The sequence below is a fragment of the Rosa rugosa genome, chromosome 1 (assembly GCF_958449725.1).
Source record: "Rosa rugosa chromosome 1, drRosRugo1.1, whole genome shotgun sequence".
In the NCBI taxonomy this organism is placed as follows: domain Eukaryota; kingdom Viridiplantae; phylum Streptophyta; class Magnoliopsida; order Rosales; family Rosaceae; genus Rosa; species Rosa rugosa.
Window position 1 is genome coordinate 22,466,000 of NC_084820.1, and position 70,872 is coordinate 22,536,871.

Here is a 70,872-nt window from a genome sequence, read left to right on the forward strand (position 1 = left end):
CTATTTTAATTGGAAGATGGGCAGCTTTTCTTGAGGAGTACTCATCCATGTACTTTGCATAATCCGGTCCAGGTTCCGGTATTGCAAGTATGGTTTCCTTGAGACTTTCCAAGCTGGCAAGATATAGAGCACGCGTTCGCTCGCCGTACTTGACAAGTCCTGGTACAAACAGCAAGAGTGTTGGCCACAGTAGCTTGTTTTGGTTAGAGAACTGCATACCGAAGACGTACATTGCAGCTACAACCTGGAATATGAGACCAAGCAAGTGCCTTGGCCACAACGCATTGTCTTCCATAGCAATTGCAATTATGGTGTCTGGACCACCAAGGTGCAAAAGAAGAAAGGGAGCCCAGAATGTCAAGAGATTACCATTCTCTGGGGAACCTTGATCAGTGTTCGTTTGGCTGCTTGCAATTAGTCCGATAGCAAAGTTAGCAGCCCAGTCAGCGAGCAAGTAAGCTAACCAGATAGGCACGATAACCCATTTGCTCGATGTTCTCTTTCTCAAGGGTGCAAAGAGAATTAAGAAGGTCTGCAATGAGAGACTTAATATGATGAAGCTCCGCAGATTCCACTTATCCCAGATGTTCTTGACCTTGTTAGAAATAGGAGCGGCTAATGAAGGCATATCCGCTCTTGTATCCCTTTCTACCAACTTCAAAGTTTCTACAATTTTAAAAGAAGTAATTAAATATCAAAAAGAGAAAGAGATGTTAAAAGATTAGTTTACTTTAATGAATTACTTTAATGAATTATAAAAAAAAGAAGTTATTCGAAAACAGTCTGAAATATAAAGGGGAAAAAGTGCCCGACCCAACATAAGTACTTGAAGCCGTTAACTCTATAACAAGGTTAGCTGGGAGCCCCGAAAATATTTAAGGAGCTAAAGTGATATTGTTTGATATTTAATTTAAAATCTCGGTAATTGTCAGGGACATTTGAGAAATATCTCTGAATTTTCATGAAAGTGAAATATTCAATTTGAGAGCTTGATAATAAAGTACGCGATGCGACGAGTTTGAGAATTTTTTGGACATCCAAATTAATTATTATGAATTTCTGAAGTTTGAAAATTATGAAAATTCATTTTAAATAAAAGAAAATATGCAGAGTGATCTAAGCTATTGATTAATTGAAGCATTGATCGAGATCAGATCAACGACCTAAAAGCCTCATTCCAAGTTAGAGCGGGCGACCCAGTTTTGGAGACCTGATGACCCGTTTACCCGTGACGACGACCCGATTGATTCTCCCAGATCCGGCCACGACACGGCGGGGCACCACCGTGTTAAACTCGTCTCTTCGCCGTGGTTTTGCAGGTGGCCTTGGATCATCCAGTCGATGGGTGTATAGAGAGAATCGAACCCGAAATTTTTTATGGCGCAAAGCAAACATGGGGATGCAAATCTGAGGGCTAGATTTGGTGGTCACCGTACAAGATTGGGGTTGGAGGGCCATTAGCAGGTAAATTAGGAGGGAGACCGATGCCGGCCGCCATTGATGGAACGCAGAGCTCCAGAGTCTAGGGGTTTAGGGAGAGTCGAGGCGACATTGATTTATAAACGAAACTGTTTAGTAAAGAATATGGATTTTAATTCTTTAACTCAAGAAAAAAAAGGAGAATATGGTGCTCAAAGGAGAGCCAAAGCCTCTCACATTTCCCAGAAGAAGCCGGAAGAAGAAGACGTTCATCACACATTCTACGCTCGCTCTTTGCAATTTTCTACTCCCTTCTTTTCTGTTTTTTTTTTTTTTTGGCAAAGACTCCCTTCTTTTCTTAAGTTACGACAATTTCTATTAATATTTTTTAAGGGCAGTGAAATCCACACTCTTCATTTTATAATCCACGACGTCAGAGACCACAACCACCAGAAACTCAAACTCATCTTTTGCTTGATCAGAAAGGTGAGTGTACCAGGTCGGTATTCCTGAAACCTTGAGAAAGGTTAATGGAAGTACAGTGTGCTCTTAGACTAGTTAACATTGCATTTTGGAGTGGTGGTGAATTATAAGGTTTAATTGTGAGATTGTCTGCTTGATGATTGATATGTGTTTGGTGACTAAAAATCCAAACACAAGTTTTGGAAAGCATAAATTGCTTGATGTGTAGAGGCCAGGAATCGAATGTTGATATATGGGTCCTTTGGCTAACTGCATTATGTATTGATTAATTGGTCTTAAAACGTGGAATGAAAAGGAAAAGAAAGATGTATGTAAATTTGGATGCTATGCCATTTGCAAAGCACGAATCACTTTGGGTTTACTTGATAATTGTTGGTAATAAAGAAATGCAGTGGCTATAAATAGGACTATGAAACTAAGATATGGAAGTGTATAGATTGTTAGTTAATTAATTGTGATACTGGACACAAGTTCTAAGTAAATGTATACTCTGTGTGTTAATGGATGACGTAGAACTTTGCTACATGGGTTCATATGAAATTCTCGCCAAATAAAACTCGGGTTACCTGAGTGTGAGTTTGGCTTCAACTGAAGAATGGTTTAGAAGAGTACACTATTGGGTGTCCTGACAAATAAAAAGGATGGCACCTGATAAGGAAAGCAATTCATTTTGAAGGAAAATAATTTAAATGGACTTGGTAATATTTGCCGAGTGTTTAGTCGGATTGGGTTTTGTCTTTTGGTGGACTCGTCACGATAGGGGAAGGAGGCTACAACTTACTCTTGTTCGGGTGGTTTACTTGTGGGCATGCCTAGTTCGGGCTCCTTTATCTTTGTAATTTTCTATTTCTTGGTCCAGCTTGTTGGGTTTCTTACTTTATTTGTTGTTATTATTATTTATTTATTTATTTTTACTTTATTTCTTGTTTTAATATAATGTGTATTTATTTGGAAAAAAAGAAAAGGAAAAAAAAAAAAGTGTCAAAAGAAATAGAGTAAAATTTGGATAGCTGCAGGTGGTTTTGATCCACTCCGGTACTTGGCTACTTTCTACCTGGTTTAGACTTTAATAAATAAAACCAAAAATTAAACAATAACTCTTGCATTGTAAAAAAGAAAGGAAAAAAAAAAACACAAGGATAGCCAGAATAATTATGGAGAGGAACTAGATCCAGTGCATAGTGTATTTAACTGTTCATCAGCTACCAGCAACATTGACAATTTGGTAACAACAGTAGCAACAATTTTGGAACGAAAGCACATTATGAATCAGAAAATAAAGATAAAGGAGAAACAGATCGAGAAAAGAAAAAAACCTGCTGGGTTGAGTGGAAGTAGACGAAAACTAAGCTAACGATATAGTCTGCTTTCCAATTTATGTAGTTGATCGATATGGTACTTCCTTCGCTCTCAATTCTCAGCCATGCTATCGAGCTCAAAGCTAGGTGGATTTCATGATGCTCATGCTCTTGAGGTTGAGAGTTGAAACTACCTCACAGGCAACAATCCAGAGAACTGGTGGAATTGCGAATCTATACTTATCAAAAAGGGTAAGAGAGATAAAAGTATCTGACTGGGGAAGACTTGGAAGGTCACCCGAGGGGAAGACTTGGAAGGTCACCCGACAGCTCAAGTCAACTACAGTCTACTAAATTATTAATGACTTATACTCCATAATCATTAATCAATGACTATGATCACGTTATAAACGTTTATATAGTTAATTAGTCCAAGGTAAAGAGATTATTGTGGGTCCTCCTTTGAGTCCTTTGAGAATGAAAGTTGATGTTTTTGCGCGACAGGCTGTCAAACCGTTAAAGAGTGAACTTTTCATAAATTTATATTATAAATTAAAATTTGAAAGTATCATTTTAAAATTTATATTATAATGTAAGTCACAATATATTTATCTCTCATAAAGTCATACAAAAATAAGAATTATGAATATTTATAAAAATGTCACTGTTCAAGTAAATCCAAAATATGTGTCTGACCCAAATTCTAGATTACTTGACCTAGTGGTAATATGGTTAGAATTCGAGATAATATCGGAGAATCTTGGAGATATCCAATCAATGTAATATTACGTTTTCTTGTACAATTCTGATTCTATGCTTTTAATCCTCTATATAAAGAGACCCCTATTATAAATGAAGGTACGACTAAATTCTCTCCAAATTTCAGTTTTCCTTAAACACGTTATCAGCACGACGCCCTAACTCTAAAACCTAATAGCCAGAAGTCCAGAACCGGCGGCAGAACAACTAGAACTGGCCGGAAACTTACCGAACCGGTCACCGGAAGTTCCAAACCACCCGTAGCAAATACTCCATTGGTTGACCACCTTCTGGACCTTCGATTGCTACCAAATTTTTCCAGCATCAGCGCCTCGATCCCAGGATTCAGGAACCGGAAGCAGAACCCTAAAAACCGGTCTAAAAGTTACTGAACCGGCAGCCATAGAGACTGAACCTCCTGCAGAAAAACCGGCAGAAGAAGGAAAAAAAAAGGAAGCTAGACCAAAGAAATAGACACGGCCCAACAAAAGAGGTAGACGACAGAAGAGGTGCAGCCCGGCAAAGAAATAGAGGCGGCCCTAAAAAAAAAAAAAAAGAAATATATAATAAAGGAATCGCAGGCTCAGAAGAAGTCAAGACCCAGCGCCCAGCCAACTCCGGCCACTGGCCACTTTCCGATAACTTTTTCAGGTGACATTTCAGCAACTTTTTCCGACGACTTTCCGATCACTATTTCGAGGTATTTTTTACTAAAAGTTCCCGTTTTTGAGTTTTTTTTTTTCAATTTCTCTTCTTTTTATCGGGGACTTGCAACCTCCCTTTCTTCTACCCCCCTTTCTTCTTCATAGGGGAGACCAAAAGCCGAACTGTGGAAGTTCGCGCTCACTCCCAGCTTGGAGCTTGTCGAGATCTCCAAATTTAGAGTTTGTAGAGAATTTATGATCGACCAGTTACATCATTGTTTCGATCTAACCCAATACCTCTTGGAAGTGACTACGTTCAGAAATTCTTAATTTCTTGGAAGAGATTACGCTATGAAATTTATAATTTCTTGGGAGTGACTACGCTCAGAAATTTTATATGTTTTCATGGTAGCCTTTTTCGCTCCGAAACTAACCATTTTTCTTGTTCTCTTTCAGAATAAAAAAAATTATTTTTATAGAATTTCCAATATTAAATTCTATTAATCTCTATCCGAACCAATGATTATTCATGATTCCATAACTGATGAGTAACCTAAACAAACTGGACTTCGCTCCATTAAGAACAACTGGATCTAGATATCATAAGTGGGTTCGTGATGTCCGCTAGCATTTAAAGGCCGATGGAATCCTGGATACGATTCTCGAGCCTAGCCAGGACGTGCTAACTGTTGAGCAAACTCAAGCTTTGGAAGCAAATAGAGCAGCCTTGGAGGCAAATAACGCAAAAGCGCGCCGTCATCCTAATGACTCGCTATCCGAACCAATGATTATTCATGATTCCATAACTGATGAGTAACCTAAACAAACTGGACTTCGCTCCATTAAGAACAACTGGATCTAGATATCATAAGTGGGTTCGTGATGTCCGCTAGCATTTAAAGGCCGATGGAATCCTGGATACGATTCTCGAGCCTAGCCAGGACGTGCTAACTGTTGAGCAAACTCAAGCTTTGGAAGCAAATAGAGCAGCCTTGGAGGCAAATAACGCAAAAGCGCGCCGTCATCCTAATGACTCGCTATATAGATGATTCGCTCCAGTACGAGTATATGAACGAAGAAGACCCCAGAAGGCTGTGGGTCTCACTCAAAGAAAGATTTGGCAATGTCCGTGACTCCCTACTTCCTGAACTAGAAGTGAGATGGCATAGCCCTCCGCTTATGTGATTTCAAGTCAGTTATTGACTACAACTCGGAAGCACTTCGCATTAAATCCTTAATGGAATTCTGTGGAAAAAATATCACATATGCGATGTTGATTGAGAGAACTCTCTCTATCTTCCCCGTCTCTACTTTGATGGTTGCAAAGAGCTATCGAATCGATGTTACTGCAGGACGGATCATAAGGTTTCATAAGCTCATTAGAGCTATGAATGTCCCTGAAACACATGACAACATCCTTATGAAGAACTATAATTCGAGACCTGTGGGAACAAAGCATATTCCATAGTCCAATTATAGATGCACCCATAAGGGAGGGCGCCAAGAGCGAAACCCTAAATCTAAGGACAATTCTGGACGTTTTGGTTCATATTCTCGCTCTAATGAGGAAGGTAACCTCCAAAATAGGTAGACACGAAACCGAAGAGGTCAACGTGGAAAGAGAGAGAGAGAGAGAGGCAGCGCCATTGGCCATGTTGGTGGCACCATCAACACTAAGAGCCATCCAAATGATGCTTTCAAAGCGCCTCAATCAATAGAGTCTGATCACAGAGATGAATGTTCACGATGTGAAGTATCCGGTCATTAGGCACACATTTGTAGAGCTCGTGAAGAAATTGTCACCGCCTACAAAGCATATTGTGAAGCAAGAGAAGCTCACTACGTGGAACAAGAAGATCAAGAAGATGATCTAGAGTGAAGGGTTGAAGACTTCAAATCTAGCTGGGATCAATAGATCGCCAATTCTGTTTATGTCTTTATTTTTCCAAGAGATGTAATAGGCAATTGCCATATATTGTACTAATTGCCATTGGTTTATTTTCTCTTAAAAGTAGGCTCATCCAAAGTAAGTATGATGTCTAGGAAGGTTTTGAGATAAGTGGTACTTAAGCAAGCTTTGCTCCACCGACATCTCTCTACTCACCTGGTCATATTTATTTTGGAGTTACCGAAAGAAGTCAAACGACTACCTTTTGCATTAGCTAGTATTTGGATTAGATTCTCTTAATGGTTAAAAGACAACGATGTACTCCGTTGGCTTATGAATAAAATTTCGAGTTCTTTTCATTATGACTCCATTTTGATTCTGAGCATATTACTTTGTGACTACAATGGTTGGGCCATCAGTATTAGTTCAAGGATATGGAATGGCCCAAATTCCGCTTGCCCAATGGCACCTTGATTACCGTCACAGAAACTCTCTACGCTCCTAGGGAAAATCGAACCCTATTGAGCTATTTGAGCCAACGGATTCCATGCGAAAACGCATGTAGAGAACAGAAAATAGTTCTTTTGCACTACCTCTAATGATTGCGGAATAAGGCGCATCTTAGAGAAGTTTATGTGTCTCTCTAGTGGACTCTATGTCACTATTCGAGCTATTAAATCCAATAAAGTTATGAGAGAAGATCTCTTGGATTTAGACACATATTGGCTTTGTCATGACAGGATAGGTCATCCTAGTCATGATATGATGATCCGTCTACTAAAGACTTCACACGGACATCCATTCTTTTGAACGAAATGAAGCAAGAATCAAAAGTTGATTCTTGGACTAAGTGTTACCGCCGCCACTGCCCCTGGCGCCGTCGCCGTTCAACACCAACCTAGGGATGGCACAATCCATATCTATGACGCCATCATGGATGTGGTCCATCATGGTGATGGCGCCCTAGGTGATACTGCAATCACCAACTTTGCTTCAAATAGCGTTTCAGACGCTCATGCCCAACCAAAATTCTCATTGGTTGCTTCTAAGGCCTCTCGCTCATTTTACAAAGCCCGTTCCTTAGGGAAATTAAGACTAAGACCATCCTATGCAAAGGATATGAACATACTCATTCTGTTCTTACATAAAATCAGTGGGGATTCTGTGGACTGGTTCAACCAACTTGCGGACGTTTAAATATCTCATGATGTTGGTGGACACGCAAATACGCTAGTCACCTGTTGTGCCATTGTCCACTTATAATGTTGCTTGTGCTAACACATATCATATAATAACGGGCTCACTCCTTAGATCATCCTATTCAGTTAATTAGACTTGACAATGCTAAAGAGTTTACATCGAAGACATTCGATGGTTATTGTATTAGGACTGATGTTGGACATCATATTCCCATGAACATACCCAAATGATCTCGCGGAAACCACTACGATAGTAGCCTGGAAATTGGTAATACGCACCAATCTCCTTATATCCGCTTGGGGTGATGCAATATCGCATACAACTATGCTAATTCGTCTACGATCCACCACCACTCAATCTACTTCAGCGTTACAACTAGTGACTGGGTACCAATATCTCGTACTTACACATATTTGAGTGTGTCATTTATGTGCCAATTGCATCGCCACATCGCTCTATGATGGGTCCTTACAGACGAATGGGCAACTAAGTTGGATTTGAGACTCCAACAATCGTCTGTCACTTAATGCCCTTGCTAAGCGATCTCTTTACCGCATGTCTTGCGAATTGTCACTTTGATGAAACAGTTTTTCCGTCGTTAAGGGGAGATAAGAACATGGATGTTCAGCAAGAATGATAGGATTTGTCGTGACCTGTCCCCACTATGTCTCATCTCGATCCTCACTAAAATGACGAGATCACACATATCTGTTACAAATATGCCTGCAAGGATGAACGTCCCTACGAGAGGACGTAGCGCCACCCTACACGGAGGTAGGTATGGCGCCAACGCCATAGAGAGTGACACTCTAGCGTTACAGGTCATGGCCTCAGCTAGGCTGTATGGGAAGCCCGTGGGTTCGAAGGATACTTTGGCACTACCCAATCCTTGGATCATCGACACTCAAAATCCATCTCATGAGAATCTTCAGGATTATGTTTATCGTTGGGGGATGCCTCAACATCAGAACCTATTCCTCAGAATATAGATTCCTTTGAAAATTACACTATTGTACATGAGACGTGGGATAGAAACTCCATCATGATTGATGATGTATTTGCGCATTTATTGCGCATGAGTTCATTGAGTCCGATGATATTGAACCACACTCCGTTGATGAATGAATGTCAATGTAGAGAAAATTAGCGTAAATGGAAAGATGCAATCCAGGTTAAATTGGATTCTCTAACGAAGAGGAAGGTTTTCGAGCCAATGATGCCAACACCTCCTAACATAAAACTTATTGACTAATGGGTCTTCATTAGAAAGCGTGATGAGAAAAAGAGATGGTAATCTCGCCTTATGGGGCAAGGCTTCTCACAAAACGCCCTGGAATCGACTACGATGAGACATATTCTCTCGTAATGAATGTCATTGCACTCCACTACCCTATCAGTTTGGTAGTTTGCGAATAACTGAATATGCAGCTTACAAATGTGGTCACTACGTATCTCTAGGGGAATCTAGATACGGAATATACATGAAAATTCATGGTGAACTTCATTTACCCAAGCCAAGTGGCTCTAGACCACGGAGCGCGTTTACAAGGAGGTTGAAACGCTCACTAAAGTGACTACTTGATTGGGAAGAGATAGGCCTGCGCATTTCCATAACAAGGTTTGGATTTTATCGCGGTTCATGTTGGACATGATCTTCATTGGAAGCCCTTAAAAAGTTAAGGGAAACCGCTGAACACTTGAAATCCAAGTTTGATGTGAAGGATCTTGGGAAAACACGATTATGTCTCAGTTTGGAACTTGAGCATCATGTTGATAGATGCTTAGGCATTTTGACAAGGTCAAGCCTTCAAGCATCCCCATGATCGTCTATAGTCGTAATCCTGAAAAGGATCCTCTTCGTCGAAAGGATGATGACGAAGATGTGCTAGAGGCAGAAGTGCCTTACTTAAGTACAATAGGCGCATTATTGTACTTAGCTCAATGCACAAGACCGGACATCTCATTTACCGTGAACTTGTTAGCTAGATATAGCTTTGTGCCAATGCGACACCATTGGATTGGTGTAAAAAATATCTTTCGGTACATGAGATGTACGATTGATATGGGGTTGTTCTATCCCTATAGAGAGATGATGGATTCGGACCTATCACACACCAGGAACACTGCCAATATTGGTCTGCGTCCTCTATCCTCATCCCAAAACGACATGTGTTTTGGAAGGTTTTGCTGATGTTGGATATCTCTCTGACCCACACAAAGGTCATTCCCAAACTGGTTAAGTGTTCACCATGAGTATGACCGTAATATCTTGGAGGTCTATAGAACAGACCCTAGTCACTATATTTTCGAACCATGTAGAGATTATTGCTCTTTACGAAGTGGTTCGTGAATATATATGGATTGGATCCATAATTACGCATGTTTGAACAATTGTGGTTTGAAGTCTACCACAGATGAGCCTACGAGCATTTAGAATAATGCTGCTTGTTTTGAACGAATGAAGCAAGGCTACATCAAAAGCGACAACACCAAGCATAATCAGCAAGAACAGACTCTCCTCAAGATCAAAGCGAACTGGGTTCGATCTGAGGACAGTATGGCAGACTTGCTCACTAAGTCATTGCCTAAATTCCACTTTTGAGAAACATGTTGGTAGCATTATTTGCAGAAGTTATCCGAATTCCCATGACCGTAGTCATCAGGAGGAGATGCAGACATGTATGGTCTCGAAACGTGAAGGGTGTGTTGTGCTCTTTTTCCCCTTCGACCGAGGTTATTTTTGTCCCACTGAGTTTTTGTTACTCGGCAAGGTTTTTAATGAGGTAACGAGAGGAGCACCACGTTTGGGCGACACAAGGGGGAGTGTTCAAGTAAATCTAGAATATGTGTCTGACCCAAACTCTAGGTTACTTGACCTAGTGGTAATAGGGTTAGAATTAGAGATAATATCGGAGAATCTTGGAGATATCCAATCAATGTAATATTACGTTTCCTTGTACAACTCTGATTCTATGCCTTATAATCCTCTATATAAAGAAACCCCTATTATCAATGAAAGTACGACTCAATTCTCTACCAATTTCAGTTTTCCTTAAACAGTCACTGCATTTTTACTTTTCATTATTTATGAAAATGGCATGACATAGCTATTGTCATTATTGGAAAAGTTATTACAGACATATGAAAAAGCTACTTCTGAATTACTAAAAAGTTACTGTCAATGAACCGAAAAGGTATTGTCATTCTTCATGAAAGTTACTATAATTTGTTGTAAAAGTCTGCACCATTATTCAAAGAGGTACTACCCCACAACAAGAAGCTATTGCCAATAGACTAAAATGTTACTGTCATTCAAAAACACTATTGTCCACGATAATATTTTGAAATGCTATTGTCATCTTCTAAATGCTATTATCGACGAACCATAAAACTAATTATAGCAAATAAATTTTAAGTACTTTTTTTAAAACTTATATTATCAATTAAGTCACCATATATTTTTATCACAAAGTGTCAATGAATCACAGTAATTTTTCTAGAAAATGACAATAGCTTTTTGATTGTTGGTAGCTTTTTGGCTATTTGATAGTAGGCTTTTTGTTCGTTGACAGTAATTTTTTTGTTCGTTAACTATAGGTATTTTGCTAGAGTGGTATTTTCATAAATAATGAAAACTAAAACACACAGTGGTTTTTTTTTTTTTTTTTGCCAAGAAAAGTTAAGCCATTCATTAAATTTAGCAAGCTGTACAAAAACAAAACAACCGTGTGGAGTTGACAGAAAGAATCGCTCCTTAGAGTACCCTAAAAATCTATTCTAAACAAGAATAAGACCCGGACTACCCCCCGTACACCAACCTTTTAGAAAGTTCACGCACCATTATTCCAAACAAAAACCTAGAAGCTCCGAAGTAAATAAAATAAAATGATCCTCAGAGCACTTGGTTTTTGCGACCTAAACATAAATTAAACAATTCTTGGAGTAGAAGGTGATACATCACCTTCCACACTATCTTCATTCACCAAGACCTCCAAACCTCTTGACTCAGTTTCCTTGGTTGCATTTGGATCACCAATTTCATCAATAGGTTCAACATGGCTCTTCCATTTTTTAGGTCTTTTCACCTGCAAATCTTTCTCAAGCACCCGAACATATGCGTTTATTTTTGCTTCCTTCCAGACGCCCTAACTTCTTCTTCTTCAAAGACACAATTATTTTGCCATTCTTGTGCTGCAACATCAATGTAACATTTTCGTCCACTTGCAATTCAGGAGTAGGAAGGGCAAGATACCTTTTTCCAGAATGATCAAGGTCAAAGGCTGCCTTGCATTTTGTTCCAGCTAGAAGAGTATTGGAAACCTCCACCACCATATCATCTAGCGTCTCAGCTACCCTCGCTGCCGGCAATATCACCAGTGGCAACACCAGATTGTCCACTAAGTTAGGGGCACAATGGATGCCCAATTTTTGAAAAAGCCTGCCTCCTTAATATTTGCAAGAACAGTTGTAGAGCACACAGGAGTTCCGGCATTATTGGAACTAGCTAGAAGCCCCTTCGCCTCCTTGTGACGCATGGCCTCTTAGAGCACCAATCAGGCCACCAAATGCTGCACGATCCATAGACACCACCAACTCGGTGGCTTTTTTTTTTTTTAAATATTGGTATTTCTTATATTTTGATAGCTTTATGAAGGATCAAAATTTGTGATTCGTTGAATAAATGAAAAAAAATTAGCCACCTAATGAACGAATCAAAAAACTCGGGACAAATAGAAAACATATGACTTTTCAACTTATCATTTGATTACCATTTAAAAAAAAAAAAGATTAAAAACCATCTTAAAAGACTTTTTGATTTTTTTTTTTTAAGAAAACCATGTTTTTTTTTTGGTCAACGATGAAAAAAAAAATGCAAATGAGTCGCTCTTCAAAATTTCTCATACAGTCACCTTACTAAAACTTGGAATATAATGCAAATGAGCAACGAGATATAAATTAATGTGTACGCCGCTAATTACTCTAGAATACATCAGGTTGCTTTTCCATGATCAATTTTACTCTTGCTTGGACCTCCAGTACTTGGATGTCCGCCGCTAATTACTCTGGAATACATCAGGTTGCTTTTCCATGATCAATTTTACTCTTGCTTGGACCTCCAGTACTTGGATGTCCTCCTCAATGCCAAAGCGAGCCATCAGTAACCAAACAAAAGTGACAAGCTCTCCACCTTTAGTCAGCAATTGCGCGTGGCTTTGTGCTCTGCAATGACTGGCAGCATATGATAGCAATTCCACCCACACCGAGCTTATTAATTCCCATTGCGAGTCTTCGAATTTCATCAGCTGCTTGGCCAGAATACATGCATCAAACAAAACAGATTTACTTCTATTCCCTTTGACATTGACAGGTTTAACTCCTGTATCTACATCAAGGAGTTTGTAACAAGCCTCGCCTAGTTCCTTCTTGCCTAGTTTCACATCGGATCCCACTCGCCCTTTTTTAAAGAATTTTTTGGCTTCTGCAACCGTATCTCTAAATCTCTTTTGTCCGATTCCCGCTACAGAGGACATCAAAGCAGGCTGCATGATTAAGAGATATAGCATGTAATCAGACAAGGTCTTACTAAATTCCCCATGCTCACCACCATTGCCTGTATTAACTTCGTAATAACACATCTCAGTAGCAATATGCCACATCAGAACGCGTCTGTCATAAGTAACATCAACAAAGCATGCTAGCAAGTTCTTGTACTCCGGATGCTTCTCATACTTTTTTAGGAGAACCCAATCCCCTTGGGACGAACATATTTCTCTACCAATTTTGGGATCATCAGCAACTTCTGAGGATTTACTTTTCAACTCATCAAAAATGAACTTCCACAAATTCTCATCCAGTCTCTTGCTGGATCTATACTTCATCTCATCTCGAAGATACTTGAGGCCAAAGAATTTAATGATTCTAAGGTAAAGGTGGCCCAGGAATATGATGATTCTATGGTAAAGGTAGCCCAAAAATCTGATGACTGTACGGTAAAGGTCAAAAATGCCAAAACGGTACACAGGTCGGACTACTGATCTTCCACATTCTCGGAGAGAATAATCTATGAAGTTGAAACCGGAGACAGATTCACACCATCTTCGAAATAAAATCTTTCTGGTCCGCTCCAGACACTTTGGTGGAGTAGTTGATCGCCATGATCTCTTAAACTCCAGGTACTTCATCATGAGATCAGTGACTACACAACACTTTTTACAGTACTTGTATACAACAGCGATCGTCCAATCAGATAATATCAGCATCGAAAGAGCTATTGAATCAAGAGCTATGGCACCAAAAAGCAAGGAATAAGTAATTCCAACATCAAACCTGTGAAAGCCATGTTTCTCTAATCTATAGAAGAAAACAAAGGCTATGCAAACGGCGATGAAGGATGTAGCTCTCAACAAGTATCCCCGTCGAGAATGTACCACATAAACTTTGGTGTACAGAGCTTCATACATAAAATTGAGCTCAGTCGCAATTGATGTAAAAGCATCTCCTGATTCTAATTTGATGAAATAGGCACGGCTCTCTTTGCGCTGATGATAGTCAAACACAAGATCTATAATAAGACCCATGGAGATTTGAAACAAGTGATGAGCACCCTCCACTAGTGTAATATTATCAATGACGTCTCCTCCTCCCAGCCGATACGTCACATTCTTCGAATCTAAGCTACGACCTTCTTTGATTTCTATTTTAATTGGAAGATGGGCAGCTTTTCTTGAGGAGTACTCATCCATGTACTTTGCATAATCCGGTCCAGGTTCCGGTACTGCAAGTATGGTTTCCTTGAGACTTTCCAAGCTGGCAAGATATAAAGCACGTGTTCGCTCGCCGTACTTGACAAGTCCTGGTACAAACAGGAAGAGTGTTGGCCACAGTAGCTTGTTTTGGTTAGAGAACTGCATACCGAAGACGTACATTGCAGCTACAACCTGGAATATGAGACCAAGCAAGTGCCTCGGCCACAACGCATTGTCTTCCATAGCAATTGCAATTATGGTGTCTGGACCACCAAGGTGCAAAAGAAGAAAGGGAGCCCAGAATGCCAATAGATTACCATTCTCTGGCGAACCTTGATCAGTGTTCGTTTGGCTGCTTGCAATTAGTCCGATAGCGAAGTTAGCAGCCCAGTCAGCGAGCAAGTAAGCCAACCAGATGGGCACGATTACCCATTTGCTCGATGATCGCTTTCTCAAGGGTGCAAAGAGAATTAAGAAGGTCTGCAATGTGAGACTTAACATGATGAAGCTCCGGAGATTCCACTGATCCCAGATCTTCTTGAGGCTGTCAGAAATAGGAGCCGCTGAGGAAGCCATATCCTCTCTTGCTTTAACTCCCTTTCTGAGATTCAGAGAATGATCTCAAACTTTCTGCAAAGTAACATTCAGATCTCTTCTTAGAGAAATTTAAGAGTAGTTTAATTTAAAGAAGTATAAAAAATGACGCTCAGATTTATTTCATGCACAGATGGCACTTGTTATGAATTTGTTACGGTAGTTTTGTTCATCACATGTGTCTTGGTCTTAAGGAATTCTATACTATCAGAAAAATATTGGTAAATGGTGAAATGGTGACTCTGGTGATTAATCAATTATTGGATCTTTCCAATTGCAATAGGGTGCCTAATTTAAATGCTGCATGGGAAATGAGGTTAATTAGTTTCAAGGAACAAAACAAGAAAAATATTTGAGAAGACCTTAATTTTATGCCTTACTTATAAGTAGAAGGAACTTTCAGGTAATTAGGCTTTATGATAATGTGAGATGTGCTATGTATATTTCTCTTAAGCAGAATTGTTATTAGCATTCTGGAAAGTCGATTTAGTCTCCAGTGGCACTTTAATATGTAAGCGCTAACAAATGATAAAAATTTAGATTCCAATTCCTTTAACGAGTGTAATACCAGCTAAAAATAATCTTGTACTTATGGTTGGTGTTATAATCTAGTTTTGATGACATTGAATTTGAACTTTGAAGTAGTACTGTTTTGATTGCTTGCATTGTCAAAGAGGATTGAAAAGAAATAGAGTAAAATTTGGTTAGTTGGAACTAGTTTGGATCCATTCCTTGCATTAGGTACTTGGCTACTTTCTACCTAGCTGGTTAGCTTTTAATAATTAAACCAAAAATTATACTATAAATCTCGCACTTTCTAAAAACCACAGCCAAAATAGTTATGTAGAGTAACCAGATCCAATGCATAATATCAGATACCGGCAACATAAAGAACGAAAGCAAATCATAAAGAAGAAAGTATAGATAACGAAGAAACAGAGGAAAAAGAAACAAACCTGCCGAGAGGTTGGGTGGTACACAAAACGTAAAACACCGGGAAAAAGGCTAACGACAGTCTGCTGTCTGCATTCCAGTTCGTCAAGTTGATATAGAAGCGGAGAAAGGTGGATCCTAATTGAGGTTGTATCTACCTTCAAGTTTTCAATGGAACCGAAATAACAAGAAATTTGGAGAACATCGTGGAGCTGTTAATATTTAAAAAGGGAAAATGGGAAACGGAGATAAAAAACAAAACTTTGGTTGGAGGAGGACTTGGATAGTCACTGACAGCTCAAGTCAACTACAGTTCTAATTTATAAATGACTTAAAAATCAACCCCCAAAAAAAATGATAATCAATGACTTTGCAAACGTTTAATTAGTCTTTTATATTGTTTTTTTTATTATTATTACATAACAACTGACAATATAAAACATTAGCATGACTGATCCATGAATCGAATTCCCACTTATAATGAAGAAATTAATGTTATTAAACTAAAGTGAGAGAAAAGTATATTGTAGGTCCTCGATCTTGATAGCAGATGCTTTATTAATTCAAAATGAACATCCTATATAAGAGGGTAAAATAGGTTATAATTTGATTGTGTGTATAAGAAAATATTTAAGTCACTGCATTTTGTGATAAAAATTATTCCTTCTATGCTGCTGGGATAATGGTACGTAGCTAATAAAAAGGAACCACACTTACTCACTTAGAGCATCTTTAGCAGACTCTCTATTGTGGTTCCTTAGCTATTTTAGAGAGCATGTTTAGCTTTTTATCTATTTTAGCAGCTGCACCAGACTCCTAAATGGCTCTCTATTATAACTTTTAGCTATCTCGCTCCTAAATATAGAGAGCAGAATGAGGCTCTCTATAATTTAAAACATTCATTTTAAGTTATTTTATATAATTTATAAATACATTTAAACTATTTAATATTCATTTAAAAAATAATATAAATTCAAAACTAGCTAAAATAGAGAACATTGATGCAGACGTAATTCTAAAGTGGCTAGCTAAAATGACTTTTTAGCTACTTTAGCTAAAATTTGACTCAAAAATGGCTAGCATTGCTAAAGATGCTCTTAGTGCTTAAAGTTACTTCCTTCCATTTTTTGGTTAAATGAAAAAAAAAAGAAAAAAAAAAGAAAAATGACCGAATGGTCTAATAGAGGATAATTAATTTTGAGTACCACATAGTCCTCTTTTATTGACTAAGTACCAAATTGCCCAAGTTACAATACAATACTTTAGGTACCACAAAAAATATACCCTTATACAGTTATAAGATGATTAAGATCCATGCATGGCTGCATAACTATTTAAACCTATTTTTATTAGAAAAATTGTTACCAAATGTGTCTTGTACTTCTCCATAAACGACTTCAACCCAGGTAACACTAAATAGAAGTGTATAACTCAGACGTTAGTTGGATTTTGACTGCTCTCACGTAGTCACGTGGTAATCGGCTCTGGACCTTTATGTTAATTGGGTTTCTGCGAGCCACCGATAGTTGCTAATGTTCCTAGGCTGTGGACCCCTCAAAGTTCAAATACCTTTGTCCAAAAAAGAAAAGAAAAGAAGTCTATAACCAAATGAACCATAACCATTACTTTGAGAGCAAGAGAAATGCGACCTGCGGCCCATGTAACATTGGGTAAGTAGAAGTATAAAACTAAATTAACCAATACTTTCTGACCAAGAGGCATATAAGACAGCATAATCTATTATCACCACAACTTCATGCACTTCTAATTTCATCGTTGCTAGGGTTCAAACAATAAACCTCCGACATGAAGCTAGAACCATCTCCATTGCACCACCTACCAAGAAAATAATCTTACCAAAATGGAATTATCAGATGCAATATGTCCAAATAATATATTGTATAGGTTAAAGTGATTGGATAGGTGTTGCTCGGCCCATGTTGCTCACTACCTAATGGCCGGTCTAGAAGATTAAATGATTAATTAAGTATGACTTCGCAGATGCTGTCAACTAATAAGCCATCTACTTACTAACACAGTAACACCCACCCAACAAGCAAAGAGGTAGCAATAATTGTATGAGACAAACCATCAATTACGACTAGGTTTGGGGTATGATTGGCAATCAATATACGGGCAAAGCATATAAGGTTGTGAACTTTTGATCCCTCAGTTTTTTAAGGGGGCTGAAATTTGCACATCCTTTTTTACATTCTACACTCCCTTTGCTTTTTTTAATACTTCTTATCAATTCAATAATATTTTTCTTCCAAAACTACCCTTCTCTCTCTCTCCATCCACATAATCGTGCTGCATCAGTAGCCTTGCACAAATATGAAAACCTCATGGACAAAATCTCTTATTAACAACTTGCAAAATACTTAATTTGATCATTCCTCCCGAACTGATCATACAAGAAACTGAGAAAGATGGCGATATAACCCCATCCAAAATGAATTCAACCACTACATCGAAATCCAACCCCAAATTATCCTCACACCATTAAATTAGATTTATCAATCTGTTGAACAAAATATAAGTTCAATTTCTTTCAATTAGAGTGGAACAATTTAGAAATTGAATGGATCTTTTTCTCCAGAAACAAAGAAACGAAAATGGATGGGCAGAGAAGAGAGGAGTCTGAAGAGGAGTGGTAAAAGCTGCTCCGATTTAGTCTGGCTCCACCTGCAAAAGCTGCGCAAATCGGCGAGGACAACGATGACGAAGTCGTACCGCATAAAGTTAAGGCCGAGGTCCTTTTTTTTTTTTTTTTTTTTTTTTTAAGGGGTTTGGAACCCAGCCTGACTGGAAGGCTCAGCCCCACGGCCGAATATTATTAAAAAGAAATGATAGTTGTACATCGAGGGGGACATAAAACCTTCACCTCGAGTACTAGTACAAGAATACCACCTGAATAAAACAAGTACGTAGCTGAAATAGCAAAATACAAGATGGAACCCCAAAACGGAGCCAGAGAAAAGCAAGACTAAGAAAATCTGTAACTAGGACGCCCTGAGAAATCATGACCAAAATAGGATAGTAGAAACGTTGGTAAATGAATTCAACCACTACATCGAAATCCAACCCCAAATTATCCTCACACCATTAAATTAGATTTATCAATCTGTTGAACAAAATATAAGTTCAATTTCTTTCAATTAGAGTGGAACAATTTAGAAATTGAATGGATCTTTTTCTCCAGAAACAAAGAAACGAAAATGGATGGGCAGAGAAGAGAGGAGTCTGAAGAGGAGTGGTAAAAGCTGCTCCGATTTAGTCTGGCTCCACCTGCAAAAGCTGCGCGAATCGGCGAGGACAACGATGACAAAGTCGTACCGCATAAAGTTAAGGCCGAGGTCCTTTTTTTTTTTTTTATTTTTTTTTTTTTTTTAAGGGGTTTGGAACCCAGCCTGACTGGGAGGCTCAGCCCCACAGCCGAATATTATTAAAAAGAAATGATAGTTGTACATCGAGGGGGACATAAAACCTTCACCTCGAGTACTAGTACAAGAATACCACCTGAATAAAACAAGTACGTAGCTGAAATAGAAAAATACAAGATGGAACCCCAAAACGGAGCCCGAGAAAAGCAAGACTAAGAAAATCTGTAACTAGGACGCCCTGAGAAATCATGACCAAAATAGGATAGTAGAAACGTTGGTAGAAACTCCCACCAGACATAATCCTCCATGGTGGCACCATAGTTAGCTAGCTTATCTGCAACCGAGTTACCTTCTCTAAAAATGTGTGAAATATGGATATTCATTTGACGTGCAGTATGCATACAATTACCCCAAGCTATACGCAAATGCCAAGGGACAGATAGTGGCACTTTGAAATACTGTAACAAAAGCAACGAGTCCACCTCTAACCAAAGATTATTCCATTGTTTTGACCAGGCTATGCGTACTGCCTCAATGACTGCTAACATCTCCGCATCCAGAGCACTAGGCACTTTAACATTAGCAGAGAAAGCACCCATAAACGATGCATCACTATTTTTAAAAATGCCACCATAACCTGCATGTGCTTGATTGTGAAAAGATTCGTCCGTGTTCACTTTCACCCAATGAACAGGAGGAGGCTGCCATAACACTTGCACAACTTTGGGGGCTGTAGGCCGCAATGGTGAAAGACCCAAGAGCTCAAAAATTGGCATAGATTGGGTGTTATACGAAGGGGTAAAAAGCAAACAAGCTGATTCCTTAAGAGACAGGATTAGCTTCTGTTTGAAAATAACCTCATTAAAATCACCCCCTTCATGCTTTAATCTGTTACGCTCCATCCATAAACTCCATAGTAGATTGCAAACAGAAATAAACCAAAGAAGCTTGGAAGAAACAGAGAAGCTAGAGATATAATTGTCACCAAAAAGATCAACCAACGACGTACCTGGATCAAATTGAAGCCTGAAAAGGGACCCAACCCAATGCCAGATTGATAAGGAAGCTGCACAGGTAACAAAAAGATGACTAGTGCTTTCAATATTGGCTCTGCACAACTGACATCTAGAGCAAAGAATAGAGCCACGGCGTTGGAGCAGGTCATCAGTGGGTATTCTGTTAAGTAGGACTTTCCAAGTAACCAAACTCTTTCGAGGTTGGATGGCCCTATGCCATATCCTGCGGCCCCAAGGCACCACTGGCAGCTGCTCCGCCAGCAGGCAGTAGGCAGACTGGGCAGTGAGGACTCCTGATTTCTCCAATGCCCACACCGGCTGGTCCGACATGTCAAAGGCTGGTAACTGAACAGAAGAAATGGCCTCAGCTGCCTCTTTGTGAGTCAGTTTGAAACTCCAAGGAATTCTCCATTCCTTGTTGTGTATGAAACTACAAACATTGTCATCAAGAAAAGGGAGAATATCAGGAGCACAATTGATAGAGTCTACAAGTGCTTCACCCAACCAATTATCTTTCCAAAAGCGTATCAATTTACCATCACCCACAACCCATTGCAGATTTGTATGAAACTGTAGCCACAACTTCTTGAGCCCCAGCCAAATTGACGACTTCTTGTAACAGTTGGTGGGAAGGAAGCCAGGAATTAAGAAACGGTCATGAAGCAGGATAGCAGAGGGAGATGCTTTGGTGATTACTTCCCAACAACGCTTCAGAAGCAGCGATTTGTTGAGGGTAAATAGATCTTTCAAACCCAAACCACCTTGATCTTTGGGCACACAACAATTCTTCCAAGCTACAAGTGCAAAACCATTTTTTAAAGGATCTCCATTCCAGAAAAAATTCTGTACCCACCTCTGGACTTTCTTCAAAAGCTCATGGGGCCATTCATAAACCTGAAAACTGTAAATAAGCTGACTTTGTATAACAGAATCAATTAATTGCAGCCTACCGGCCTGCGAAAGCAATCTACCTTTCCAAGAGCTGAGCTTGCTTTTGACCTTATCAGCAATAGGGAGTAAAAAAGCTGATTTAACTCTCCCCGCAAAAATGGGAACTCCCAGATAAGTAAAAGGAAAATTGCTGACAGTGATGTTAAGAATATTTTTTATTCTCAGCCGTCTTGGAACTGCATACTTACCAAGAAATAGCTGTGACTTTGCTTTGTTTACTGCCTGACCAGAATTTAATGCATATTCCTCCATGAAAGACATTAAGTTCCTGAGATGTTTGTAGCGGCCTTGAAGAAAAACCATAACATCATCCGCAAACAAAACATGTGATGGAGGCGTTACATTCCTTGAAGCCTTAATGAGCTTGATCTTATTTTGGTTAACCTAGGAGGCAATCCCCCTGCTTAAAACTTCTTCAGCAAGACAAAAAAGAAGCGGTGATAGGGGGTCACCTTGACGCACACCCCTGGAGCAGGTAAAATAACCACAAGCTTTGCCATTCACATTAACTGAAAGGTAAGCAGATTGTAAAATTGTTTGAACATACCTGACAAAGGTGGAGTGGAAACCAAAAGCACTAAGAACCCTTAGTAGAAAGTTCCAATCTAGTGTATCAAACGCTTTGCTAATATCAAACTTGATTGCAATGTTTCCATAACTGCATTTGCCATCAAGCAGGTTCACACATTCAGAAGATGGGATCAATGATATTACGGCCCGTGATAAAGGCACTTTGGCTAGGAGAAACAATTCTTGCTGCAATGCGGCCAAGGCGGTCAGCTAAGATCTTTGTAATGATTTTGAAACTAAAGTTGGCAAGTGCAATGGGCCTGTAGTCCGAAACTTTCTCAGACTCCTGAAGTTTGGGAATGAGCGTAATGACATTAGAATTAAAGTGAGGCATAATGAAACCATTTTCAAAGAAAGTTTGCACCATCCGAACAACATCATGACCAACCACCGACCAACAAAACTTGAAGAAACTCCCATTAAAACCATCTGGACCCAGGGCACTGAAGCTATCCATTTTCATTACAACGTCATGAATTTCCTGTGATGATGGGACTGCCAGAAGGGCACAATTCTCTTCCTCAGTAACTAAGCGGGGAATAGTACGTTCCACTAGCCCTGTATTCACAATATTCGGATCACTTGTGAAGGCATTCTCAAAGTGTTGGACCACATGAGCTTCGATGGCATTCATATCAGTGATAGTCACCTGGTTAACATTCAAGGAGCAGATGGATTTGTTTAAACGTCGCAGCTTGACCATATTGTGCAAGAATGACGTGTTTCGGTCACCATCTTTTAACCATCTTATCCTAGACTGATCTCTCAGAAAAATCGCCTGGATGGAAAGGTCAGCAAGGAACTTTGAGTGAGCAGCATCTTCTCGTATAAATCTCTCCTCAGAAGGACCCATAACTGAAATTTCAGACTGAACTGTATCCAAAAGAGCCTTTGAAATTCTAACTCTGACATGGACATCCCCAGTGGTGGCCTTACTCCAGTCCTTTAACATCACCTTCAGAGCTCTAAGCTTGGAAGCCAGAACAAACTGAGGGCAACCAGAAAATTGAAGAGAGGCCCAGAAATCGCGAATCAAAGAGAGAAAATTGGGCTGTTGCGTCCAGAAACTCTGAAACCTAAATGAAGGCCTGAAAATTTGCTGAAGTCTGGAGCATGTCAATAGAATAGGACAATGGTCAGAGGTGGCTTTAGTGAGTGTGCAACATTCCATTACAGCCCAAGATTCCAACCAATCCAAATTACCAAGGGCCCTATCTAAACGCTCCTCAATTCTACGATTTGTCCAGGTGAAAGGGAGTCCTTTTGTGGGAATATCAAGAAGATCACAAGAAGAACACATTTGCTGGAACTCCTGGCATGATGCTGCATTTGGTGGATTACCCCCACGTTTTTCATGAGCTCCGAAGACATAGTTAAAATCTCCAAAAACCACCCACGGCCCATGCACATGTTGTGCCCGAAGAACAGCAAGATCCGACCAAAGTTGCCTCCGACCTATTAGAGTAGTTTTGGCGTAAACAGCAGTGAATATACTGTGGTTTCCCTCATGGGTGCAGGAAACTGTAATCTGCTGGCTACCAACTGAAATCACTTGCAATGTTAGGGCTTCATGACAGAAAAACCAGAGGTTTGGGTCTAGAGAACCTCGATCATTAGTAGTAACTAGGCGTAAGCCTAGAGATCTCCAGAAAGCCAACGGAATTGAATCAACTAAAATAAAAGGTTCAGATATACAAACGATTAAAGGTTTGTGAGAACGTACCATATTAGCTAAAGCCCGTTGCGTGTCATCATTAGCGAGACCACGGGCATTCCAAAACAAAATCTTCATTGATACAGTTTGTGTTTGGCCCCCTTCTGTAGGACCGGCATTTTAGTACCAGGTTTGAGCTTTACTTTAACCTTTTCAGACTGCTTTGCAAGCTTCATTACTTTTTTGGAAACAACTGGAGTAAACTCTCCCTCTTCTAGAACGCCAATTACCCCTCCAGTCGAGGTAACTTCCATCTCATCACTTACCAAATTATTAGTCAAAGCCATTTCTGCTGGCTTAGACCTATCAGCAACCATCTCTAGCTTTTGAACTTTGGTAAAACCTGGTGGGACGGAGGTAGTAGAAGAGCTAGCCATACTTACGTCCTTGTTAACCAATTCCAAAACCGGTTCCACATTCTCAACCACCTGCGTAACCTCATCCATCACTTGTACTGCAGAGGTAACCAGTGGCGGAGCCTTCTCTACCTCCACCACAGAGGCAGGATGCACTGTCTTGCGCTTTGAACGGCGGCGCGACCGCTGCTTTTTTCGTGTAGAATGAGAGCGGGTCAGAGAGCGTCCCCGGTTCACAGGCATTGATTCATCAGGTGGAGCAGATGTATTGTTGCACTTATTAGCAGAGTGACCAACAATTCCACATACCTGGCAGAGAACTGGTATTGACTCATACTCAATCTTAGCAGTTACAGCGTCCCCGTGTAAGCGAGCAACTCTAATTTGATCACACAATGGCTTTGAGAGATCAACATCAACGAGCACTCTGGCATATAGACCCAAAGATCTGTCGGCAGTCCTGGCGTCCAATTTGATTGGCGTGCCAACACCTCGTGCAATCTCAAACAAGGTCTGGTGGTCCCAATATGCAAAACCTAAATCCCAAAAACGTACCCAAATCTGCGCAAAAGTGTTTCTGTACGTGGAGGGAGAGAACGTAGGTGTCCATTTGATCAACCTCAATATCCCAGGATTTAAATTTATAGAACCCATTGACCAAATGCGCTGCATATCATCTAGGGTTTGGAATTGCAGCATGAAGAATCCCTTACCCAACGGGGCCACTGACCAATTCGATATGCTATGCCAAACCAGACGCAGCCTTTGCCCTAACTCATGAGCTTTTGGCATGACCCCATTCGGAGGCGACAGAAGTTTCCCTACAAGGATTGTTTTGCAGCGATCAAGCCCGCGTAGGAATGGCTCCTCGGAAATTTGGACTATGACAACGCCATCCTCAACTGAAGGCACAGGCAGGTCGTCAATGACAAAACCAAGTGGATTTTCACTTGCGAGTACAGAAGCAAAGGTGGGTTTCGGGTTTGTATTTGGGGGGATTTCACCGCTCATGACGACGGCTTAGGGTTTTCGCCTCCTGCAACTAGAGCCTCTTCCTCTCTCTCTCTCTAAAATCAAGAAAAAAGTGCTATTTCTCTTTCCCTCTAAGCGTTTCTGGGTCTCTCTCTCTCTCTTGTTGTCAAAATTAGATCGGGGCCGAGGTCCTTAAACACATCTCAAACACATCCCCATTTCTTCCACTCGAATTCGAACTCCTCAAATTTGCCTCCCTTAGAATCTTGCAGAGGTCTCTCCTCCCTTCCCTCATTGCCTGAACCATCTTCTCCGCAGTTTCCAAGTCTCTGAAACCAACATAAGCCGCAACCAGGGAATTCAATGTAGTCATACACACCGCGATCCCCTACTCCAAAATCCTCTCCAACACAAAAACAAGCAAGTCCTTCCTTTTTCCAAAAAAAAAAAAAAAAAAGCAAGTCCTTCCTTCCAACTCTAGCACAAAGCTTGATCATCACATTGTAACTAAGCACATACGGCTCAACACCTAACTCAGGCATTTCGTCGAATAGCTTCAAGCATTCAGCGAGTAGAAGAGCTTGAGCGCTTCGGAAGGGCTGTCACCGCCGGAAGCAGCAAGGCGGCTGACGACGGCGCTTCAGGCCTTGACGTGGGGGAGGAAGCCGGAGCGGAGCATAGACTTGACGATGGAGGTGGCGTAGCGGGTCTGCAGGTCTGGCCGGCCTTGGCGGCAGCGACGGCGAGGAGGCCGTGGGAGTTGGCATCGAGGTTGCGGAGCTGGCGCTCATTGCGGAGGCACGTGATGATAGACTGGGTGCGCGTGAGGCTGGTGCGAGTGTTCTGGTAGGACAATTGGGAGAGCAAGCGGCTGAGGCAAGTGGGATTGGGGAGGCGGGAGGATTGGGTGTAGAGAATCCAAGCCTCTACTGTTTTTCTCTGGCGGAGGAGGATTAGAAGCTTCTGGTCTTCATTATATATAGGTGGCTCGTCGTCGTCGGCGGCTGCGGCGGCAGTTGTGAGAGTTAAGTCTGCTGCTGGGTTGGCGGGGTTGGCGACGGTGGCGTGGAGGCGAAATGGGTGCGTGAGTTTGGAAATGGCGGAGGGAAAAGGCGGGGGAGAGACCCAGTGGAGAGTGAGGGTGTGGGTTAGAGGGAGTGGGTTTGAATTAGTGGGTAATGGTGAAGATGGTGGAGGCGATTTGAAGTTCATGGTTCATTTGGGAAGAAAAATGGAGGGTTTAATTAAGTTTGTGGAAGAAGAGATAATCAAATTGGGTTATGAAGGGGAGGGAGATGGAGATGGAGATGGTTTGAGTTTGAGTCTGTGTTGAGTGGCAGAGGGAGAGAGAGAGAAGAGTGTTTTAGTTGCAGGTTGTGGAAGGGATAGGATGAGAGAGATAAGTATATGGGTGATTTGGTAAAAGCAGCACAAGGTGTGTGCAGAAAGTAAAATTGGGTGTGCAAATTTCAGCCCCCTTTTTTAATCATTAACAGTTGCCTTTTCCTATTCTAAAAGCAAGGACTATAATACAACTATTTTTTCTATACCATACATTATTCTAATTATTCTAGAGTAGCGAGACAATCTTGCGTGGGACAACCTTAAAGCCACGTAGTGGGGATTGGGGCAGGATTAATTATTGCCCAGTAGGAGGGTGTTTTAGGTATTATACTTTAGAGAGCATGGGCAGTTTCAAAAAAGAGAAAATTTTCTTTATTGATTGGCCCTAAAGCCATGTGGTGGGGAAACCCCCCACCTAAGAATTTCTCTAAAGCAAAAGCCCGCCAAATTTGACAAGCTTAGTTGGCAGAGAGAAACAAAAAAATTATAAAAAAACATCCTCATGACTTCTTCAATTAATTATAAAAATTTATATTCGTATTTTTGTAAATAATTTTAAATGTATCATCATTTAGTGTTCATATTATATGAGAGCAGATGTAACATGGTCATTTATAACTCAGAAATTTTCATCAAATGATGTGGCAAAACTATTCTTACTGCCACTATAATATGCCAACTGAGTTATTCACTTAACATTAGTTTCTTGACCATTAGAATTTACTCAGCCATCTAAAATTAAGCCCCCAAAAAGCATTTGATCTTTTGCTTTTGGCTTTCATTGCTCTACCTAAGTACGTACTACGTAGTACTCCTCAAATTTGAAAAACCAATCACTATTTTACAAAACGAAGAAAACACGATTAAGATTTTATTGTGAATTTTTTTTTTACCTCCATTTTGTCCTTTTGCAACTGCTGGAGATCCGAAAAAGAAAACAAAAGGCAATTAAAGCCAAAGAAATTTAAAGAGCAACTAGCTTGATATAAAAGGTACCTCCTAGTTGCTTTCTTTAATTTCATTTGCTTTGTATCAAAACTGGACACTGGCGGTGGTGCAGCTCAGTCCCTTTGGGGATGGAGGAGTGGGCTTCTTTTCGGAGTTTCACCATCTACCGGTGCTTGATCAAAGTCCCGGAGATGCATACAGGAGGGCTATTTGATGTTTTCGGCAATGGAATCACCACATCATTGTTCTAGTTGTAATGTTTCTTGGGCCTCTATGTTTAGACTAATGTTGTTTATGTTTCCACTGTACCCTTAGTTCAAATCATCATCCATACTTCATTTCAGGAAGGAAAATTACCCTTAGTGGGCTTCTATATTAGGCTAGGCTCATTAATGAATGGTTACTGATTTGATCCAAAAAAAAAAAAAATATTAGGCTACGCTTTTTTACTTGTGTTTAATCAAATGCCCATGTTTACTATCTTTTCATTCTTTTCATTAAAATAATAATAATAAAACAAATTTAAAGGAGCTCCAGGTACAAAAGCGTGGTTCCGGGGCTTACTTTTAATTTTGGTACAAGTGAATTCACATAATGTTATGTAAAAGTGTAAAACACACTGGTATTAAAATTAGAAAATACCCTCATAATCTCATATGGCAAATAATGTGTCATATTTGATGAAAATACCCTCATACCCTCATAGCCACATTATTTGATGAAAATTTCTTATTTTTCTAAAAATTAAAGTGATTGTGCCACATCAACAACTAATATGATTCTTTTTGAGGTTACCTAAAAAAATATTTCACCTAGGATTACTCATTTTAAGGTGTTTACTAGCATTATAATACTTACATGAATGATCATTGGATTTTTTGATCAAATGACTTCTTTATTTTGTAAGTTAAATACATCAAAAGGCAGAACCCCGTGGAATCATATACATACACTTATCAAAATGTAAAAGATGAAGGACATAAGAGGGAAATTGACTACGCCATATACTATTTTGAGATAATTCTAACATAGATTAGCAAAATTGTCAGCAACCATATTTGTCTCTCAGTAAATATGAGTGAAGAAAATACTGACAAAATGAGTAGAAAGATAATTGATATCCTCCAAAAGAATCTAGACTCTCCAAGCCACGTACCTTGTAGATACATTTGATTATCTAAATTCATAATAATGAGTCACCTTCGATTTGAAGATTTGATATCTAGATCTAGAGTAATTCCGTCTTCATTTTTGCTTTTGGGTTGTTATTAAATTTGCCAAAGCAATCTTGAGTTGATTACAAATACAAAGACAAAAATGAAAGCAAACACTGATTTTATTCATAAGCCAAAGATGACATCAAAAGATTTAATTGCTAAACATTTTCTGATCAGTTCTTAGAAATAAGGACCAGAGTTATTCCTTATGAAGAGCCTCCTTAATCAATTTGTCAAAATTATTGTAAGATGATCCTCCAATAGCAGTAGCTTCAATTGCTTTCTTTTTCCATTCCTTTGCCTTTTGCCTCATCTTCATGCCTTTTTCCCCGTCCAGCATTTCCTTAACAAGTGCTTTAATCTCGTCGCGTTTAACATCATTGTTCACCTCCATACCTATCCCCCAATCAGTACACAGGAAACGACAATTCGTCTGTTGCTCAGCAAAGAAAGGCCAGCAAATTACAGGCACACCCTCTGATATAGATTCAATAGTAGAATTCCAACCACAATGAGTTAGAAAAACCCCGACCGATGGATGTGCTAGAACTTGCTCCTGTGGACACCAACTTGCTATGTAACCCCTATCCTTAATCTCCTCGAAAAATTCTTCGGACAAGAGAACCGAATCCCCTTTTACCACATCAGGCCTAACAATCCACAAAAAATGGTGCTTGCTATTTGCAAGCCCCCATGCAAATTCTTTTAAATGTTGGTCTGTCATCATAGTTATGCTCCCATAATTCACATATACAACTGAATCGGGTTTCTGTTTGTCAAGCCATTCGAGGCATTTTGCATCCTCTTTCCATAAGCCTGAGCTGAGGGACTTGACCAATTTGTTTTCAAGCACGTGCCTACCAACCAAACCAAGTGGACCTATTGTGTAAATGTTGGGAAACATGGCTAAGATTTCTTCTAACACATCATGCTCAAATTCGTCAAACGTGTTGAGGATGATTGCAGAGGATTTCAAACAGTTTTGTGCTTCGGTTCCCTGGAAGTCGAACATTATGTCATTGACATTAGTGACTCTGATAAAGCTAGGGATGTCCTTGAGCCTCATATTCTTCATGCCTGGGATCCAATCAATTGGCTTGTCGAGTGTACCATCTTGCATGAAATTTTCATCTGATCGAAATGCATACAAGGCAAAAATGTCAGTAGATAATGTTGCTGTTTTACGGGTAATTATAATAGTAAATTTGGATTGTTCATTCGTACGCTCTTTGCTAATTGGTGTTTTATAGAATATATAGATTTTGTGGAGAGTCCTGATATTATTTCAGGAGGTTCTCTTGATGCTTATTGTAATCTGGGGTTCAAGCTTTACGTCCTCCTCATGTATTCTGCAGTTTCATTAATCTAGGCTTGAGGGCAGCCGCACAAGCCCAATTTCAAAAAAATAATAGTAAATTTGGACAACAAATATCTAAATTCAAGACAGTTACTATTCAATTCATACTATATATCAACTTAGTTTTCAGTTGTAAAACTTATATTTTATTACTTTAGAACACTCAAGTACATGCAAAGATGGTTATATGAGAGGGAGAACAGCCTGCTTCATTGAAAGCCAAGAGTAAGGAGCAAAACTTAGGAGAGAGTGAGAGACTACCTTATGAACGTAGAGCCGGCCATTAAGATCTACTCATTCTATATGACAAATGCCCAAGAACCCCCCACCCACGTCCCCTGCAATTCTGCAAATGAACCTTATTGGCCAGCCTTACATAGAGAAGCCTATCCAGTTGTACACTAGAATAAAGAGGATACGAATTATTGTAATAATATAATGGGGCCGATAAGACACGACTGTATTTTCAATCTTGAATTCTTGATCATGTATCCACTGCACTAAAAGTCTAAATCTCAATCATAGGACTGTTAATGATGTTATTTGTCGCTCTACTGGAGTACTGGTGGCCTGGTGCTTGTTTATCTCTAGCTGTTTTTCTTTTCTTTTCGTTTTCCACAAGGCCTGTTTTCGTGTCTCTGTTGATTAGTTCACGAGTGGGATGAGATATTTTGTAACGGGTGGCTCTAGATCTGGTTCACTCAACCTTCCATGTATGACATTATAAGAAGAAGTTTCGAGCCAAAAAAAAAAAAATCAATGTATATTACTAATCATACTGACTGTACACTAGATTAAGAAGATTAAGACTAAGTAATACATAAATAAATAAAACATAAACAAAACTCATTTGAAATTGTTCTTTAATTTGAGTTTAGATTTTATATAATTGATGGTGATATACATCTCTTTTTCATCATCCCACATTCCCTTTATCTCAATAGTCAGGTTTGAGAAAGAAATGAAGTACACCTTTAAATGGCACAATGCCTCGTTTGATGAGTTCGCTGTATTGCAGGTACGCCATGAAGCCACAAGCAGAAGCAGTCCAAAACTGAACCTCAGGAATCCCTAGTTCCTTAGCAACTTCCCTCCCAAATCCCGTGAGACCATCAGAAACTATACAAGTAATCTGTGGCACTTCAGATGAGGAATTGAGCTTAGTCACCAGCTCCTTGAAAGGGCTTAGACATGTTTTCCTAGTGGAGTCACATAAAGCCGGGATATCTTGTGTTCCATCTTTATCTGAAGGTGGCAACCCGTCCGGTATGGTCTCGAATTGGAAGTCCGGTAGTCCCTTGACAGAGTCGGAACCTCTGGAGCGGATTAAACGCCGGTGGTTGAACTCGGTGTTGACAAAAGTTATGCGGAATCCCCTGGAGTGCAGAAGCTTGGCTAATTGCATCATGGGGTTAACATGGCCTTGTGTTGGGAAGGGGACACAGACTGCATGGAGTTCTTTGGCTCCTAACTGTGTCGAACCCATCTTAATTTATGAAATAATAAGAAAGTAGCTAGGCAAATCTTGCTTTTATAGCAACATTTCGATTGCCAGAAAAAAAAATAAAAAAAAAAAACATTCCGAGCTTAACTTTGGTTTCTGGTTACATTTATGATTTTTATTAATCTCCCAACTATGTTCCATTAAAACCGTACATATTGCTAGATAACAAGACGACAAAAATGCAGTCCTATGTTTTGACCAAGACCTATAATTTAGTCATCCTCTATGACGCTATCTATGCAACGTACTAGGTGTCTTATGCGCAATATAAATCGAGGGAAAAGCTTTTAATCAAAACAACTAAAATGAGAATTAATTGATGACTTTTTTGTGAGACCCACTTTTCGATCACATCTTCACAGATGTTTAAATATTTATATGTAAATCATTTATGAAAATTTTTAACTAAATTGAAAATTGTTAATGCATTTATAATCGTGATTAAGTTATGAACATGAACATTTCATGTTTGACATATTTGGTTCCATTGACTTGATATAGTTAGATACCTTAGCAATTAGCAATTAGCAATTTGGAAGAAAATTTTCAGAAGTGATCTATTCATGGATACATAAACATTAAACAGTTGATTTACCATAATGTAATAAAAAAGTGAGTCTCCAAAACCATTGATTAGAAAGTCATAAACTAGTTTTCATTTTAGTGATCCTTATTAGAAGGGCTCTCTATAAATTGATATATAAATATAAGGATTCAACACAATATTCATTCACTTACAAACTAAAACATACATAATACTAATTGAATCGCGTTCATTAATTATAGACAACTAGGTAAGCAAAGTGAAAGTTATTTTCAATAAATCAATTCAAACTAGACTTGACACACAATTATTAATGTATAAAAATCTTGAAGAACTCAATCAACTGGATCCGAGTGCCACAGAGCAAAGGCTGTGAACCATTCACATATCTATCGATGGAATTATCAATCACATGTATATATACTTGACTGATTCTTAAGCTTAATAGTTGTCGATGTGACTCCACAAATAATTGATGATACAAGAATGAATTGTCACATTATATATCTTTGCAAAAGCCAACCAATCTCAGTACGTTTCTGTTAATATCTTTTGCAAACAAATCTCAGTACGTTTCTGTTAATATCTTTTGCAAACAAATCTCAGTCTTGCGGCTCCAAGTTTAAGGGAGTTGGAACTAATTGAATCTGAAGGACCACAGTGAATAAATATGGAGTTGTTGCCTTCAACCTAATAAAGCGCCAAACGTAGTTGCTTAAATTGAATTCAAGTGTCAGCCCCTTCATCGATCACTTGGCTTTTAATTGCCTAGCTTTGCCCAGATGTAGGCTATGAGTGCTGAATTCAAGTCCATGCCAAACAGATAACAAGGTTTTCCTCGGAAAAATCAAAATGATAACGTACTATTGCATATAATAACCTACAACAACTAAAGAGAGTAGTCGTGAAGCTAAAGGCGGCATTCAAACGGAGTAGCTGGCCTGTATGGCTGCATGTAAAGGTTAAATGCGCTCTTCCTAGATTCATAAATCATAACCCTCATGCCAGCAATCTGGGTTGTCATTGCTAACTATGTTTTAATCAAGAGAAAAATTTTCAAACAGTACCCGAACTTAGGCAGACTCCTAACTTCAGAGGATATCTATACATTGATTGGATATCTCCTAAGATTCTCCGAGAATATCTCTAATATAAACCCTATTTCAACTAGAGCAAGTAAGCTCGAGTTTGGGCCAGACACATATTCTGCATTTACTTGAACATTTTCCTATATATTTGGGTTATTTATAATGTTACCCAAATATTAGTTTTACAATGATGTAGTTTTAATATTTGGTAACATTATAAATAACCCAAATATTAGTTTTACATGAATTTGGGCTTAGTTTTGGTAAGCCAAATGGTGTGGCCTACTGATTTATAATGTTACCAAATATTAAAACTATATCATTGTAATTATCTTGTTGAGATCTTCAATATGAGCCCAATATTTGATATGTTTAGAAATTTTAAAATAATTGTGTAATCTTTAATTCTACGATATCAGAGCAGAGTTTTGAGAGAGAGAGAGAGAGAGAGAGAGAGTTCTGAAGAAGATATCAGAGCAGCCCAGAAAATTCTACGATGTGGAAATCTTCTCCAATCCAAACCAATCTATAAAACTGCTACAATCAATCCAGACTCAATAAACTAGACACTATCCCCAATGAAAACTACTTATCCATCGAAATTACAAGATTAGATCTCAGCAAACTACAGATCCAACAAAACAAGAAGATTAAATCTCATTACCCCATTGAAAATCTAGAATTGCTTTATTAATCTCACATCCCCAATCTTCATTGAGCTCACCTAATCAATCAAGAAAAATCAAGTCTGATCTAATCCCTGATTTTTTATACAACCTCACTCTCTAGTCTCCAATCTTCGACACAACCTCATTCTCTTTCTATTCGTCAGTTTTTCTTTCTAACTCCCAACTCTCTTCCTCTCTTTTTCCCCAAATATGAATGAAAATTTAACTTTTGGTTTGACATGAATGATTCATGAAGGTTTGAGTGGGAAGATTTGAGTATTGTAGGAAGAATTAGAGGGACGAAAAGGATTGAAGGTCTGCCATGAATGGCTATGGTCTAGGTAGGACGAAAGTGAAAAGAGAAGGAGAGCAACAATAAAAAAAGAAAATGACAGATGACTTGAGGCTGTCAAATTTGACAGGATGAGACCAGAAATATCACCCACGATGGATTTGAAGGATGGGTCGCAGGAGATGAGGGCTATCTTTTGTATCTGTGAAGCTCCACGGTGGATTTTGACACCATAGTTGGAGATGATCTTATTTATAGGGCTATCCCATCTTGAGAAACAATTGAGATCCGATCCATATATGACTTTAAAAGAAAATGCTAGCTACACATGAAAATAAAATAATAAAAGCATAGTTCATAGACACAAGCATAGTTAATAGAAAACGGGACATGTATAGTAAGTGAAAAATACATACGTGTATTATTCGGACATTTTATCAAATAGTTCGTTGAAAAGTTCGGTAAAATATTTTTAATTAATTAAATAATTAAAATTTTTAATTAAAAATATTAATTTGTATTCATTTTTGTTCAATAATATGTGTAAAATACGAAGAAAAAAGAGTTTTTGTCCATTTACCCCATTTTTAGAGATTTTTTTCCCACTTACTCGATTAAGTTTTTTTAATTCCCTCTTACCCAAAACACTCTAAGGAGGTCTTCTCTAATACCCCATTAAGATTTTTTTTTTTTTTAATACCATTTTACCATCACCTTTGTTACTTAGAGAGAGAGAGAGAGAGAGAGAGAGAGAGAGAGAGAGAGAGAGAGAGAATGGAAGAGAGAGAAACCATAGGTGACTTCGCCGGAGCCCCGTCACCGGTCACCGGAATCCGGCCAACTTTCGCCAGATTCCGGTCACCGGCCGCCGCCCACCGGACTTTTCTGAAAACCTCACCGGAAAGGTTTGTTGCCCCCAATAGACATTTATTGCCTCCCAATAGAGGGGCAATAGACCTCTATTACTCCTCAATAGACGTCTATTGCCCCAATAGTCTATTGCCCTCTAATAGACATGTATTGCCCCCAATATATGTCTATTGTCCCCCCAATAGACGTCTATCAGCCATGTATTGCCCCCCAATAGGACTTTCAGTCGCCAGAATGGAACTAACAAGGTATTTTATTCTCGTATAATACGAAAAATTACTAACTAGGTACACAAATGACTCGTTCTTTATTGAAGAGCCACTTTAATAAGTCTTTCAAAATTATTGTACGATGATCCTCCGGTGTTAGTAGCTGCTATTGCTTTCTTCTTCCATTCCTTTGCCTTTCGCCTCATCTTCATGCCTTTTTCCCCTTCCAGCATTTCCTTGACAAGCACTTCAATCTCATCGCGTTTAACATCATTGTTTACCTCCATACCAATTCCCCAATTGGTACACAGGAAACGACAATTCGTCTGTTGCTCAGCAAAGAAAGGCCAGCAAATTACAGGCACACCCGCTGATATAGTTTCAATAGTAGAATTCCAACCACAATGAGTTAAAAAAACCCCGACTGATGGATGTGCTAGCACTTGCTCCTGTGGACACCAACTTGCTATATAACCCCTATCCTTAATCTCCAGGAAAAATTCTTCGGGCAAGACAACCGAATCCCCTTTTACCACATCTGGCCTAACAATCCACAAAAAATGGTGCTTGCTATTTGCAAGCCCCCATGCAAATTCTTTCAAATGTTGGTCTGTCATCATAGTTATGCTCCCATAATTCACATATACAACCGAATCGGGTTTCTGTTTGTCAAGCCATTCAAGGCATTTTGCATCTTCTTTCCACAAGCCTGAGCTGAGGGACTTCACCAATTTGTTTTCAGGCACGTGCCTACCAAGCAAAGCAAGTGGACCTATTGTGTAAATGTTAGGAAACATGGCTGAGATTTCTTCTAACACTTCATGCTCAAATTCGTCAAACGTGTTGAGGATGATTGCAGAGGATTTCAAGCAGTTTTGTGCTTCGGATCCCAAGAAGTCGAACATTATGTCGTTGACATCAGTGACTCTGATAAAGCTAGGGATGTCCTTGAGCCTCATATTCTTCATGCCTGGGATCCAATCAATTGGCTTATCCAGTATACCATCTTGCATGAAACTTTCATCTGATCGAAATGCATACAAGGGGCAAAAATGTGAGTAGATAATGTTGATGTTTTACGGGTAATTATAATAGTAAATTTGGACAACAAATATCTAAATTCAAGACAGTTACTATTCAATTTATATTATATATCACTTTAGTTTTCAATCGTAAAACTTATATTTTATTACTTTAGAACACTCGAGTGTAAGTACATGCAAAGATGACAATATGAGACTATGAGAGGGAGAACAGCTTGCTTAATTGAAATCCAGGAGCAAAACTTAGGAGAGACAATCCTATGTACGTAGAGCCGGCCATTAAGATCTACTCATTCTACATGACAAAGAACCCCACACCCACGTCCCCTGCAATTCTGCAAATGAACCTTATTGGCCAGCCTTACATAGAGAAGCCTATCCAGTTCTGCACTAGAATACAGAGGATACGAATTATTGTAGTAATGGGGCCGATACGCTAGATGTTGAGAATGTGTATAAAATAACTCTCACATTGGAAAAATATAATTTTGCTTATGGGTTTATAAGGGTTTGAGCCACTCCATTAATTGTCAATTAGTTTTCGATGTGAACCCCAGATTACTTTATCATGGTATTAGAGCGGGTTACTCACCTGTTTAGTTTCAGCGATGGCCACACGTGTTCACCGTCACCCAATATAACTTGTCTACATGTATGACTTGAGAAATCACCACACGTGCGGGAGCGTGTTGAGAATGTGTATAGATATAACTTCCACATTAGAAAAAATATAACTTTTCTTATGAGTTTATAAGAGTTTGGGCCACTCCATCCATTACCAATTGATTTTGGATGTGAACTCCATATTACTTTATCACTAGACATGACTGTGCTTTTAATCTCGATCATTTGTCCATTTTCTACTGGTGGCCTGGTGCTTGTTTATCTCTAGCCGTTTTTCTTTTCTTTTCGTTTTCCACAAGACCACAAGGTCTGTTTTCATGTGTCTGTTGATTATTTCACAAGTGGGATGAGATATTTTGTAAGGGGTGGCTCTAGATCTGGTTCACTCAACCTTCCATGTTTGACATTGTAAGAAGTTTCAAGCAAAAAAAAAAAAATCAATGTATATGACTATTCATACCAACTATATATACACTTAGATTAAGATTAAGTAATACATACATAAATAAAACATAAACAAAACTCATTTGAAATTGTTCTTTAATTTTAGTTTAGATTGATTTTCTTTACTCGATGGTGATGTATATCTCTTTTTCATCATCCCGTGTTTCATTTTTCTCAATAATTAGGTTTCAGAAAGAATGAAGTACCTTTGAATGGAACAATGCCTCGTTTAACAAGTTCGCTGTATTGCAGGTACGCCATGAAGCCACAAGCAGAAGCAGTCCAAAGCTGCACCTCAGGAATCCCTAGTTCCTTAGCAACTTCCCTCCCAAATCCCGTGGTACCATCAGAAATTATACAAGTAATCTGTGGCACTTCAGATGAGGAATTGAGCTTAGTCACCAGCTCCTTAAAAGGGCCTAGACATGTTTTCCTGGTGGAGTCACATAAAGCCGGGACATCTTGAGTTGCATCTTTATCTGAAGGTGGCAACCCGTCCGGTATGGTCTCGAATTGGAAGTCCGGTAGTCCCTTGACAGAATCGGAACCTCTGGATCGGATTAAACGCCGGTGGTTGAACTCAGTGTTGACAAATGTTATGCGGAATCCCCTGGAGTGCAGAAGCTTGGCTAATTGCATCATGGGGTTAACATGGCCTTGTGCTGGGAAAGGGACACAGACTGCATGCAGTTCTTTGGCTCCTAACTGTGTCGAACCCATCGTAATTTATGAAATATGAAAGTAGCTTGGCAAATCTTGCTTTTATAGCAACATTTCGATTGCCAAGGAAAAAAAAACAGAAGCTTTCCGAGCTTAACTTTGGTTTCTGGTTACATTTATGATTTATGTTAATCTCCCAACTACGTACGCTACACTAAAACTGTGCACATTGCAAGATAACAAGACGACAAAAATGCAGTCCTATGTTTTGACCAACATATAATTTAGTCATCCTCAATGACTATCTGTCCAACGTACTAGCTGTCTTATGCACAATATAATTGAGGAAGAGTTTTAAACGAAAACAACTGATGATTTTTTTGGGAGACTTATTTTTTGATCACATTTCTGCATATATTTAAATAATTATATGTAGATCATTTATGAAAATTTTCAACCAACTTAAAAATCGTTAATGCATTTATAATCGTGATTAAGTTATAAACAGGAACGTTCATATTTGACAGATTTAGTTTCATTAATTTGATATAATTCGATATCTTAGTTATTAGCAATTTGGAAGAAGTGATCTACTCATCTACTCATAGATATATAAACATCTAAAGGTTGATATACTCATAGATACATAAACATCTAAATGTTGATTTACCGTAATATAATCGAAAAGTGAATCTCTCAAATCGTTGATTAGAAAGTCTTAAACTAGTCTTCATTTTAGTGACTCTCAATAGAAGTGCTCCCTATAAATTAATATATAGATATAATTCAACACAATATTCATTCACTTACAAACTAAAACATACATAATACAAATTGAATCGAGTTTATTAATTATAGACAACTAGGTAAGCAAAGTTAAAAGTTATTTTCAATAAATCAATTCAAACGTACTAGACCCGACACAAAACTATTATTGTCTGAAAATCTTGAAGAACTCAATCAACCGGATCCGGGTGGCACAGAGGAAAAGCTATGAACCATTCACATATCTATCGATGGAATTATCAATCACATGTGTACTTGACTGATTCTTAAGCATAATAGTTGATGATGTGACTCCACAAATAATTGATGAGACAAGAATGAATTGTCACATTATCTTTGCCAATCTCAGTACGTTTCTGTTAATATAGTAGTTAATACTTGCGGGTCCAAATTCAAGGGAGTTGGAACGAATTGAATCTAAAGGACCACAGTGAATAAATATGGAGTTGCTTAAATTGAATTCAAGTGTCAGCTCCTTCATCGATCACTTGGCTTTTAATTGCCTAGCTTTGCCCAGATGTACGCTCTGATGCTGAATTCAACAAGCTTTTCCTTGGTAAAATCAAAATGATAACGTACTATTGCATATAATAATCTACAACAGCTAAAGAGCATAGTCGTGAAGCTAGAGGCGGCATTCAAAAGTAGTAGCTAGCCAAAAGTGAACAGAAGTTGTACCTGGTCAACCCCTGCAGTTGGAAGGTACAAATTAAACTCTGATGGAGCTTTGGAAAACAACGGTGAAAGAAGAGGGTTGGGTGCAGTTATTCGGAATGAGTTTGGCCAATTAATGGGAGCGATTGCCCAGGTCACTTCTCTCCTTTAGTAATTGAACTTTTGGCACTGAAAGCGGGCATTTGTTTTGCTCTTGAAGTGGGTATCATTCCACTTGATATCGAAGTTGACAGTAAAGAAGTAGCTTGCCTAGTGAATTCTGTTGGTCTGAGGAGGGTACTTTGGTAAAAGACATCGAGACTCTCATGCACGCCTGCGGTACCGCCACTGTTATCGGAGTCAGAAATTTTAATTTGCTGGGGCACAAAAAAAAAAAAAAATAGTCATAGCAAAACATTAAAAAAAAACTGTATATGTAATATATACATTACAACAGTAAGTAATTTTCTTCGATGAGATTTCATTGGAGTGCAAACCACATGAAAAGTATAGAAAAGAGAGCTAGAAGAAGCCTATAGTATTGTATATTAGTATTGTATTGTATGGAGATTTATATATTGTCCCTTTTATATACCCAAAAAAAAAAAAAAGGAAAAAAAAACAAAGTAAAGTATATTGCAAGAGTCAAACCAGAGACCCGGTGTCTACAAATAAAGCTGTTGGGCCACTCTACCAAATTAACCACTGATAATCAATGTAATTTAAGTTGTATTTGTATCAATCTCAGTGAGGCACGGGACCCACTAGGCCCCTATGTGGCTCCGCCTCTGACCAATAAGGTCGTTTTTCAACCCAGAGAATGCAACATAGTAGCTCATGGTTTAGCTAAGTCAATTTTGTATGAAAATGCTAGTCTCTATTATATAGAGGAAGGGCCGAAATGGCTAATGAAGTTGATTGAATCCGACTTACTTAATTGTAACCTTTCTTCACATTAATGAATGGTTACTGATTTGATCCAAAAAAAAAAAAGTAGTAGCTAGCCTGTATGGCTGCATGTAAAGGTTCAATGGACTCTTCCTAGATTCATAAATTATAACCCTCATGCCAGCAATCTAGCCTGGTTGTCATTGCTAACTGGGTTTTAATCAATCATCATATATATGAATACGTTGTTTAGAGGTTGAAATTGGATATTTTAGGTTTTCGATGTGACGTATCCAAAGGGATGCAAGGTCACATTATACATACATCTAAAGCTGAATCACTGTTCATTAACTGTTCCTCGACCCTGTTCATTTTGAATTGGCGGTTTTGCCCTAGCGAGAAATTTTTTTGCACCTCTGCCACTGACTTGGATATGTCACGTATTCCCGTTGATTTCCTCTCTCTTCTACAGTCATGTAGTCATCTTTTTCAATTGTCAAGAACGATCGAGAGAGAGAGAGAGAGAGAGATATATATAAAGAAATCGGGTGTGTTTCTTTGCTTTGCATGAAGAGATAGAGAGGGAGAGCAGAGGCAAATCCCTAAAGCATAGAGTTGTCGCCCAGTCAATCCAATTGAATCCGATAATTTCAAGCTAGGGTTCCAAAGTTTGAACCTTTAATCCGGTAATTCTCTCACCTAATTCTCAGGTCTGATTGCATTGGGATCTGAATATTGTCTCGATTCGAGTTCTTCTGGGCTAGGTTATTTTGGGTTTTGTTTAAAGTTGTAGACTTTGGATGGAAATTGGGGGTTTCGAATTTCTAGAATATTGTCTCGATTCGATTCTTCTAGGCTCAGTTATTGAGGGTTTTGTTTAAAGTTGTGGTTTATGGATGAAAATTGGGGGTTTATGATTTCTGGGTTTTTCCATTTTTTTATTTTTTTGGTGAAATTGGGTTTTGGGTTTGGTTTGTTTGATCCTCAATTGTGGAATTTGAGAATAAAGGTTTGGTTTTTGCTTCATTGTTTATGGTTTGGGTGATAAGGATGTTTGTTTGATATGTCAACTGCTGATGTCAAATTTGTAAGGCATCAAACTATAGACTTCTTCATCTGAGTTGTTAGTTCGACATACATTAATGGGTGGTTTGGTCTATGAGATGGGTTGTTAACATTTTAGTCTTTCAGCTATGAGATGGGATGTTAACATTTTGATCTTTCTTGATATCAGAAAAGCTTTAGTTGGTATAACTTTGATATAATTTAAGCCTAGGCTATGCAGGCTATAGCATTCACCAATCCCAAGTGACTTTTATTTTAAAATTTCATTTCTATTTTAAGATTATGCACGTACACATTAAGAAAGGGGGTTCCGAAGAGAGAAAGTATTGATTACTGATATGATTGCCCTCTTATTTGTGGTTTCTACTTCAGATTGGTTTTCCTTATACTTTCAACTGAATTCATAGACCCTTTCTTGCATATTCATGATCCTCATAGCTATACTTCAAAGCTGTACGCTTAATTTTCTTTTTGTCAATTGCATCATTTATTCTTCTTTGTATGAAATCCTTATTCCTACTTTTTATTGCATTGCAGGTCTGTTAGCAAGAAGAAATAGGTGAGATTTCATCTTTGTGTGACTTAACTCCTACTCATGAAAAGAGAAAAAAATAATAATATTTAAGCGTGTTTAAGGAAAACTGAAATTGGGAGAGAATTGAGTCATGCTTTCATTGATAATAGGGGCCTCTTTATATAGAGGATTACAAGACATAGAATCAGAGTTGTACAAGGAAAGATAATCGTACAATTAATCGGATATCTATGAATATCTCCGGGAATATCTCTAATTCTAAACCCTATTACAACTAGGTCAAGTAACCTAGAGTTTGGGCCAGACACATATTCTGGATTTACTTTAACACTCCCCCTTGTGTCGCCCAAATGTGGTGCTCCTCTCGTTGCCTCATTAAAAACCTTGCCGAGTAACAAAAACCCTGTGGAACAAAAATAACTTCGGTCGAAGGGGAAAAATAGCACAACACACCCTTCACGTTTCGAGACCATTCGGGTAGACATCTCCCCCTGATGTCTGCATCTCCCCCTGATGACTACGGTCATGGGAGTTCGGATAACTTCCGCAAACGATGCTACCAACATGTTTCTCGAAAGTGGAATTTAGGCAATGACTTAGTGAGCAAGTCTGCCACACTGTCCTCATATCAAACCTAATTCACTTTGATCTTGAGGAGAGTCTGTTGTTGCTGATTATCCTTGGTGTTGTCGTTTTTGATGTAGCCTTGCTTCAATTGTTCAAAACAAGCAGCATTATCCTAAATGCTCGTTGGCTCATCTGTGGTAGACTTCAAACCACAATTGTTCGAACATGCGTAATTATGGATCCAATCCATAAACATTCATGAACTATTTCGTGAAGAGCAATAATCTCTGCATGGTTCTAAGATATAGCGACTAGGGTCTATTTCTGTAAACCTCCAAGATATCATGGTCTTTACCCATGGTGAACACTTAACCAGTTTGGGAATGACTTTTGTGTGGGTCAGAGAGATACCCAATATCAGCAAAACCTTTCAAAACACATGTCATTTGGGATGGGGATAGTGGACGCATGCCAGTGTTGGCGGCGTTTCTGGTGTGTGATGGGTCCGAATCCATCGTCTCTCTGTAGGGATAGAACAAGCCTATATCAATCGTACATCTCAAGTACCGAAAAATATCCAATGGTATCGCGTTGGCGCAAAGCTATATCTAGCTAACAAGTTCACGACAAATGAGATGTCCGGTCTTGTGCATTGAGCTAAGTACAATAATGCGCCTATTGTACTTAAGTAGGGCACTTTTTCCTCTAGCACATCGTTCGCCATCATCCTTTGGGCGAAGAAGATCCTTTTTAAGATCAAGACTACGGACGATCATGGGGGTGCTTGAAGGCTTGACCTTGTCAAAATGCCTAAGCATCTATCAACACGATACTCAAGTTCCAAACTGAGACATAGTCGTGTTCTCCCAAAATCCTTCATCTCAAAATCAGATTTAAAGTGTTCAGCGGTTTTCCTTAACTCTTTAAGGGCTTCCAATGAAGATCATGTCCAACATGAACCGCGATAGAATCCGAAACTTGTTATGGAAACGCGCGGGCATATCCCTTCCCAATCAAGTAGTCACTTTAGTGAGCATTTCAACCTTATTGCAAACGCGCTCCGAGGTCTAGAGCCACTTGACTTGGGTAAATGAAGTCCACCATGAACCTTCATGTATATTCCTTATCTAGATCCCCATAGAGATACGTGTTGACCACATTTGTAAGCTGCATGATCAGTTATTCGGAAACTACCAAACTGACAGGGTAGTGGAGTGCAATGACATCCATTATGAGAGAATATGTCTCATCGTAGTCGATTCCAGGGCGTTTTGTGAGAAGCCTTGCGCCATAAGGCGAGATTACCATATCTTTTTCTCATCACGCTTTCTAACGAAGACCCATTAGTACCTAGAACACTGTTGGCCGTTACAGCGTTAGCCAGGTGGCAAACTTTGAAGGGTATTCTCGTCTCTTCACTCAATCTCTTCTTCTTCCTCTCGCTTTCTTCGTCTTCTTCTTCCTCCCAACTCTCCTTGTTTCTCTCAATCTCTTCTTCTTCCTCAAGCTCAGATTTCCAATCCATAGGTGGCAAACTCTCATCTACAACGGGTACATAGCTGGAATATTTCCCTGCTTCTCCTTCCTAGGCGAGTACATAGCCGCTCGAATCCCGAGAGTTTTTGAATATCGAAACCCAGAATACAAGTATGGGATATTAAAAAGAAAATGGGGATCGAATAGAAGGAACATACATCATAGTCGAGCTGGTCTTCAGGCTCTTGTTATTCTCACACCGAACCCAACTGTGCTTTGGTAATCAAATGGGTCTAAATGGAAAATCTTCAGGCTCTTGTTATTCTCACACGAAACCGAACCCAACTTGGATATGAAGAAGACGTGCCAACTCCCCTCTCTCTTTCTCTCGCTTTAACCCCTAATCCTCTCTCCCTATTCCCTATTCTCCCTCCCCCCCCCCCTCTTTAGTCATCTTCACCGCCATGAGAAGAAGACGAAAATGGACGAAAATGAACCAAACCTCAGACTTTCTTCTCTGCCAATCTTCTAGAGTCCTTCTGATACATTTGTTCAACCTAGAAAAGGAAGAAAAAAAAAAACTCAGAAATGTGTTATGTGGGCAAAGCAACAAAGATCTTCATCTTTGTGGTGACAGTGCTTGTGGTTGTTGGCCTCGTCCTAGGTTCGGGATTCTCCGCCATGGCTTCCACCATCAAGCAACAAATCTGAATTCTTCACTGTAGCTCTTAACCCCAAAACAGAAAAGACCAAAATCAAATTCAGGCAACAGAGACAACCTATCCAAAATTTGAACCACAAACACAAAACCCAATTGGGAAAACTCTCAACCCAACCACAATAATCCTCTTCGGGTTCAAAATAGCAAGAAAAGTCTTCTTCTTCCTCCTCAACCCAACCACAATAATCCTCTTCGGGTTCGAAACTCCTAACCCAACCTCAAATTCGTCATATGTTTCGAGCAAAGGACTGCAAATTTCAATGGGAGAAAGATTGGGTCTTGGAGAAAGCTCGAAGAAATCAAAAGATGAAGAGAGCGTGAGGAAGAAGAAGAAATCAAAAGTTCAGATTGGAAAAGAAAGCATCGGCCTCTCTTCCGATTTCAAACCCATAATCTCCGCCCCGCCGTCGTTGCACCCTTCATCTTTCCCTTCTTCCACCTCCTCCGCCGCGTCAACCGCCTCCACCGCTTCTTCTTACTCCTCCCTCTTCCCTTCTTCTACTTCGATGTCTCTCATCCAAGTCAACAGGCAAAGAGCAAATTCTGTCGTGGACCACAGAGTGGAGGAAAAAAAAAACAAATAACATTAGAGACTCAAATTACCCATTTACCCTTTATTATATGTCACCTGGCTAACGTCGTAACGGGCAACAGTGTTCTAGGTACTAATGTTGGGTTGGGGTCCGAACTTCAGGTATGAAAGTGATATTTTTTTTTTGTCACGTACTATTTGGTCGCTTAGGTGAGTAGATATTTTTTTTGCATTATTTGAGATACTAGATATATCTCTGCGCCAACACGCCGCCACTGGAATGGCATAAAAGACATTTTTCGCTACCTTAGAGCGAGGTACGGCGGATATGGGATTATTCTATCCCTACGCATCAAGGAATGGATCAAACCCCCTTGATTCTCAGTATGATGCTCGCCTTGTTGGATATGCTGATATATATAGACTATCTATTAGACCCGCATAAGACACGTTCCCAAACTGGTTATGTCTTTACCATTGGGAATACTGCAATGCCTTGGAGGTCTACGAAATAGACACTTGTTGCTACCTCTTCGAATCATGCTGAGATACTAGCTCTTCCCGAAGCAGTATGTGAATGTACATGGCTAAGAGCCGTTACAAAGCATGTTCGAAGCACATGTGGATTGCATTCCACCATTGATGAACCAACCATTATCTATGAGGATAATGCTGCTTACATCCAGCAGATAAAGATAAGTTTCATCAAAGGAGACAACACCAAACATATTGCACTGAAGTTCTCCTTCAATCAGCAACAACAGGAGCATCAGAAGATTGGAGTTAAGCAGATTTGATCTGAAGACAATCGTGCAGACCCCTTCACGAAGTCACTACCAAAGTCTACATTCCAGAAGCATGTCCAAGGTATTGGTCTACGTAAACTATCTGAATTACCTAACATGTAATTTTCAGGGGGAGTCAAAATTAGGGGGAGTATCCTGAAGCATACCCACTTGACCATCGTGTACTCTTTTCGTCCTTCGTCCAGAGTTATTTTGTCCCACTGGGTTTTGTTACCTGACAAGGTTTTGACGAGGCACATCTTTAGCATGGTCAGCCCACTTACTGCATCCTGGAGATGCTTTGATTTGACATATATGCATTTGCTCATCTTTTCCCTTCGACCACGGGTTTCTCCCACTGGGTTTACCGGGCAAGGTTTTGGTGTAGCAGCTCTAATGCATCCCTCTCGTAGACATACTACCTACTTATGGTATTGATAAGAAGACTTCACCTATCTCTAAAGCTGTGATACTGCTACTCCACACTCAAGCGCGTTGTGCTCTTTTTCTCCTTCGACCAAGGTTGTTTTTTCCCACAGGGTTTTTGTTACTTGACAAGGTTTTTGACGAGGCAACTTAGAAGCGCATAGCAGAACCAACACTATTGACATGAAATATCCAAGGGGGAGTGTTGTAAATGATATGGTTATTCATGCAATAGGTATTGCTTGATGCATGACATTACTATTGATTGGCGATTGACATGCTTCTAATTAGCGATTGACACATTCGTAATTGTATGAGTGATTGATGTTTTACCTTTTGTACACAAGATGTAGCCCTATATAAACCACATAGTGAGATGAATAGAAGATATCTCATTCTCTGTGTCCAAACTCTCTCTCTCTCTCTCTCTCTCAAAAACTTTTCTGTTTTACAACAGTAGAGAAATTGTGGGACCCGCGGAAATGGTTCACACGGACTCCCAAAACAGTGTGAGTTGAGCATTAGCGCCCCCTCCGAAGGCAACCGAAAAACATTCCGTGCTTGCACTGTAGGTACAGCCTTTTATATACTGACATCCGTGTGAAATAGTAGTATTTCACACAGATTTAAATCTGTGTGAGTTGCTCGTTTTGCTAGTAGTGTAGTCCAAAGTAATCTTCATTTCTGCTTTGGGTTGTTATTAAATTTGCCAAAGCAATCTTGAGTTGATTACAAATACAAAGAGGAAAGAAACATTGATTTTATTCATAAGCCAGACATGACATCAAAAGATTTGCTAAACATTTACTGATCAGTTCTTAGAAATAAGGACCAAGTTATTCCTTATGAAGAATCTCAATCAATTTGTCAAAATTATTGTATGATGATCCTCCAATGTCAGTAGCTGCTATTGCTTTCTTCTTCCATTCCTTTGCCTTTTGCCTCATCTTCATGCCTTTTTCCCCTTCCAGCATTTCCTTGACAAGCACTTCAATCTCATCGCGCTTAACATCATTGTTTACTTCCATACCAATTCCCCAATTGGTACACAGGAAACGACAATTCGTCTGTTGCTCAGCAAAGAAAGGCCAGCAAATTACAGGCACACCCTCTGATATAGTTTCAATAGTAGAATTCCAACCACAATGAGTTAGAAAAACCCCGACTGATGGATGTGCTAGCACTTGCTCCTGTGGACACCAACTTGCTATGTAACCCCTATCCTTAATCTCCTCGAAAAATTCTTCAGGCAAGACAACCGAATCCCCTTTTACCACATCAGGCCTAACAATCCACAAAAAATGGTGCCTGCTATTTGCAAGCCCCCATGCAAATTCTTTCAAATGTTGGTCTGTCATCAAAGTTATGTTCCCATAATTCACATAAACAACCGAATCGGGTTTCTGTTTGTCAAGCCATTCGAGGCATTTTGCATCTTCTTTCCACAAGCCTGAGCTGAGGGACTTGACCAGTTTGTTTTCAGGCACGTGCCTACCAAGCAAAGCAAGTGGACCTATTGTGTAAATGTTGGGAAACATAGCTAAAATTTCTTCTAACACTTCATGCTCAAATTCGTCAAACGTGTTGAGGATGATTGCAGAGGATTTCAAGCAGTTTTGTGCTTCGGATCCCAAGAAGTCGAACATTATGTCTTTGACATTAGTGACTCTGATGAAGCTAGGGATGTCCTTGAGCCTCATATTTTTCATGCCTGGGATCCAATCAATTGGCTTATCGAGTGTACCATCTTGCATGAAACTTTCATCTGATCGAAATGCATAGAAGGGGCAAAAATGTGAGTAGATACGGGTGATTATAATAGTAAATTTGGACAAAAAATATCTAAATTCAAGACAGTTACTATTCAATTCATACTATCAATTTAGTTTTCAGCTGTAAAAGTTATATGTTTAAGAACACTTACAAGTACATGCAAAGATGACAATATGACAGGAAGAACAGCTTGCTTAATTGAAAGCCAAGAGTAAGGAGCAAAACTTAGGAGAGACTATTCTATGTACGTAGAGCCGGTCATTAAGATCTACTCATTCTACATGACAAATACCCAAGAACACCCCACGCACGTCACTTGCAATTCTGCAAATGAACCTTACTGCCCAGCCTTACATAGAGAAGCCTATCCAGTTCTGCACTAGAATAAAGAGGATACGAATTATTGTAGTAAGTGGGATAAGATATTTTGTAAGGGGTGGCTCTAGATCTGGTTCACTCAACCTTCCATGTATGACATTATAAGAAGAAGTTTCAAGCGAAAAAAAAAAAAAAAATCAATGCTGACTAGACACTTGGATTAAGACTAAGTAATACATAAATATATAAAACATAAACAAAACTCATTTGAAATTGTTCTTTAATTTGAGTTCAGATTGATTTTCTGTACTCGATGGTGATGTATATCTCTTTTTCATCATCCCATATTTCATTCACCTCAATAGTTAGGTTTCAGAAAGAATGAAGTACCTTTGAATGGAACAATGCCTCGTTTAACAAGTTCTTTGTATTGCAGGTACGCCATGAAGCCACAAGCAGAAGCAGTCCAAAACTGAACCTCAGGAATCCCTAGTTCCTGAGCAACTTCCCTCCCAAATCCCGTGATACCATCCGAAACTATACAAGTAATCTGTGGCACTTCAGATGAAGAATTGAGCTTAGTCACCAGCTCCTTAAAAGGGCCTAGACATGTTTTCCTGGTGGAGTCACATAAAGCTGGGACATCTTGTGTTGCATCTTTATCTGAAGGTGGCAACCCGTCCGGTATGGTCTCGAATTTGAAGTCCGATAGTCCCTTGACAGAGTCGGAACCTCTGGACCGGATTAAACGCCGGTGGTTGAACTCGGTGTTGACAAATGTTATGCGGAATCCCCTAGAGTGCAGAAGCTTGGCAAATTGCATCATGGGGTTAACATGGCCTTGTGCTGGGAAAGGGACACAGACTGCATGGAGTTCTTTGGCTCCTAACTGTGTTGAACCCATCTTAATTTATGAAATATGTTAGCAGCATGGCAAATCTTGCTTTTATAGCAACATTTATGCAGTGATACCATTTTTTTTTTTGTTGAGAATGTTGATAATTCCATATTGTCGTCGATCGATATCAACGTACAGTTCATAGGCTCATAGCCTTTGCTCCTAGGCCCAAGATAAACCCCTTCGGCGCATGTGAAATGCTCCAATTGTGCATTGCAGCACAGTGCCTGGCCAGTTTGACAGCTTCGGGGTTCGAACGGGAAGCACACTCAACTAGGTAAGAACCACTAGGCCACTTGCAGTGGTTATCGTCAACCTATCTTTGCCAAAAGCAAACCAATCTCAGTATGTTTCTGTTAATATAGTAGTTAATACTTGCGGATCCAAATTTAAGGGAGTTGGAACTAATTGAATATGAAGGACCACAGTGAATAAAAATGGAGTTGTGTCATCAGGAAAAAACAAAAAACAAAACAAAACAAAATAAAAACAAAATATGGAGTTGTTGCCTTCAACCTAAAGCGCCAAATGTACGTAGTTGCTTAAATTGAATTCAAGTGTCAGCTCCTTCATCGATCATTTGGCTCCTTGCCTCCTTTTAATTGCTTAGCTTTGCCCAGATGCAGGCTCTGAGTGCTGAATTCAAGTCCATGCCTGTTGCCTAACAGATAGAGAACAAGGGTTTCCTTGGTAAAATCAAAATGATAACATACTATTGCATAATTATATGTACAACAACTGAATCTACAACCTGTATGGCTGCATGTAAAGGTTAAATGTGCCAGCAATCTGGGTTGTAATTGCTAAATAGGTTTTAATCAATTATCATATATATATATATATATATATATATATATATATATATATATGAATACGTTGTTTAGAGGCTGAAATTGGATATTTTGGGTTTTTGATGTGATTTTTCCAAAGGGATGCAAGGTGGCCTGAAGACTACTGAGCAATATGCTGCTTGCTGCATGCGGCTTTAGGACCCCCTAGCAAGCTGGTTTTGGTACGGCGCAAATAATTCTAGAAATGGACGGACAACAAATTGCCCAATTGCTCAAAATTTACGGAGAGATGAACCCAACTGATCAGTAAAGCATGATCGACGACCCAATAATTCCAAGAAATGAAATGAAGTGACAGAAACTCTCGTGAAGTGATCCATTATTGGTTTATTTATCGATGGAACTTTTTTTTTTTTTTAATTTTTTTTTTTTTTATCAAAGAGAAATCTTATTAACTTCAAATAATGCATCAATATGGGGACAACTTGTTCTCCCACCAGAACCCCCACAGAGCTAGTAGACTACATAGCATCAATTAAATCATGGAGCCATGGAGGCCCTATATCTTTGCAAAACATAGCTTGCACTAAAAACAAAGCAGATCTTGCCAATTTGTGAGCCACCAAGTTAGAGCGTTTCTTCACATGCTTCCAAGAGACCATATCAAACTCTCTCATCATCAATCTAACTGCATCAAGCACTCCTCCAATATCACTAAGATCCTATCGATGAGACTTTGAAATATCAAGGACAAAATTGAACAATTATTCACATCACAATCAACATTATTGATTGTGTATCGATCAAAGCATCATGAGTACGTTCATCACCACCCATGGTTGCCACATGTGGTTACACAGTCAATAATTTGGTACTGCTTTCTTTTTTTTTTTCTTTTCTTTTTTTCAAGATGCAGATAACAATTTTAATTAAGTTTGTCACTCGATTGGTTCTCAAATAGGTTATAATCCTTACCAGCTTCAAAATCAAAAGCTTTCGGTTTCAAACATAGAGCTACCGATTACCAATAAAAAATGTTCAGTATTTAATCATAACTACCAAATTCGGTTCTTCAGTTTTCAATATACTAACTTTACAACAAGTAGTATATCTTTGTAATATAAATTATTTTTAAGTATTTCGGTCTTATGTACATATGACATTACGTTTTATTCATTTTCAATAAAAATAATTATTTAACTATCTTTTACCAAATTACTTAAAATTAATAGTAGTACTAGTAATAATGTTAATACTATTATGAAAATAATTATGTTTATTTATTTTATTTTTTTTGAAGCAAGGAGGTTAGCCCTTTGTTGATACCAAAGTAATTACAGAGAAGAGAAATCAGCTGCTACTGCAGCCATAAGAAAACTGGGAGTTGAAAAATAAAAAGTATCATGTACTAAATCGTTCCCATGTGCAGCTAGCAAGTGAGCTACCATATTAGCCTTCCTGCCAATGTAAACCATCCTCACATTACCTAAATCCTCCAACATGAAGCTCAAATCTTCATATAAATGACCAAGTGCAGAAGTATTGGTGATTGAAGGCGAGCTAAGTTGCCGCTGAACCTCCAAAGCATCTGTTTCCAAAATAGCCGGACTTAAGCCATGTTCAGCTGCAAATCAAATTGCATGCATGCATGCCTGCACCTCAGCATGTTCCGCTAAGAGTAATCCCCCCAATCGGCCTGCTCCTCCTCCCAACATAGCTCCATTTGAATCTCTGACCACAAAACCAAACCCCCAGTTCTAGTTCCATAGAAGAAAGAACCAACCACGTTAATTTTACACATACCTACTGGGGGAGCTGCCCATGTAGCCACCCTACCTCTGCGAGTGCTGTTATTCTGAGGCTTGGAGTTGTGAAATCGAAACTCCTCAAGTCGAGAGACCGACTTAATGATCACATCACAGGCCCTGCTAGTCTTATCCTCCCAAGCTTGAGAATTCCTCTCCCTCCAAATACTCCACAGCCAGCAAAATAATTCACCCAAGTCATTGAGGGATAGTCTGCTTGCACAATAGCTCAACCAAAATAATAGACTCAAATTGTCTGATTGTGGATGAAAACAAACCTGTTACAAAATCCCATTCTGCTGCAACATCTCCTATGTATAAGGGCAATCCCTACAGATATGCAGGGTAGATTCCTCCCCATGACCACACAACAAACAAACTTGGGAGTCCAACTCAACTCTCCTCGAAGCTAGTCGTTCTAGAGAAGGTAATATATTATGACACACCTTCCAGATGAAAATCTTGGCTGCATTAGGAATCATTACTTTCCAGAGCTTCTTCTAAAACCCACCATTCACCATCAACTCAAATGGTCTACGACATGGGGAAGTAGAGAAAGAAAATCTATAAGCAAACCTAACTGAAAACTGACCATTACGTTCTAGTTTCCAAATTAGCCTGTCAGAAACCACTCTCAAACTAAGAGGAATACGTAGGATTGCTTCTGCCTCTTCGGAAGGGAATAATCTTCTGATGAGACCCTCGTTCCAAACTCCAGTAGAGGATAAAAGTTCACCAACCATCGTAACTTCTTCCATGGCCAAGCTGTTACTAACCGGTTTCCCACCTGGCAACTCCGACACCCAAGCAGTAGACCAAATATTCACTGATGTACCACCACCTACTTGCCAATAAGAGCCTTCTGACAACAAATCCCTTGTAGAGAATATACTTCTCCAAGAGAAAAAGGGAGAAGAATGAGAAGCAGCAGTCAAAAGGATCCTTGCGGAAAGTATTTTGCCTTATACATACGAGCAATAAGTGAAGACGGGTTGTTAATCACTCTCCAAGCTTGTTTAGCTAGCATGGCCGAGTTAAAGTTCGATAAACTCCTAAAACCGAGTCCACCCTCCTCCTTTGGATTACATAATGCTTTCCATGTCTTCCAATGAATCTTCTTCTTATCAAGAGTTGAGCCCCACCAAAACCTAGCACACATTTGTTCCAAATCATCACAGAAATTCTTAGTCAATTGGAACACGCTCATTGCATAGGAAGGCAGCGCTTGAGCAACAACCCTAATAAGAATGTCTTTACCCGCCCTACTGAACATCTTTCCTTGCCAAGCCTCAAGTTTCTTGGCCAAATTATCCTTGATATACAAAAATGTAGCTGTCTTCTTTCTACCCACATAAGTGGGCAGACCAAGATATTTCTCATGTGAAGCAACCACCTCCACTCCCAACAACTCGGACACTTCATCCTTCAAAGCCTCCGAAACATTACCATTGAACACGACCGAGCTTTTATTGAAATTAACAAACTGCCCGGACGCACGTCCATAAGTCTCTATAACCTCTTGTATTTCATAGCAAGCCTCCAATGACACTTGAGCATAGCATGCTATCATCTGCGAAAAGAAGGTGAGTTACAGATGGAGCAAAATCACACACCTCTATACTTGGTAGAAGACCTTGCCCCTTCTTCTGTTGGATCAAAGCAGAAAAACCTTCAGCCCCTAAAAGAAACAAATAGGGGGACAATGGATCACCTTGTCGCAAACCTCGACTTGGAATGACATATCCCCGAGGCTTCCCTCGAACCAAGAAAGAGTATCGAACTGAACTTACACATTGCATGACCATCTCAACCCAATCATGTGCAAACCCAATAACTTACTTGAGAAAAGACCACTCCATTCTATCGTAGGCCTTACTAAGATCCAGTTTTAATGCCATATAACCTTCGCGTCTCTCCCTCTTGTTATGGACAAAATGTGCTATCTCATTAGCCACCAGAATATTGTCAGTAATCAGACGACCAGGAACAAAAGCACTTTGGAAAGGAGAAATTACATGAGGTAATACGAGCTTCAAGCTGTTTGCCACCACCTTGGAACAAATCTTGTAGATGACATTGCAAATCGCAATTGGTCGCAAGTCTGACATTCTCTCTAGATTACTAACTTTCGGAATAAGACAAATATAAGTGAAGTTAGAGTTGACTTGATTGCAAAAAGGTTTGAACTGCAAGAGTAACATCATCCCCAATCACATCCCAATAGTGTTGAAAGAACAAAGGCGCAAATCCCAAGTAAGATCGGTTCAGGATCATGGGATCCTTTTCTATCAGATAGGAAGGGCCGTTGCACAAAATGTACTTCTAAGTAATTGCTCCATAGATCCTATATCTATCTATATGAAGAAGAAATCATGTCACGAAGGGGGTTGAAAAAGATTCTCTACTTTAGCTGTATATCGTTTATTCCTACGAAATACTAGACGAAATAGAATGATCTTAGAAGGGATATAATGAAATTCTTTGATTGGTTCTTCCCAGAAAAACGATCCGTTTTAGTTATTTGACCGATAGGTCCGATGCTTCGGGTGAAACCAATTCCCAGGGTGTGACGGGGCTACCTCAATCCCCAAGAAGTACTTCAAGTCTCCCAAATTCTTCATCTCAAATGAAGATGCCAACTATAGTAGAGGTTTAGGCGATGTTGCCATCCTTACATGGATGAGCAGACTTAGCGTGTAAGTCACCACATGCTCAAACTCATTCTAGAGTCTTCTAGTCCGGATTGGACAAACTCGAATAAGATTGGCTTATTCCGCATTTAGTGTTGGGTCTTAGTGCCGGGCTTCGGTTATTCAAAATGTGCTGTGGCGTTCGTCTGTTTGGTCCATTCGGAGCCTCGAGTCGATTTTTCTAGAGCCGTGTTATTTTTGGGGTCCACTGGGGACTTCAACACTCTCTCTTCTCTCCTAACACTATGTCAAAATACAAAGTGATGTGCTCATATTATCCTATATTTATATGCCTCTTAATCTTGGTTTATATATTTAGTTCTCTTTATCTATGATTCAGTTATGTTAGTTTACTGTTTTTGTAGTTTGTTCCATAGAAAATAGAAAAGAACTAAAATGAGCTAGCTAGGATTGAAAGGCAATGCGCAATCCCAAGTCCCAGAATCAGTCGATGCAGAACATCCAATTTTGCCAAATTATTGGGAAATTTTCAGATCGAATCAGAAAATGAGTAGTATAACATTGGAAAGCTACGTATGTCTACTTTCTGTAGAATTTTACAGATCTTGATTTTGATACTTCTGCAATCAGTTATGACCATTTGAGTGAAGATAGGTCAGAACAGAAAATATGCTCGGGATTTTACAAACATTTGTGGAGAACTCAAGTTCTGCAGCACAAGATCGTCAATCCTAATGTTTCAAGGAAGTTGATTCAGATGAGGATTAAAGGATGAACTTATTCCTACTTTTACTGAAGATATCAAGGTTTTCCCATTCCAAATGAAGCAAGGAATCTGAATCCAAGTCTTACAAGGAAACTTGAAGCCGAAGATGAATAGGAATCTTCCCTATATAAGGGAGCACGAATTTCACATGAGAAGGATGTCTCGGAAGCACATTGAAGACGCCTGAGGAGTAGACATGACTCATCTATCTTCCCCTTCTTTTCCTTTGCATTCTTTTTATGTTTTTGTTATGTTTTCTTTAGTTATTTTTTGCTAAATCTTTTTCTAGGGTTAGGATGATGCCTTAGCATGATTGTTTATGTACTGTGATGTTTTATTGATGGATTTATAGTTTCTTTAAGATGAATTCTTAACAACTGTTTGAATTTATACGTAATGTTTAAGTTCTTTGATTGATCACCTTAGGGCTTTACATCTAGTAATTAGAAGATGAATTTGAGGCGTACTTGCAATATAATTCAAATAGCTTCTTATGATTAAGAGTTGTGAATTACGTTATTGTTGTACCTAAAGTAATGGTTTGCATGATTCCCTTGTTTTCTAGAACGTAATGAGTTCTATGTGTTAAATTTATGCTGTATCTGGATAGACTACATGCTAGGATATACGATCTTTGCCGTACCTAGAGAGAATCATACACTTAAGAAAAACTTTGGTCTAAGTGCCGTACCTAGATTAGATATGGGATTTTCATCAAAAGAAACAAAACAATCTGTTAATTGCATAGACACACAAATAGGATCGTTAGTGATTGATTCTGATACCCTAGGTTCTATCATCTTTGCTTTTCAACTTATAAACTTTGTTTGTTTCTTTCTTTCTTTAATTTTCACATTATTTGTTTATTCAAAAATCCAAAAACCATACTATCTTTATCTTGATTGTTTATGTGATTTGTGTCCTTACTTTGGATTAATTGAGTTATGTTTTAAATTGATTATTAATCCTAAGTTGGAATGACCTCGTACTTGCACACTATACTAATGACAATTCTTGCGCTTGCGAGTTTAATTAAAATTTCACAACACATAGGAGACTCTCTTCTCCCTATCACTTCTTTGGATTAATTGAGTTATGTTTTAAATTGATTATTAATCCTAACTTGGAATGACCTCGTACTTGCACGCTATACTAATGACAATTATTGCGCTTGCGAGTTTAATTAAAATTTCACAACACATAGGAGACTCTCTTCTCCCTATCACTTCTTCTTCTTCTTCTTCTTCTTCGTCTTCGTCTTGTGTCAATTGTGTGGAGCCATAAAATAAACTGGCCCCGAGTGAGATGTGTTATAGCCACATCATTTGATGAAAATTTCTTATCTTTCTAAAAGTTAAAGTGACTGTGCCACATAAGCAACCAATCTTTTTTTTTTTTTTTTAATTTAATGAGTTCATACTAATTATATGACCCTGGTTCATAGATTAGAATAGTACAAAGAATGGACTACTCTGTTTGGACAATGATAACGCAGAGTAGTCTATGCTAACAAAAACACCTTGCCCCGTAGGCAATATATTCTGCCTAACTTCAAACGCCGAGCATGCAATTGTGGTAGATTGAAGCTAAATACTTCTACAAAGGCTCATAGAGACACTTATATTAGCATAGACATTATTCTAAACAGAACCAAACTAAACAACTACATCAACAACTAAATAATAAGAAGAAGAGAACCTGATAGACCTTCTGGACCCAAGAATATCAAGCCCAAAATTAACATCAACACTCCAGGTCCACATAACAGCCCAATAAGCCCATCTAGGGAAAACCCTAGCTGCACCTTAGGTAGCCACCAAAACAAACGTGCCTCCATCTGAGATGCCAATTCTGGCCCACCGATAGTCGTCCGACCAGCTCTAATCCACTCGCTGACCACCACGCCGCCACCGTCATCCCTGAGCAATGGGAGATCCAAAAATAGCCTTCACCATAGACCCCCATTGTTAGACCGTCAACCACCGTAGTCACCGCAGCAACCGCCGCACCACAAGCCTCTATCACAGCTGCCTCGCCTTTATGGCCTCTGTCAACGCATCGCCCACCAGACTACACCACGTCTCTACCAAAGCTAGAAGGAATCCCGCCAACACCAGCTAATCTAGGCCGAGCCAAAACCCCGGGAGGCCATACCGACAAGGCCGTCCCACCATCATAAGCCCAAGAGGGCAATCACTCATTAGGAGAAACACGAAGCTCTTGTAAGAATAGAACTGCAGTAGGGGATCGGAGAGATCCGATCGAAAACTCACTACTACAAAGATCGAAACACACAACACTCATCAGACAACAGAATAGAAATCTGCTGTTGTGTGTTAACCTAAACTCTATCATACAACGCTACAAATCTAAATATGTTGTGTGAATGTAAGCAAATTGAAAACCCTTTTTTTAGAAAGATATTGCACAACAGAGTTAAGAATTTTCTGTGGTGTGAATGGGAGCCTAGAATGGAGGGAAATGAGCAGATAATTCCCTCCCAGAACAAGCTCACCAAAATGAAATTTGAACTATACACACAAGTTGACACAACAGTTTTTTTCTTTCTCCGTTGTATAACGAAATGTTGTATAAACTTTGAGAAATCCTACTAGATACACCTAGTGGAAGATGCACAAACTTGTACAATAGATTGTCATAATGCTGTTGTTTGAGCATGCACTCAAATGAAACCTATGCAGGCACGGGTGGAAAATCTTCCCTCCCAGCCCGCTTTGTCATCATACACTCACACAAAGATCCTTTACTTATCTGTTGTAGGAGAAACTTGAAACAAATTATTGAACTCTAGCTTTATTGAAATCTCCCACCAAAACAACTTAACCTAGTCTTTATTGAAGGCCAAACCCGACAGCCACTTGATTCTTCTCCATCCAAAACAGTCGAACAGACTCGAAAAACACCCTTACCTTAGAAATCCAGGACCATTCTTCTTCCCCTCCGAACAGAACCCCTAGAAATCAAAACCGTGAGATTTAGGGAACACCAAAACCTTGAGAGCTGAGGATTTGCTCCGGTAAAATGGTCAAAACGCTAAGCCTAAGCGCCTCTCTCTCAGTCCAGCTCCTCGCTTCCCCGATATACCGACCCAAATCCTCTTCGTTGCTATTCTCTGCTTCACCAACTCCACCCCCAATTCTCTCAACCTCTACTCCGATTTCCAAATCTCATCATAACTTCAACAACATCTCCCTCGCAATAGCGATGCTTCGAGGCATGGCCGGAGGACGTGCGTCCTGGCGTAGACTCGTTGGAGGCAGGTGAGGAAGATGGTGGCTGCGGTAGGTGCATGGCCGTGGTCGAATATCGGCGACCGAGGAGATAGAGTGCCCCAGATCCACTTTCTCTCTCCTCCTTCTCGAGTCATAATTTTTTCTCCAGTGTAGGAATGTTCAAGCCTCTTGCCCTGTTCATCAGTTTGTTGTAAGCGTTTCTCTTAGTTGATTAGGTTCAATTTAGGGATTAGTTTACTGTCTAGTTCGGTTTAATTCAATTCTTAGGGTTCAATTGGGCTTCAGTTTAGTTCAAACCATTTGAGATTTCTGGTGTCGCTGCTAGGTAGCTTCTTGATTGTTAGTTTTGTGTTTTTTTTTTTTTTTTGCTCAGTTCATATTGCTTGGTAACTAAATGGTTATTTAGGTGTTGGCTATTGCTTAACCAGGTTATCAATATTCTGCATGCTTAATAGAATAAAGCAACTACCATTGGATTGACATTTTGATATCAACAATGTGAAGAGGGTATGGTTTCAAATTTCTTTAATTTTGATGAATATTTGGGTTCAATTGCTCTGGGTTTTAGGGATATGATTTGGTATTGAGATTGATGGTCTAGCTGTGGCAATTGAATTCACTTTGGTTTTAGATCCTTTGTTTCTGTTGGGTATTGAGGAAGATTTGCCATGAGTTGGACATAGAATTCCCGGGTAACAGAGAACGAAAGCCATGAAGTGAATTTGAATGATAGCAGTAGGTGTTGGTATTTCTCACCTAGGCCTTATGTCCCAAGTTTTTGTACAGAATTTGGGTTCATGTTTCTTTTAAGTTGTGGTTTAGGGTCTAATTTTGGGTCTTTTTGATGCAGCAATCTGATTTGAAGGGCATGAAGGTGAGGTTTGAGGCGACTAAGAAGAAGAGGAATTTTGTGCTCAAGTATTTGAAGAATGATGTTGCCGATCTTCTCAAGAGTGGCCTTGATATTAATGCATATGGAAGGGTAAGTTTAATGGTTCATTAGCTTTTTTGCCCACAAAGGCTTTGATCTTTATCTTGGATTTTGATTATTGAACACCCATGAATGTATTGCCTTTTGTTCATGGTCCAAAACAGCTTTGATCTTTATATTGATATTTGATTATTGAACACCCATGAATGCATTGCCTTTTGTTCATGATCCTGTTTTGCATTTTTTAGTCTGCTGCAAATGTTGCCAGAAAAATAGGCTTTCTTGGTGCCCTGCCTCATGATTTCAGATGATTATCTGTTTGCTGGCCCTTTTGGCCATAAAAATAGGCATATTGTTATTGCTTCCTCTCAGAATCATCATATATATATATATACAGGGCTTCTTGGGTGAGGACGGTACGGATTTTCCGTTTTCCCCCACTTTCCGGCCACATTTTCACATCTTAACCGTTCAGTTTTTAGGTCATAATGTATAGATCATCTCTACAAAATTTCAGCCAATTTGGTGATCGTTAAGGCATCCAAAACTGCAATTTACCATTATAAATACGAACGGTTCCGGTTTGACAGATTCAGTCCGTTCGTGTAAATTACAATTTTGGATGCCTTAACGATAACCAAATTGGCTGAAATTTTGCAGAGATGATCTATACATTAGGACCTAAAAACTGAACGGTTAAGATGTAAAAATGTGGCCGGAAAGTGGTCGAAAACGGGAAATCCGTACCGAAATTTCGGTACGGACGTCCGCACCTGAGAAATATCCTATATATATATATATATCTTGCACATACAATGGCATCTGTCTATACTCATAATCAAATATTGAAACAGTTCATATTGGGTTCATGAGTTCATCATTATTGGAGCATTAATACAACAAAGATTGATAACGACAGTGGACTGACATAAAATTCTAAAGACCCTCATAAGATTCAATTACTAAGTGCAGAGAATGCATCATGAATCCCCACTCTACCTACTTAGACAGCAAAACATATAAACCTGTGAAGAAATTATCGAGTCCCAATGAGAAACATACTAACTAAACCACTCATCTACTGTGGGATCTTGTTGAATTTGCGGTGTCGGTATTCACCATATGTTTTGGTTGAGTATTTGGCAGGATTTTGCTCGTCCACAAGCTCCCGCAGAGGCCCAATCACAGCTTCATGTGGCGGCACAATGAACACTGCCCACGACATGCGTAACCGCTTCTTGTTCACCAAGCTCCTGTGAAGAATACTCTTGTACTTACCATTGCTCAAGACCTCCATCTGATCACCAATGTTAACAAAGACTACATTTGGCAGGTAATTCACAGCAACCCAATTGTCATCTTAATTTCCACAGCTGAAGACCAGGAACATCGTTTGAAACCAGTAAGGTGAGGGCGGACATGTCGGTCTGAGGCTCAACGCCAAGGGCTAGTTGGGGTTGTGGGCATGGCGGGTACATATTTATCTTCATTTCCAATTCCATTTCTCCATCTCCCATATGGGATTTCAATACCTTCCTATCCAGGCCTAGACCCTCTGAAAGCACCTCCAATAGCTTGTCCGTTACTCTCAGCATTTCCTTCTTGTACTCTTCATTTACTTGCCTATGTCACACCTATGGTAAAACCGTAAAACATAGGAACACAAGTAAATGCAACTAAAGTAGCTAGTCAGTTTTAGTTTGCATCTCCAACAGTTTCTCTATAATTAGTTATTTATGACTTCATATTATTTTTTGAATTAAAAAGGGAAAAAAACTTTAAGGCATTGCAGGCTCCCTAAGTACATTGCAGGCTCTTGAAGGCATTGTTGGCAAAGGTATTCAAATTTTTTGCAGTTTTGGGTAAATGATGACAAGAAAGTGCATTTCATTAATTATTTATCTGTTCCTTGCAGACCACCTTGTCCTCTCTACCGCCTGCTCTCTTCTTCACACTGCTGTTGATCTTGTTACTGAGACTAAGCTGGACAATGAAATTAAATCGTGGCTCCCTTTGCTGCCCAGAAAATTGTTAATGCTTTGGCAAAGGCATAGCCTTTTATTCTTTCACTACCACTGATCCAGATTTGTTTTGTAAAGCACAAATCATGTCTTGGTTTTATACTTGATCAAAATTGTTAGTACTGATTTATTTTTCCATTACATGCAGGTACTGTATCATTCTCTTCTGCTGCAGTGTGCCACTTCCAAAGCTTCACAACAAGCTTGGAGGTGATGCAAATTAGAATATAGTGCACAAGATGGTTTGAAATGGTGCAGTTAGGATGCTTTCTTTGTTGGTTTTATGGTCTAGAAACTTTGAGTGTATGGATAATTTACAAATATATTGGAGCATTGTTTCTATGCAAATATATTTGGAGCATTATTTTTGTGCAAATATTTTAGGCAAATAATCGATAATGAACAAACAATAGTTAGTAAATTACATTGTATGAGTACATGTTTATTCTGAGGGCGAGTTTGGCCCCGAGGTGATTAATTTAAAATCGACTTTAGCTGTGCTGTGAGAATAATCAGCTGTGAAATTAAGTAGCGGGGTGTTTGGTAAACTGTGCTTTTAAAAGTGCTGTGAGTACAAAAGCAGTGTTTAAGTGTTTGGTAAACTTTAGTATAAAAGTGCTGTGAGTTTAGAAAATGACCAAAAAGGACATGATGTTAAAATGATGTTACTTATATATATTTTTAGAAATAATAACATTTATTATCTTTATAAGTTATACTCTACTCATTCATTTATCGTGACTTTCTGAAGTTCTGGGAAATTTTCGGAGAATTTTTCGGATACCCGGACCATTTATCGTGACTTTCTGAAGTTCTGGGGTTTTGAAAATTTATTTAAGGAAATAGAAATCAAGTGGCGCGATCTGAGCCGTCAATTTCCTCCACCATCCAATCTGGTCAGTTGATTTGGCCTTAAAAGGAAAGGAAACAGACCAGATTGGCCTAGAAGCTCAAGAGAGGGAGCTTGGAGTCAGAAGGCCACCGACCCAGAAGAGAAGCCTGACCGAAACTTTCACCTCCGGCCACCCCACGACGGCGCACGGGCACCATCCTCTTCGTCTCCTCGTACCCGTCACGCCTGTGGCCTTTGATCGTCCATGCACCAGACGACGAAGAAGAATCGACGGTGAGAAGGTCCAACTGCTCTGGCGAGTTTCAGCGAATTCCGGCGACTCCGGCCACCGATTGGCTTGCATGTGGTATGAAACCTCATCTTCTCGTCATGGTCTACATGCCTGTGTGATTAGTTTCTGAATTCGATTAGGTTCTGATGATTTTCGTTTTTGGGAATTCTCGGCTCAGTCGCGGTTCCTCGACGCCGGCGACTTTTCCGGCTCTTCTCGGCTTAGTCCTGGCTTCGTTGCATCTGTAGAAGAAAGCTGACCACGATTGGAGTTGGAAGTCACGAACTTGCTGGGTTGTAGGCATCGAATCCTCAGTCCATCTTCAAACCAGTTTCGGCAGTGTTGGGAAACTGAGTTCGAAGCTGGAATATAGATGAGGGCAATATAGGTAAATGATCTCAACTTTTGAAATCTGTTAATCAGAAGCATCACTTTTGCAACTTGTGAATTATAACATTGGGAAGTGGGAGATTGAATTATAATCCATAATCTCTTGTTTTACCAAACACCTCATCCAGCTTAAATTATTGAATAAGCAGCTTAAGCAGCTTAGACCTCGGGGCCAAACTGGGCCTGAATCACACAACTACCATTGGTTGGTCGCAAATATGATTACAACTATCACACCACAGTTATATACAAATATCTGTAGTGGTAAAGATTATCCAACAACAGTTCGTAATATTTCTGTTGTCTGATTAGACAACCAACATCAGCTGGAAACTTAATTCTGTTGTGTGAGTAGCCATTGAATCAACAAATTGGATGCGGCGCATGCCGCGCATCCAATTTCTAGCATTGGCATGGGTAGATTTGGGACAACGGTTCTGTCTTTTGCGTCGACCCTATGATCAACACACGACGGTGATTCACAGTTGTCTGAGTGTTGTGATCACACAACACCGAGATAGACGACAAAACTTTGCTCTTGGGACAACGGTTATACACCGTTGTGTGATGCATTTTTTGTAGTAGTGACTGAACCAATGACAGGCATAATAGCCAAACCAAGAACATGTGGTGAGAGAAAGCTCTAGGTTGAGCCTGGCAATCCGAACGTGGCTGGCGAAAAAGCGCCGACATCATGTCCAGCGGCTCTAGTCGACGCCGCTAGGGTTCCAAGAGGGAAAGGCAGCAGAGCTCTAGTCATCGTGTATGATAATTTTCAGCAACCAATATAATTCTTTTTGAGGTATACCTAAAAATATAGTTCATCTAGCATTACTCATTTTAAAGTGTTTACTTGCATTGTAATACTTACATGAATTATAGATCAATGGATTTTTACCTTTTGATCAAATGCTTTTTTTTTTTTAAAGTTAAATACATTAAAAAGCAGATCCTCGTGGGATCATATACAGACACTAATCAAAGATTCAAAATGTAAAACCTAAAGGATTGAAGAGGGGACTGACTACACCATATACTATGTTGAGATAATTTCTGACTTGGATTAGCAAAATGGTCAACAACCACATTAGCTTCTCGGTAAACATGAATGAAGGAAATATTGACGAAATGAGTAGAAAGATGATTGATATTCTCCCCAAAAGTCAATTCTCCAAGGCACCTTGTAGATACATTTGAATATTTGATTATCTTAATTAGTAATAAAGAGTCACCTTCATCTTGAAGATTTGGAATCCAGAGTCGACTAGAGCAAAGTAATCTTCATTTCTGCTTTGGGGTTGTTCTTAAATTTGCCAAAGCAATCTTGAGTTGATTACAAATACAAAGACAAAGAGGAAAGAAACATTGATTTTATTCATAAGCCAAAGGTGACATCAAAAGATTTGCTAAACATTTTTTGATCAGTTCTTAGAAATAAGGATCAAAGTTATTCCTTCTGCAGAGCCTCCTTAATAAATTTGTCAAAATTATTGTAAGATGATCCTCCAATAGCAGTAGCTTCTTTTGCTTTCTTTTTCCATTCCTTTGCCTTTTGCTTCATCTTCATGCCTTTTTGCCCTTCTAGCATTTCCTTAACAAGCGCTTCAATCTCGTCGCGCTTAACATCATTGTTTACCTCCATACCTATTCCCCAATCAGTACACAGGAAACGACAATTCGTCTGTTGCTCAGCAAAGAAAGGCCAGCAAATTACAGGCACACCCTCTGATATAGTTTCAATAGTAGAATTCCAACCACAATGTGTTAGAAAAACCCCGACTGATGGATGTGCTAGCACTTGCCCCTGTGGACACCAACTTACTATGTAACCCCTATCCTTAATCTCCTCGAAAAATTCTTCGGGTAAGAGAACTGAATCCCCTTTTACCACATCAGGCCTAACAATCCACAAAAAAGGGTGCTTGCTATTTGCAAGCCCCCATGCAAATTCTTTCAAATGTTGGTCTGTCATCATAGTTACGCTCCCATAATTCACATACACAACCGAATCGGGTTTCTGTTTGTCAAGCCATTCGAGGCATTTTGCATCTTCTTTCCATAAGCCTGAGCTGAGGGACTTGACCAATTTGTTTTCAGGCACGTGCCTACCAAGCAAAGCAAGTGGACCTGTTGTATAAATGTTGGGAAACATGGCTAAGATTTCTTCTAACACTTCATGCTCAAATTCATCAAACGTGTTGAGGATGATTGCAGAGGATTTCAAGCAGTTTTGTGCTTCGGATCCCAAGAAGTCGAACATTATGTCTTTGACATCAGTGACTCTGATGAAGCTAGGGATGTCCTTGAGCCTCATATTCTTCATGCCTGGGATCCAATCAATTGGCTTATCGAGTGTACCATCTTGCATGAAACTTTCATCTGATCGAAATGCATACAAGGCAAAAATGTGAGTAGATAATATTAATGTTTTACGGTATTATAATAGTAAATTTGGACAACAAATATCTAAATTCAAGACAGTTACTATTCAATTTATACTATCAATTTAGTTTTCAGTTGTAAGGTAAAACTTATATTTTATTACTTTAGAACGTACACTGAAGTATAAGTACATGCAAAGATGACAATATGAGAGGGAGAACAGGTTGCTTAATTGAAAGCCAAGAGTAGGAGCAAAACTTAGGAGAGACTATCCAATGTACGTAGAGCCTGCCATTAAGATCTACTCGTTCTACATGACAAAGGCCCAAGAACCCCCACCCACGTTCCCTGCAATTCTGCAAATGAACCTTAGTGGCCAGCCTTACATAGAGAAGCCTATCCATTTCTGCACTAGAATAAAGGGCATACGAATTATTGTAGTAATGAGGCCGATAAGACACGACTGTATTTTCAGACTCGATCATGTGTCCATTGCACCAAATGTCTAAATCTCAATCATAGGACTGTTAATGATGTTATTTGTCGTTCTACTGGTGACCTGGTGCTTGTTTATCTCTAGCTGTTTTTCTTTTCTTTTCGTTTTCCACAAGGCCTGTTTTCGTACGTCTCTGTTGATTAGTTCACAAGTGGGATGAGATATTTTGTAAGGGGTGGCTCTAGATCTAGATCTGGTTCACTCAACCTTCCATGTACAACACTGTAAGAAGAAGTTTCAAGCCAAAAACAAAAAAAAATCAATGTATATGACTTTTCATACTGACTATACACCTAGATTAAGACCAAGTAATACATAAATAAATAAAACATAAACAAAACTCATTTGAAATTGTTCTTTAATTTGGGTTTAGATTGATTTTCTGTACTCAATGGTGATGTATATCTCTTTTTCATCATCCCATATTTTATTTATCTCAATAGTTAGGTCTCAGAAAGAATGAAGTACCTTTGAATGGAACAATGCCTCGTTTAACAAGTTCGCTGTATTGCAGGTACGCCATGAAGCCACAAGCAGAAGCAGTCCAAAACTGAACCTCAGGAATCCCTAGTTCCTTAGCAACTTCCCTCCCAAATCCCGTGATACCATCAGAAATTATACAAGTAATCTGTGGCACTTCAGATGAAGAATTGAGCTTAGTCACCAGCTCCTTAAAAGGGCCTAGACATGTTTTCCTGGTGGAGTCACATAAAGCCGGGACATCTTGTGTTGCATCTTTATCTGAAGGTGGCAACCCGTCCGGTATGGTCTCGAATTGGAAGTCCGGTAGTCCTTTGACCGAGTCAGAACCTCTGGACCGGATTAAACGCCGGTGGTTGAACTCGGTGTTGACAAATGTTATGCGGAATCCCCTGGAGTGCAGAAGCTTGGCTAATTGCATCATGGGGTTAACATGGCCTTGTGCTGGGAAAGGGACGCAGACTGCATGGAGTTCTTTGGCTCCTAACTGTGTTGAACCCATCTTAATTTATGAAATATGAAAGTAGCTACGCAAATCTTGCTTTTATAGCAACATTTCGATTGCCAAAAAAAAAAAAAAAAAAACATTCCGATCTTAACTTCGGTTTTCGGTTACATTTATGATTTACGTTAATCTCCCAACTACTCTCCACGTACTAAAACTGTACATATTGCAAGATAACAAGACGACAAAAAAGCAGTCCTATGTTTTGACCAAGACCTATAATTTAGTCATCTTCTATGACTTTACCGATCCAATGTACATATTATGCACTGGGTTGTCTCATGCACGATACTGATATATATATATATATATCCCTTTCACTAAGGATTCTTTGTTTGCCATTTTAAGGGATCTCTTGTGAGACCCATTGTTTGATCGCATTTCAGCATCTCGACCGTTCAATTTTTAGGTCGTAATGTATAGATCATTTCTGTAAATTTTCAGTCAAATTGATGATCGTTAAGGTGTCGAATTAAATTAAATAAATGGATGAACCGAATCTGTCAAACCTGAACTGTTTATGTTTATAACTGTAAATTACAGTTATGAATGCCTTAATAATTATCAATTTGGCTAAAAATTTATAAAGGTGATCTACTCATATAGACCTAAAAACTGAATAGTTGAGATATATATCTGTAATCGAAAAGTGAGTATAATAAGTGATCCCTTAAAATGACCAAAAAAAGAGATCCCTCATTAGAAGGTCGTGTGTGTGTCTATATATATATATATAGATATAGAAGGCCCTTCTAGTGAGAGATCCATTTTTTTGTCTTTTCTAGGGATAGGGAATTAGACCAACTTTTCGATTATATTTTGGCATCTCAACCGTTCAGTTTTTAGGTCCTAATGTGTAGATCAATTCGGCAAATTTTCAGCCAAATTGATTATCGTTAAGGCATTTAAAATGGCGATTTAAGATTATAAGTATGAACAGTTCAAGTTTGACAGATTTGGTTCATTCATTAATTTAATCTAGTTTGATACCTTAACGATCACCGATTTGGTTGAAAATTTGTAAAAATGATCTACACATTAGGACCTAAAAACTGAATGGTTCAAATACCGAAATGTGATCGAAAAATTGGTCTAATGCCCTATTCCTAGAAAAGACAAAAAAAAATGGATTCCTTACTGGAAGTGCCCTATATATATATATATAAACGCATGTAGTGATATACAAAATATATATTCATTTCCAAATTAAAACATACATAATACTAATTGAATCGAGTTCATTACAGACAACTGAACCGAATAAGTGAAGCGAAAGTTATTTTCATTAACTCAAATCAAACTTGACCCGGCACAAAATTATTAATGTATAAAATCTTGAAGAACTCAATCAACTCGATCCAAGTGGCACAGAGCAAAGGCTATGAACCATTCACATATCTATCGAGGACAATATGGAATTATCAATCACATGTATACTGGACTGATTCTTAAGCTTAATAGTTGATGATGTGACTCCACAAATAATTGATGAAACAAGAATGAATTGTCACACTATCTTTGCCAAAAGCCATCCAATCTCAGTACGTTTCTGTTAATATAGTCGTTAATACTTGCGGGTCCAAGTTTAAGGGAGTTGGAACTAATTGAATCTGAAGGACCACAGTGAATAAATATGGAGTTGTGTCATCAAAAAAAAAAAAATATGGAGTTGTTGCTTAACCTAAAGTGCCAAATTAATGTACGTGGTTGCTTAAATTGAATTCAAGTGTCAGCTCCATCATCGATCATTTGGCTCCTTTTAATTGCTTAGTTTTGCCCAGATGCAGGCTCTGAGTGCTGAATTCAAGTCCATGCCTACTGCCTAACAGATAGAGAACAAGGGTTTCCTTGGTAAAATCAAAATGATAACGTACTATTGCATATAATAATCTACAACAACTAAAGAGAATAGTCGTGACTCGTGAAGCTAGAGGCGGCATTCAAACGTAGTAGGTAGCCTGTATGGCTGCATGTAAAGGTTAAATGTGCTCTTCTGATGTAGGACGAGATTTTTGTCAATTTCAACAAAAAATCTCGAAAAAAAATAAGCGTTTTCAAATTAAGAAGAATGATTTGAATATTAGAAATTGGTATTCAAATAGGCTTCTTAATGATGGAATTAATCATAAATTACTCTTTTAGATTTATCGGGATTCTCGAGCAAAATCTTGATTGAGATTCTAAATACATATTTGCGTAATATTCTTTCGTATCTAGGATTCTATTTTTGATTTTTATTTAATTAGGTTTAATTAGGTTTTTCTAGTTTTAGTCTATAATAAATTGTTCTTTTTGTTTTCTAGTTGTATTAGGTTTATGTTATGTGCCCTATATAAGGCACCTCTTAGATTGTAATTTTCATTCAAGTTATCAATAAAAAATTAAATATTAGAGAAGTTTATCTACGTTTCTTACGGTTGTGCCCGTAATTGCTAGTGGATTCTAGCTCATCTCATATGGCTTTCGACGCTTGACGGAGCCTCTTACTATCGTGTTCACGCTTCCAGCATCATTTGGTATCAGAGCGGGTATCGCCCGCTCCTTAGCAGACGACAATCCAAGGGAGAAGTTCACTACCACCAACCTCAACGACGCTAGTCGTAGAGTATCTATCAAAAAATGTTTTGTTGAAGAGGAACATGCCAAGGGATTCGCCCTAGGACAACCTCATGAATCCAAAAAAAAAAAAAAAAGAAGAAACATGGAACGTTAGATATTCACAACACCGGATTACGACGACTTCCGAACTACATGTGTCATCAAAGACCAGATATGCTCTGTAATAATTGACAGTGGTCTACGAGAGAACTTTGTAGCAAACAAAGTTGTGGATTATTTTCAATTACCGACAGTGAAGCTGAATGATCCATACTGGATTCCATTTAGGGAGGATGAATATGCACAAGTAACAGAGGTTTGTAAAGTTCCTATCTCTATGGGAAAATTTTATAAAGAAGAGATTACTTGTCATGTGATTGATATGGACGACACTAATGTGCTTTTTGGAAGACCATGGCATGAAAGCGTCAAAGTTGGTTATTGCAATTAAAGACAACACCTATTTATTTAGGTGGGAGTCACACAAAATTAAAATCAAGCCTGGAAGGAAGAACATCAAGAATGACCATCCTGAGGTGTGTGAAAAGGAACATGAAGAAGCCACTTTGAAGATTGAAGAGAAACTCATTAAAGACAAGGAAGCTGATTCATTCATCACATCGATATCCATGTCATGCATGCCTAATTGTGTTCAAGATCAACACAAGGAGAAGTCAATGCCCATTCCTTTTCAAGTGGAGGAGTTCAAATTTCAAGATACTTATTCTAAACTTGTCTTCGGTATTGAATTCATGGTGATACCTTTTAAATTCGAGAATATTGAAGTTGATGGCTTATCATGTTTTATTCCTACTAATGATCGAGCTGCATTCAAGAGGAACTCGAGGTCGAGTTCTTTTCAAGTGGAGGAGACTGATGTAGGACGAGATTTTTGCCAATTTCAACAAAAAATCTCGAAAAGAAAGAAGCGTCTTCACATTAAGAAGAATGATTTGAATATTGGAAATTGGTATTCAAATAGGCTTCTTAATGATGGAATTAATCAGAAATTACTCTTTTGGATATATCGGGATTCTCGAGCAAAATCTTGATTGAGATTCTAAATACATATTTGCGTAATATTCTTTCGTATCTAGGATTCTATTTTTTATTTTTATTTAATTAAGTTTAATTATGTTTTTCTAGTTTTAGTCTATAATAAATTGTTCTTTTTGTTTTCTAGTTGTATTAGGTTTATGCTATGTGCCCTATATAAGGCACCTCTTAGATTGTAATTTTCATTCAAGTTATCAATAAAAAATCAAATATTAGAGAAGTTTATCTATGTTTCTTACGGTTGTGCCCGTAATTGCTAGTGGATTCTAGCTCAACTCATATGGCTTTTGACGCTTGACGGGGCCTCTTACTATCATGTTCACGCTTCCCGCATCATCTTCCTAGATTCATAAATCATAACCCTCATGCCAGCAATCTGGGTTGTAATTGCTAAATAAGTTTTAATCAATTATCATATTCATATATATATATGAATACGTTGTTTAGAGGCTGAAATTGG

The 70,872-nt window shown here is 39.0% G+C and overlaps 7 protein-coding genes and 1 pseudogene across 8 annotated transcripts in view; all 8 read right to left on the minus strand.

Annotated features, from left to right (window-relative positions):
- LOC133707515 (uncharacterized) overlaps window positions 1–3,520 on the minus strand; it is a 5,191-nt gene extending 1,671 nt beyond the window's left edge. Inside the window, exons 1-2 of the mRNA XM_062133346.1 lie at window positions 3,219–3,520; window positions 1–666 (exon numbers count right to left, since the gene is read on the minus strand). The exon at window positions 1–666 is cut by the window's left edge and continues 1,671 nt beyond it. Coding sequence (XP_061989330.1) covers window positions 1–628 — 628 coding nt within the window. The 5' untranslated portion in view covers window positions 629–666; window positions 3,219–3,520. The remainder of the gene's footprint in view (window positions 667–3,218) is intronic.
- A 9,064-nt stretch (window positions 3,521–12,584) lies between these two features.
- LOC133708411 (uncharacterized) lies at window positions 12,585–16,192 on the minus strand. The gene is made up of 2 exons (XM_062134181.1): window positions 15,988–16,192; window positions 12,585–15,067 (listed from the first exon to the last, which is right to left on the minus strand). The coding sequence occupies exon 2, from the start codon at window positions 15,011–15,013 to the stop codon at window positions 12,746–12,748; it is 2,268 nt and encodes a 755-aa protein (XP_061990165.1). The 5' UTR covers window positions 15,014–15,067; window positions 15,988–16,192; the 3' UTR covers window positions 12,585–12,745.
- A 12,344-nt stretch (window positions 16,193–28,536) lies between these two features.
- LOC133723927 (linamarin synthase 2-like) lies at window positions 28,537–31,381 on the minus strand. Its single transcript, XM_062150801.1, has 2 exons — window positions 30,765–31,381; window positions 28,537–29,566 (listed from the first exon to the last, which is right to left on the minus strand). Exons 1-2 carry the CDS (start codon window positions 31,276–31,278, stop codon window positions 28,635–28,637), a joined length of 1,446 nt encoding a protein of 481 aa, XP_062006785.1. The 5' UTR covers window positions 31,279–31,381; the 3' UTR covers window positions 28,537–28,634.
- A 3,603-nt stretch (window positions 31,382–34,984) lies between these two features.
- LOC133723934 (linamarin synthase 2-like) lies at window positions 34,985–37,946 on the minus strand. The gene is made up of 2 exons (XM_062150810.1): window positions 37,285–37,946; window positions 34,985–35,991 (listed from the first exon to the last, which is right to left on the minus strand). The coding sequence occupies exons 1-2, from the start codon at window positions 37,796–37,798 to the stop codon at window positions 35,066–35,068; spliced, it is 1,440 nt and encodes a 479-aa protein (XP_062006794.1). The 5' UTR covers window positions 37,799–37,946; the 3' UTR covers window positions 34,985–35,065.
- An 8,915-nt stretch (window positions 37,947–46,861) lies between these two features.
- Window positions 46,862–49,234, minus strand: LOC133709207 (linamarin synthase 2-like). The gene is made up of 2 exons (XM_062135212.1): window positions 48,655–49,234; window positions 46,862–47,938 (listed from the first exon to the last, which is right to left on the minus strand). Exons 1-2 carry the CDS (start codon window positions 49,166–49,168, stop codon window positions 47,010–47,012), a joined length of 1,443 nt encoding a protein of 480 aa, XP_061991196.1. The 5' UTR covers window positions 49,169–49,234; the 3' UTR covers window positions 46,862–47,009.
- A 2,053-nt stretch (window positions 49,235–51,287) lies between these two features.
- On the minus strand, window positions 51,288–53,328 carry LOC133724663 (uncharacterized). Its single transcript, XM_062151446.1, has 4 exons — window positions 52,731–53,328; window positions 52,335–52,617; window positions 51,757–51,971; window positions 51,288–51,577 (listed from the first exon to the last, which is right to left on the minus strand). The coding sequence occupies exons 1-4, from the start codon at window positions 53,326–53,328 to the stop codon at window positions 51,288–51,290; spliced, it is 1,386 nt and encodes a 461-aa protein (XP_062007430.1).
- A 6,824-nt stretch (window positions 53,329–60,152) lies between these two features.
- LOC133723942 (flavonol synthase/flavanone 3-hydroxylase-like) lies at window positions 60,153–61,280 on the minus strand (annotated as a pseudogene).
- Window positions 61,281–64,160: 2,880 nt separating this feature from the next.
- Window positions 64,161–66,855, minus strand: LOC133709991 (linamarin synthase 2-like). Of its 2 annotated transcripts, XM_062136290.1 has the most exons (3): window positions 66,242–66,855; window positions 65,453–65,683; window positions 64,161–65,274 (listed from the first exon to the last, which is right to left on the minus strand). In XM_062136290.1, the coding sequence occupies exons 1-3, from the start codon at window positions 66,753–66,755 to the stop codon at window positions 64,343–64,345; spliced, it is 1,677 nt and encodes a 558-aa protein (XP_061992274.1). In that variant the 5' UTR covers window positions 66,756–66,855; the 3' UTR covers window positions 64,161–64,342. The 2 variants fall into 2 exon arrangements, with proteins under 2 accessions (XP_061992274.1, XP_061992907.1); XM_062136923.1 differs by lacking the exon at window positions 65,453–65,683 and having other exon boundaries at window positions 66,242–66,848.
- Window positions 66,856–70,872: the final 4,017 nt, after the last annotated feature.

What these genes read in the sequence shown, in the direction of transcription:
- LOC133708411 (XM_062134181.1), bottom strand. Translation starts at nt 15,013, where the DNA reads ATGGCTTCCTCAGCGGCTCCTATTTCTGACAGCCTCAAGAAGATCTGG.
- LOC133723927 (XM_062150801.1), bottom strand. Translation starts at nt 31,278, where the DNA reads ATGGGTTCGACACAGTTAGGAGCCAAAGAACTCCATGCAGTCTGTGTC. An exon ending in AGGCATTGTGCCATTTAAAG is followed by an intron (nt 29,567 to 30,764) that starts GTGTACTTCATT and finishes CATTTCGATCAG; the next exon opens with ATGAAAATTTCATGCAAGAT.
- LOC133723934 (XM_062150810.1), bottom strand. Translation starts at nt 37,798, where the DNA reads ATGGGTTCGACACAGTTAGGAGCCAAAGAACTGCATGCAGTCTGTGTC. An exon ending in AGGCATTGTTCCATTCAAAG is followed by an intron (nt 35,992 to 37,284) that starts GTACTTCATTCT and finishes CATTTCGATCAG; the next exon opens with ATGAAAGTTTCATGCAAGAT.
- LOC133709207 (XM_062135212.1), bottom strand. Translation starts at nt 49,168, where the DNA reads ATGGGTTCAACACAGTTAGGAGCCAAAGAACTCCATGCAGTCTGTGTC. An exon ending in AGGCATTGTTCCATTCAAAG is followed by an intron (nt 47,939 to 48,654) that starts GTACTTCATTCT and finishes CATTTCGATCAG; the next exon opens with ATGAAAGTTTCATGCAAGAT.
- LOC133724663 (XM_062151446.1), bottom strand. Translation starts at nt 53,328, where the DNA reads ATGATAGCATGCTATGCTCAAGTGTCATTGGAGGCTTGCTATGAAATA. An exon ending in AATGGTCAGTTTTCAGTTAG is followed by an intron (nt 51,972 to 52,334) that starts GTTTGCTTATAG and finishes TTGTGCAAGCAG; the next exon opens with ACTATCCCTCAATGACTTGG. An exon ending in ATGGGCAGCTCCCCCAGTAG is followed by an intron (nt 51,578 to 51,756) that starts GTATGTGTAAAA and finishes TTTGATTTGCAG; the next exon opens with CTGAACATGGCTTAAGTCCG.
- LOC133709991 (XM_062136290.1), bottom strand. Translation starts at nt 66,755, where the DNA reads ATGGGTTCAACACAGTTAGGAGCCAAAGAACTCCATGCAGTCTGCGTC. An exon ending in AGGCATTGTTCCATTCAAAG is followed by an intron (nt 65,684 to 66,241) that starts GTACTTCATTCT and finishes ATTCTAGTGCAG; the next exon opens with AAATGGATAGGCTTCTCTAT. An exon ending in GCATGTACTTATACTTCAGT is followed by an intron (nt 65,275 to 65,452) that starts GTACGTTCTAAA and finishes CATTTCGATCAG; the next exon opens with ATGAAAGTTTCATGCAAGAT.